The sequence below is a fragment of the Haemaphysalis longicornis genome, unplaced genomic scaffold (genome assembly GCF_048455015.1).
Source record: "Haemaphysalis longicornis isolate Haplotype H1 unplaced genomic scaffold, Haemaphysalis longicornis Haplotype H1 scaffold_1, whole genome shotgun sequence".
Taxonomy (NCBI): Eukaryota; Metazoa; Arthropoda; class Arachnida; order Ixodida; family Ixodidae; genus Haemaphysalis; species Haemaphysalis longicornis.
The window spans coordinates 134847528-134919616 of NW_027526203.1; the positions used below are offsets into that span (position 1 = coordinate 134847528).

Sequence of the window (72089 nt, forward strand, 5' to 3'; positions counted from 1 at the left end):
ACACGAATGTTTTGCGCAGCGGAGCGTAACAACCATCTTGAACGATGGCGAGCTTTTCGTGGCACTAACTTCACTTATATTAATGCTAAAGATTTCTTTCTTATACCGATATTACCGGTAATGGTGGCACTGCGGCCGCTAGGGGGCTGAACGGAGTCGTTCACACCCACCAAAGCTCCGTAGTGTTTTACGACCTATTGCCTGTTTCATTTGCTAACGTCACTGTTTCCTTACTCGTGCGCGTTGTGAACGTGTTCCTGCACACTGTGAGATCAACCTCCGGACCCTGTGACCATAGATCTGCGAGTTATCGTCTTCTTTTGGTGACTCCGCCAGAGCCGCCCCGCTAAGCCTATAGGCACAGCCGCCCTGATGCTGACTCGCTGCCCAGCATGAAGAAGCAGCTGGGTGCAGCTGGTGCCGCGGCTGCCGTCGCCTCATCCCCGGAGTACCCCACGGCCGGCGTTTCCACCAAACGCGTCGGTACCACCTCGAAGTGGGTCCCCGTATTTGAAGCAAAGCCACCTCTCCCCATGAACACGCTCACCCTTAGGGTCAGCATGTTGTCGGGGACAGATGGCGATAGTAGGGTAGCTATCCCGTATACCGGATGGCTAGCCTACAACCGCCAAGCCTTCGGAAGTGCCCAGCAAAGTCATGAAAGCAAATCAAATCAAATCAAACCAGTTTATTTGCATCACAGTGATGCGGGCAGGCTCGGGCAAAAGCGAACAGCTTTCACTTGAGGAAACCCGAGCCCCCCTTGGGTACAAGGCATACATCAAGGACATATCTCCCACCTTCAGCAATACAGACGCTTCATTAGACAAGCCCTTCATGCACTCAATTGGTAAAACAGATTGGTTAAAAACACTGTATTTATAAAATAACACCTATTACACAACTACTTAGACATTCCACATGATCTGAGTCAACCAAGAAATAGAACATAATATACCTATATATATAGCAATGCACAACAGCAATATCTATGACAACAAAATCGGCATAACAATTGGAAGATCGAAAAAAGTAAAAGAAATGTTACAGGAAGTGCTCTCGTGTAGCGCGAACACTCGATCCTTAGGGGAAGGAACCGTCTGAAATGAAATCATTTAGCAGCCTCGGTAAGGCATACCTCATCATCTATCTGCCACCCATGCTCAGTACGGCAAAATGGAAGGTACGAAAATTGACCCGCCACGGTGGCTGAGTGGCTAAGGCGTTGCCCTGCTGAGCACGAGGTCGCGGGTTCGATTCCCGGCCGCGGCGGCCGCTTTTCTGATGGAGGCGGAAAGCAAAAACGCCCGTGTGTTCGAGATTTCGCAGCACGTTAAAGGTTTCCAGGTGGTCAAAATTAATCCGGAGCCCTCCGCTACGGCGCGCCCCATCGCCTGCGTTGCGTCGGCGCGTTAAACCCTACAATCAATCAAGGTACCGAAATTTTTGCGCTCGAAACGTGTAAGTTACGGCGTTTGCGTTAAGTGATAGCATCTGTAAGAAACTTTCTTCACAATTAGCAATAGATTTTTTATAACGCGTCGCCAGGCAAAATTTATATAAGTCAGGAACAGGTATAATTTTAAAACGTGTGAACAACTCCTGGTGTGCGCAAGGGAGTCAACGGTAGCTATGTGGCGCACTGCTTCTTTCGGAGCAGGTACATTTTTTGTATGTTAGAATTTGTCGGATTTCCCGAGACAAGGAAGCAATATTTCACATAGGATACGAACAACGCCTTGTAAAATAAGAATTTTACAGATAATGGAAAAAAAGAGGGAACTTTGGCGATTATTCCAACAGATTTTTCTAACCTACTTAGGACGGCGTTTATGTGATGGTCCCAGCTCATGTTCTTGTGGAAAATAACTCCTAATGTTTTTACGGTGTCTACGACCTCTGTGCTAGTGTTATCCATTATTATGCTGCGGTACACTGAAAGAAGACTCTGTCTTGAATGAAATGACACGGCTTTCGTTTTTTTACTGTTGATGTGTAAGGAATTTTCTGTACTCCACGAGTTCAACTTTTCTTAAACGCCATTTATATTTGAAATTAAAGAGGGTATATTTGTGCCTTTGAATAGGAGGATTGTGTCGTCCGCATATAATATGTGATGTGGTTTGTCGCTATACATGTGATGTCATTCTTATACAGAATAAATAATAGCGGGCCTAAAATGTTTCCTTCAGGAACACCAGTGGTTATTGGTTGAATAGTAGAAAGGTTCTTTCCTATTGCTACGCATTGCAACCTGTGCTCTAGATATTGCCGCGAACCATGCATTGGGTTTGTTTATTTGTGTTTTGCTTTTACCGCCCCGCTGCGCTGGTCTGTGTTATCTCCGTGCCAAGGGAAGCGCGTGTTCCATTCCTTCTTTCTGTGCCGCATGTGTTATCTGTTCTGATAGGGAGAGCATTCCGATTTACGTGAACAGCCCGGAATAATCTTCTTGCATCTACCACGCGCGTCGAAAGATAAAAAGCCTGCAGAGCAGACGCCGAGGCATTCCGATTCTGCGACGCTCGCCGACGCAAGTCACTTTGTTGACCGCTGCTTCGCCGCCTCTGTATTCTTTTGAGTTGTTAGGGGAGCACAAGTTCGCTCCAATAAACTTGTTTCTCCTTTAAGACAACCGCGTCGTCCTTGGCTTCGTGACATCTGGTGGAGGTGCTGGGTACTCACCCTTTATGCTCTCTACGACATCTGGAAGCCGCCAAGCCAGCCCAACCAGAGAAAGCCGCCGACTGCAAGGATTACAACCCGAGTTCGGTCTCATGCCAGAAGGGCCCAAGAGAAGGAACGCTGCAACCAACACCATGGTACAAGAAACAACGTCGCCAATCGTGATGCAGCAGCCCCGGGAAACGCCATCGTTCCGGGGAGCCCCCGCTGAAGACCCGGAGGAATGGTTGGAGAAGCTGGAGCGCATGCGGATCTTCAACAGGTGGGACGATGAAGAAACCTTCCGGCATGTTTTCTTTTACTTGGAGGATGCAGCTCGAACTTCGTTCGAAAACCACGAGAGCGCCTTGACCGACTGGACGCAATTCAAAAGCGAGTTCCTTAATACCTTCACGACCGTGGTGAGAAAAGAACGAGCTGCGCTTTTACTGGAAACTCGAACGCAACACCCGAACGAAGGAGTCGTAATCTTCGTTGAGGAAATGAAACGACTTTTTCGCCGTGCGGACCCAGGAATGACGGAGGAAAAGAAACTACGGTTTCTGATGCGAGGTGTAAAGCAAGAGCTCTTCGCGTGCCTTGTTTGCAACCCCCCCAAGACCGTGTCCGAATTCGCGTCTGAGGCCGCCGCGATGGAGAAGACGCTCGAAATCCGAACGAGGCAGTACGACCGCCCAATCAATGCGCTGGTTTCGGAGACGATTGGTGCCAGCGCTATTAACTCCGACTCACTACGCGACACCATCCGCGCAGTGGTAAGGGAGGAGCCGCGGAAACTTTTCCCGACGACGACACCACAACCTCAAGTCACTTCACTGACCGACGTGATCCGGGAAGAAGTACAGCAGGCGTTGTGAACTTCTGTGCCGTCCGAAGCACCCCGCGAGCCCGAGGCTATGACCTACTCTGCGGCTGTTCGTCGACCCCGCCCTGCTCCAACACGCCGTCAAGAGGCCCCGCCGTACCGCCGCCCACTGTCACCCGCCCGACCCCCGCTAGCCCGAAACCAGACGCAGAGGAAGACGGACGTATGGCGAACTCCCGATAATCGTCCTCTGTGCTACCACTGCGGAGAGGCCGACCACATCTACGTCACTGCCCATACAAGAGACTCGGACTGGGTGGTTTCTCCGTCGACGCACCTCGCCCTCTCCCTGGCCAACGACCACGTGAGATCGACCAGTATCTATCTGAAACCAGCCGTGGCCCATCCCGTTTCAACCGCTTGCCATCGCCCTACCCGTACCAATCGCCGAACCGCCGTAGCAATGCTGACTTCGCCAGTGGAAGGTCCCCCAGCCCACGCGGGGGAAACTAAAAGCAGCAACTTCTGTAGGTAAATTTGCATGATCGCGGAAAAATGAAAACCCTCCAACGACGCAACGACTCGCGGAAGACAGTGACTCACAACATGCCCTCATCCCGACGACCCGACCCAGACCTGACGAGACTCCCGAACATGACAAACAGCTATACGCCGCGACGCGTACCCGACCTGACCGAGACGCCCGCTGAGAAGACGACGACAACGACGACGCACAGTGCCCGACCGTCAACACGCACAAGCCGAGATGCGACGCCCCGACGCACCCGGAATGCGAAGAAGGCGGCATCCGACGTCAACGTGTCCATCGACGGCTTTGATGTAGTCGCCCTCGTAGACACGGGAGCCGACTACTCCGTAATGAGCGGACCATTTGCGTCTAAGGTGAAGAAGGTTATGACCAGATGGGACGGTCCGCACATACGCACAGCAGGAGGCCACCCCGTGACGCCAAGTGGAACGTGCGCATCGCGCGTCACCATAGACTGCACGACGTACCCTGCGGTGTTCGTCGTTTTGCCCAACTGCTCCCGCGACGTAATTCTCGGAATGGACTTTTTGACGGACAACGGCGAAATAATCGATCTGCAGAAGAAGTCGATAACTTTTTCCTCCGACCACTCCATGACGCCGGAATCGAACCCCGAACACCGTGCAGCTGTAAGGATCGGCGATGATCACGTCACCCTGCCACCCCGTGCAAGCTTGATGATCACCGTCTACTGTGAAGGTGCTGCTCCTGACGTCGACGCTATCGTGGAGAGTGACCAAAGGTTGCTTCTTGACCGCGGTGTGTCTGTCGCAAGAGTCATTGCGCGGTTTACGCACCGCAAATCCCACGTTTTGGTCACCAATTTCACCGAGGAGCACCAGCATTTAAACAAGGGCGCTGCAATTGCATTCGTCGAAGAAACGCAACAAGCAAGTGACGTGTTAGCAGTCGCCGACTTTGAACGCGCACCCGACGATACCTTCAAGCTTCCGCACCCCTTCGACGTGAATCCGGCGCTACCGCAGGATGAAAGGAACAAGTTATTGGCTTTGCTGCGTCGCTAGAGCGAGTGTTTTTCGTCGAACTCAAAGTTACGTCAAACACCTCTGGCGAAGCACCGGATAATAACCGAGGATGGAGCCCGACCTACCCGACAGTCACCGTACCGCGTCTCTTCCCACGAGCGCGAAGCCATCCGGACTCAAGTCGACGACATGCTCAACGACGACATTATACAGCCATCGAAAAGTCTGTGGGCTGCGCCGGTCGTACTCGTGAAGAAGAAAGACGGCACACTGAGGTTCTGCGTTGACTACCGGCGATTGAACAAGATCACCAAAAAGGACGTGTATCCCGTGCCATGAATCGACGACGCCCTCGACCACCTTTGCTATGCGAGGTACTTCTCATCGATGGATCTGAAGACAGGCTACTGGCAAATTGAAGTGGACGAGAGAGATCGAGAAAAGACTGCATTCATAACCCCGGATGGCCTATACGAGTTCAAGGTGATGCCGTTTGGGCTATGCACGGCACCAGCAACGTTCCAAAGAGTCATGGACACTGTGCTAGCTGGCCTGAAGTGGCACACCTGCCTCGTATACCTCGACGACGTTGTGGTATTCTCCCGGACTTTCGACGAACACCTCGCAAGGTTGCAGTCTGTACTCGAGGCCATCCGTACGTCGGGGTTAACGCTGAAGCCTGAAAAGTGCCGCTTCGCGTACGAGGAACTGAAGTTTTTGGGCCATATCGTCAACGCCGCGGGAGTCCTGCCTGACCCGGCGAAAACTTCAGCCATAGCAAACATCCCAAGGCCGAAAGATAAGAAGGGCGTGCGCAGATTTCTTGGACTGTGCGCATACTACCGGCGCTTCGTCGCAAACTTCGCACGCATTGCAGAGCCGCTCACGCGCATGACGAAAGATAGCACCGCTTTCAGCTGGGAAGACGACCAAGAAAAGGCATTCTGCGAGCTGCAAAAACACCTGCAAAGCCCGCCCGTGCTCGCTCATTTCGACGAAAACGCTGAAACGGAAATACACACGGACGCCAGTGATATAGACTTGGGTGCCATCCTTATCCAAAAACAAAGCGGGTGCGAAAACGTAATCGCCTATGCCAGCCGTGGTCTGTCGAAGGAGGAGAAAAACTACTCTGCCTCCGAAAAAGAGTGCATGGCTATTATATGGGCCATTTCAAAATTTCGCCCATACGTGTATGCCAGACCGTTCAACGTTGTAACAGACCACCATGCGCGGTGTTGGCTCGCCAATTTGTAGGACCCCTCTGGCCGTCTTGGGCGGTGGAGTTTGTGCCTGCAAGTGTTCGACGTTACAATCGTCTACAAATCCGGCAGGAAACACTCCGACGCCGACTGCCTGTCCCGTTGCCCTGTCGACCCACCACCACAAGACTCCGATGAAGACAGTGCGTTCTTCGGGGTTGTTACGGAGAGCGACCTAGCCGCCCAGCAGCGTGCCGACCCCGACTTGCGCGTAATGATCGACTACCTCGAAGGACGAAACGTCGCCGTGCCTAGAGCGTTCAAGCGTAACTTACCAGCATTCAGCCTGAAAAACTCCGTCCTCCTGAAAAAGAATTTCAGCCCCAGAACAAGAACGAATTATCAACTTGTCATCCCCGCAGACCTTCGTGACGAAATTTTGGAAGCTTCCCACGACGACCCGTCTTCCGGACATCTCGGCACAGCTCGCACTATTGCAAAAATTAAGGCGAAGTACTTCTGGCCCCGCCTTACATCCGACGTCACCCACTACGTTCTCAGTTGCCGGGACTTCCAGCGACGAAAAACGCCGCCAACAAGACCCGCCGGACTTCTGCAACCGATCACCGTCCCGTCGAGGCCCTTTCAACAGATTGGAATGGACCTTCTAGGCCCGTTCCCGACGTCACGATCGGAGAACAAGTGGATTGTCGTAGCGACAGACTACATGACGCGCTACGCAGAGACCGCCGCTCTTCCGCGGGGGACTGCACAAGAAGTCGCCAAGTTCTTTATAAACCAAGTTGTGGTGCGACATGGAGCCCCTGAAGTCCTAATCACGGACCGCGGAACGGCCTTTACCGCGGAGCTGATGCAAGGAATCTTACGCTACAGCAACACGGATCACCGAAGAACGACGGCGTACCACCCCCAAACGAACGGACTAACGGAACGTCTGAACAAGACAATTGCGGATATGCTGTCCATGTACGTCGACGTTCAACATAAGTCTTGGGACGAAGTCCTCCCCTATGTCACGTTTTCGTACAATACAGCGACGCAGGAAACTACGCAGATGACACCGTTCGAGCTTGTCTACGGAATACGACCGACTACGATGCTCAACGCCATGCTTCCGAATGTAGAAGACGATGGCCTCAACGCCGACGTCCAAGGATACTTTCAACGTGCGGAGGAGGCCCGCGAGCTCGCTCGAGTTCGTATAAGGGACCAGCAGCTGGTGGATGCCGGCCGCTACAACCTCCGACGCCGAGACGCCGAGTACCAACCAGGGGATCGTGTGTGGGTTTGGACTCCCATCCGACGACGCGGACTTAGTGAGAAACTTCTGCGACGGTATTTCGGACCCTACCAGATTCTGCGACGTGTTGGCCAACTTACCTACGAAGTGATCCCTGATGGTGACTCCGGCACATCACGACGACGTACGCGGCCCGAAGTCGTCCACGTGGTTCGCTTAAAACCTTTCTACGGACGATGACGAACATTGATTTTTATTTTTGTTTTCGGACTGTCGCTTATGTTAGCATCGCGGCGATTCACTCTTAGAGGGGGGGGGGGTAATGCCGCGAACCATGCATTGGGTTTGTTTATTTGTGTTTTGCTTTTACCACCCGGCTGCGCTGGTCTGTGTTATCTCCGTGCCAAGGGAAGCGCGTGTTCCATTCCTTCTTTCTGTGCCGCATGTGTTATCTGTTCTGATAGGGAGAGCATTCCGATTTACGTGAACAGCCCGGAATAATCTTCTTGCATCTACCACGCGCGCCGAAAGATAAAAAGCCTGCAGAGCAGACGCCGGGGCATTCCGATTCTGCGACGCTCGCCGACGCAAGTCACTTTGTTGACCGCTGCTTCGCCGCCTCTGTATTCTTTTGAGTTGTTGATTGATTGATTGTAGGGTTTAACGCGCCGACGCAACGCAGGCGATGAGGCGCGCCGTAGTGGAGGGCTCCGGATTACTTTTGACCACCTGGGGATCTTTATCGTGCGCCGAAATCTCGTACACACGGGCGTTTTTGCTTTTCGCCTCCATCAGAAAAGCGGCCGCCGCGGCCGGGAATCGAACCCGCGACCTCGTGCTCAGCAGCGCAACACCTTAGCCACTGAGCCATTCTTTTGAGTTGTTAGGGAAGCACAAGTTCGCTCCAATAAACTTGTTTCTCCTTCAAGACAACCGCGCCGTCCTTGGCTTCGTGACAATATGATTTAAGAATAGCAGACGCGATGCCATGGATGCCATATAACTGTAATTTTTAGGACGCTCTGATGATTTAGGTGGTCAAAAGCCTTCGAAAAGTCTACAAATAGACCCATACACAGTTGTTTATTTTTAGTGCGTCAAGGTTTATTTCTTTTTGCATTAGCAGAGCTGTTTCGGTGGACCTTTTGGGACGGAAGCCATACTGCGCTGGGCTTATTAGTTCGAATTTGTTACAAAAGTTGGCGAGTCTTTTATGGGTTACTTTTTCCAATCATTTTGAAAAAACCGGCAGAATAGAAATGGGTCTATAGTTGGACATATCATTTTTATCACCACCTTTAAAAAGCACTACAAGCTTTGAAATTTGCATGAGCTTCGGAAAGTAACCTGTTGATAATGCTAAATTGTATATAAAACTTGCCACCCCCACCGCTACCAGTTCATCACACCTAGGTACGACACCCTCAGCACTTTCCGACATACTTTTCCACTCCCCCTTAAATTGTGGGGTTCCGCCACCTCCAAAAACACTGCGGAAATAACGACGGACCCCCATTCCTAAGGACGACATGAAAAGTGTGATCCGCCGTCGGGATGGGCTAAACTCCGCCAGTTATTCAGGGACTACCCTCCCCGCCTTACGCCATGTTGAAGTCTGACGCTTCTCGAGACGCGGGGAGACCATCCTAACTCAAACCTGGTACACAACCTTATCGTTAGGCGCCCTCCAGTTCCTGACAGAGCACAAAAGTACGCCCGCATCCCGTTCATCACCTTCGCAGACGCGGTGTTTTTCGCTCGTCCAGAAAAAATCGCTTGCCCAGAAAACACTGTCAAGGAAGTTATCCACGGGATCCCACCTAACTACTGCACAGGAGACAAACTCACTGCATTGTTATCCCGCCGCTCTGCATGCTTCTCATATTCCACAGCCCAACTAAGTCCTCGACTCTTTTTCTGGCAGCTGGCTACCTGAATTCATCGACTACGAGGACACCATCCCTGGGTGCTACGTTTACAAGCGCAAGGACGAGGTTTTCTCGGCCTGCGACAAGCTGAGACACTCAGTCGCCATGTGCCCGTATCCTCACCGAGCCTACTGCGCCGCGTGCGGCCTGGTCAACGCAATTGAGAGAGAGAGAGAGAGAGAGAGAGAGAGAGAGAGAGAGAGAGAGAGAGAGAGAGAGAGAGAGAGAGAGAGAGAGAGAGAGAGAGAGAGAGAATAAACTTTTTTTTTAGGAATATCAGCGAATATGCATCATGAAAGCGATGCTGGTGCTTAGATCGCGTTGATGGCTGTCAGCGTGAACTGATGAGCGACCTCGGCAGCCCTGGCTACCAAGCGGGCCTGTAGGTCCGGCTCCGAGCTGCGCAGCGCGGCCTCTCACCTTTCCTGGGAGGGTATTTCGGGAAAGGGGTTTTTCGGGCAAGCCCAGATAATGGGGGATAGTGTGGCGTGACCAGCACATAAGCAGCAGGCCGAAGTAGGGTACAGAGATGGGTGGATGTAATGGAAGGTCATGAGTGCATCAAGGGCGAAGTGCGCACTGGTGATGCGGTCTGCCAACAACGGTACCGCACCTCTTTCGTCCTTCGACAGCGTCAGGAATGGTGAGACCGTTGCCGAAACCGCAAGCGCAATGATGAGGAGCTCCCCAAAACCTTGATCCGCCTGGCTCCTTTAAAAAGCTTCCACGTGACTCCTCTGCGCCTGGCAGCAAGCGTACTACCCCATCGACTGTACAACGGCGTCGATCCCGGTCGAAGTTTCAGCAACGGGGTTCCAAGCCACCCACATCCTGCCACGGGTGCATCGAATGAACGACGACCGTCCCATCAGGTGAGCTTGTCAGAAGCAGCAGCGCCGGAAGAATGCTTATGCGCTTCGCCTTAATTCCGCAGCACTTGGGATTCCTGGCTGCCCTTAATCAACACTCCTGCGCAGAGTTAGGCGGACTCACTCATGAATGCACTCACTCAGATTCATTTGGACTCAAACTCACGAGCTCGAGGCTAGGGTGACATGGTGAGTTTGAGCTTGAGTGAGTTTGAGCCCGACTGAGTTTGAGTATGCCTGAGACCGAGTCACTTCTGAGTCCATTTTGAGATTGAGTACATTTTGAGTTCTGAGAACATTTTGAGTTCTGAGTACATTTTGAGTTTGAGTATATTTCGAGTTTTGAGTACATTTTGGGTCTGAGTACATTTTGAGTACTCAGTACATTTTGAGTTTGAGTACATTTTGAGTGTTGAGTTAATTTTGATTTTGAGTACATTTTGAGTACTGAGTACCTTTTGAATTTGAGTATATATGAGTTTTGAGTTCATTTTGAGTTCCGAGTACATCTGAGTAGCCTAGGAGGCAGCTATGGTTGGCGGTTAAGTTTCATGTGTCGGTTTGGGCTCGCAATTTAGGTTACCTGCGGGTACGCCAGCATTCGCAATGCGCATGATGGGTTGGTAGGCAGGTGGGGGCGGGGTATTTGATTTAGCGGCTGGGCGTGTGTATGAAATCGACTGGTGAGGTTATAAAAAAGAGTTATCTCACCTTTTGTGTAATGGATCCTTTAAGAAGGTGGGAGAGGGTGGTGGGAAAACACAGGCGGCGCTTGCTTGCTGGTTGTTCGCATGCTTCTGTTAACGGCTTGGTTTGCTAGGGTCAATAAGAGGTGAGCGCCGGGGAGAAGGGGCGTCGGCTGTCCTCTACACTGTTTCAAATGAGTTGCCAACTGAATTGACTGGGCGGCGACCGTTTGGATAGAATAATGACCGCATTATGAGATAAATTGTGTAAAAATTCAAACTGATGCCGCTAAGGCGTGTAAGGTATCAAGTTAAAGGTCCCGATTAAAGGAATCACGCGAGGTAAATTAAAAAATTCTTCCTGTGTATAGTCATCAGGCAGTCATAATAAGTCACAGACTGGGTTAAAATTTAAAATGATGCCGCGAGGGCGTGTGGGGAATCCTATTCAAGGTCTAGATGAGGGGAATCACGCGGGACAAAAATGCGTTATGGTTATATTATGACCTGTCATGGCTAGTTGTAGATTGAGTTAGAATTCATATTCATAGCACTAGGGCGTGTGGCGTATGAAATTAAAGGTCTCGATGAGGAGAATCACGTGGGAGAAATGCAGAAATGCTTCCTCATTATATTATATGACATAGTAACAATGGGTCATAAATTGTTAAAATTCAAAATGACGATACTAGGGTGTGCGGGGCACCACATTGAAGCTTGCGATGAGAGTAATCACATGGGGCAAAAATGTGGTATGGCTATATCACAACATAGTCATGGTTAGTCATTGTGTGGGTTAACATTCAAATTGATGCCAGTAGGATGTGTTGGGTATCAAAGTAATGGTCTCGATGAGGGGAAGGACGTGAGACAAATACAAAAATCCTACTCGGTTATAATCATATATTGTCGTAGCCTTATATAGTCTTATATATACCATCTTATATTGGTTAGAATTCCAAGTGACCCCCTCCCCGCTCGGGCGTGTAGGGTATCAAATTTGCAATCTTGATGAGGGGAATCACGTGGAACAAATAAAAAAGGCTTCGTGGTTCTAATTATGAGATAGTCATGGAGAGTCATAGATTGGGTTAAAATTCAAGGTGAGGCCGTTAAAGAATGTCGGGTATCAAATTCAAGGTTTCAATTTGGGGAATCACGTGGGTGATATAAATAATGCGTTCTGGTTACAGCCATAGAGTCATGGTTAGTCAGATTTGATTAAAATTCCAAATGATCCTGCTAGGGTGTGCGGGGTATCAAATTAACTGTCTCGTTGAGGGGAATAACGTGGGACAAATATAAAAACGGTTTCTGGGTATTGTTATGAGATAGTCGCGGTGAGTCCTAGATTGAGTGAAAATTTAAAGGGACGCCAATAGGGGTTGTTGGGTATCAACTTATAGGTCTCGATGAAGGAAATCGCGTGGAATAAATAAAGAAATGCGTCCTCCTTATCATCATTATATCATAATAGTCACAGATTGGGTTAAAAGTCAAAGTGATGCCGATAGGGCGTGTAGGATTTCAAAATATTTGTCTCGGTGAATGAAGGTGGATCGGATGCAACCATCGGAAATCATGGCACTGAATAATGACCAGTTAACTAAAAAGTCTTATTCAGTCTCCATAGATATAATTGTGCTCGTTAATTGATGGCAGGCCATCTTGAAAGCGCGGTTGGTTCGATACATTGCAGCACTCAATATCCGTCAACAAGCCTGCGTTCCCATGAAACAACTTAGGAACTTTTGGCCTGATATGCTTCCTTCATATACGCTAAAAAGTAAGTGGGTTGGCGCAATCAGCAAATGTATTCAGTCTCCATAGATATAATTGTGCTCGTTAATTGATGGCAGGCCATCTTGAAAGCGCGGTTGGTTTGATACATTGCAGCACTCAACATTCCCACGAAACAACTTAGGAACTATTGGCCTGATATGCCTCCTACGTATACGCTAAGAAGTAAGTGGGTTGGCGCAATGAGTGAATGCCTCCGATCGCGCGCGCGATGGTGCAAATTTCGAAGCATGGCTTGCGGCTGTCGGTGCGCGAACGTGAAGACATTTAATACGCGCTCCCATACCTCATACTGAATTGGTTGTTAAACAAGGCCCTGAAATACTCCTTTAACTGTAGAGGTCGTAGACGCACATGCTCATAAAAGTAAAATATTTGCCGCCGCATAACAATCTTTCCTGCTGCCAAACAGGGTCAACTTATTTGATACGCCAATATTTCACGGCCGTTTCTTTGCTTAAAAGAACTGTAGCGTTTCAGCGGCGGGTGGAAACCCCGAACAGGGTCGTGCGTTCTCCGCCACCGCGACGCTTTTATTTCGCTTTCGGCTCAACTTTTTCGCATACTCGAGCTGCAGCATAGGTGTCCGGATGATTTTTGTCGGCTTCCCGTCGATGAGATAAACAGAACACACCTCCAGAGAACAGAAACGTGCGGTAGGGATTGAACTTGAGGGTGAATAAGCAGCGCTTCCGGAAGCAGCATACGACCGTACGTATTCTGGCAAATTTGCTTGTTTCGAAGCCTTTCCGATTCAGCACGACCACCGATTCCCGGGGCGCAGGAAATTTGTGCAGCGAATACGTTCCGCACATGCAGACATTTCTTTTGTCGTGGTGCGCTTCACACGTTTGTTGCATGAGCAGTTTGCTCTAACGCGAATTGTTGGTGCAGCCAACGACGGCGTAATCACGCCCGGACGATTAGCTTCTGTACATCGCCAAGTAAAGGCAAGGACGGCAACCTACCCACAATTAAGAAAATAAACATCAATTGAGGACGAAAAGTCGGGCGTCCCGCTGGCACGGCGAAACGTAGCCTCACAGGCAACCCCCGTCAGGTCAAAGCGCGTGTGGGGTGGCCCGCCGCCTTATTGAGTTGCGGATAGAATTTATCGGCAAATCTTACAGCTCTCGGACGCTTTGAACGTTCTCTTTAAAGCCCCGTTGAAGTTGTCGCTGGTTTTGTACCGAATAACTGACACTTACCCATTTTCGATGCCGCCTGGACGTCTGGACCAATTATCTAAATTTACGCTTTAATAATGAATGCAGGTTGAACTTCCATGATATCTGCATTTTTTTGGAAATGCAGGGCGTTACACGATCCGGCCGGGGTAGAGGGAGGAGGTACTCGGCAAAGAATGCTGCGCTTAAAAAAACAAAGGCTTATCCATGAACGCCTCGCGCTTGAGAGATTCGGGGGGACAGTTCGCTTTGACACAAGGCAAAATGCAGAGGAAGGATGCACGGGAACGTAACCCAAAGCAGCTTCGATGTAAATCACCTGAGCAGTGAGCGCACGTCCCCTCGCCCAATGTTTGTTTCCCCCAGGGCTCCAACACACTATCGAGTCTGGACCACCTCTGTCATGAACACGAACACGGAGCCTACATCAAGAGTTTGGTATTTAATATATACGTAGAATTGCTTGCAAGCAGCGCTAATCATCATGGCCAGCAGGTATAGCTGTATTAAATCTGCAACGAAAATTGTTTCCGACCTCACAGTAGTTACGGTATCATGTCGTACCGAATGCAAGAGTTTGAGCTCACGAATCTCCATCCGTAATATTTTTACCACGCGTGAATTTTAAAACTCTGAATGGTAATGGAATCAGACTCCACCTGAGCGGGAGTAAATTACTAGCACGAGGGAGTTGCGAGTCCATTTGAGTTCTGAATTCATTCTGAGTTTTCAGTCCATTTTGAGTTCTAAGTTCATTTTGAATTTGAGTACATTTTGAGTTTCAGCACATTTTGAGTTTTGAGTACATGTTGAGTTTCAGTAAATTTTGAGTACTGAGTACATTTTGAGTTTGAGTACTGTTTGCGCTTTGAGTACATTTTGAGTTTTAGTACATTTTGAGTTCTTGCACATTTTGAGTTTCAGTACATTTTGACTTTTGAGTACATTTTGAGTTTGGGTACATTTTGAGTTTTCAGTTTGAGTGCGCTCTGAGTTTTGTGCTCACTGTGAGTTTGAGTTTGAGTGAGCGAAGATGTGCTGCTCAGCAATAAGTCTGAGTTTGAGCGAGTGGTGATTCGAAAATAAATTTGTGAGTGAGTTTGAGTGAGCCGTACCAAGTTTGCCGAGGTATGCTCCTACGTATCGGCCCGCTTCAAGCATTTGCAGACCAGAGATGCTTCATTGTTGTTTGGGAACTTCTTCACGGACACTATTGACCGTTGCCGCATGGTCTACTTTGTCACGCGCGCGTGTGACTACCATGGCGTGTCCTGCGACTTCATTGCCAGGGTGTTCCATGCGGAAGACCAACTCGACCAGCCAATCATCAACAGTTGCCATTCTGTTACGTCTCCAACAAAAAGTATAAAGCCTCCGGAGTTTGTCTCCCTGGTCATTAGGCTAGGCTGAAGCAGCGCTGGTAGATTGCTCACCCGCTTCGCCTTTATTGCGCAGGTATGTTACCTTGAACATGCCAAGTGTTTTCGCTCAGATGATCGCTGTTTTTCGCGGTTGTCCTTCCCGCACTGTTTCGCTCTCATGCATATGCTCTCATGTAGGCTCTCATGCCATGTAAAGTTTACGTCGTCTTGTCCTCCTCCTCAGCGGGGATGTTTAACTTAATCCTGGCCCCCTAAACCTACTGCCTCTACATCTTTCAATAAAGATGGAAATGCTCGGGGAGCCACAACGCGTTCAAAGAATGGATCAAGCGCTGCTTTGGTGGATGGTAAATGCTTTTTAAACTACATGACTGTCACACTTTAACGGCCAAAGAAGTCGCTGATATTAGGACATTTCGTCACACTGTTACGCTAGGTTGGATACTCTGGATTCCCGCTTAACAGACCTTCAATCATCCGATGTTATCTCTGCACCTGATACTTCAGCCGAATCATTCAGCAGTGAGACTGCAGCACTAACCAAATGGTTAATGAACTACTTCCGAAAATGACAGTAATAGTGGTAGGAGAAAACTTCATTGAGTGATTATTGATCTCTCACAGGGTGGTTCCCTTAGTCGAGCGCCGCAATTGCTGCTGCGATCTGCCTTGCCCGGTTGATCACTGTGCGCTGGTCGTCCAGGGCTGTGCTTAAAAGAGCGGCTACCCATCCGGAGGAGGAGGAGGGGTTGAGTATCTGAGATGGCTCGGGGGTTTGGTTGTATTGCCATGTTTTGTGGTAAATATATGGGTGTCCTCTGTTGATGGGCGTCTGTCTGGGTACAACATATGGTAGAAGGTGTGTCGGAGCGAGAGGCTAGGAAACGTGTTTGCTTGGATCTGGCGCCATGCAGCGGCTTCTTGACTGGTGAGTTGCACGTGTGGCGGAGAGTGTCATACGGAATAGTCTGTAGTTTTGTAGTATATGTGTGTATGTGAGTGGGACTCTTTCGGTCTTGTCTGGGTTGGGTTGGTCTTCCTCTGGTACCCGGGAGGTGAAGCCTTGGGATATCGCATGAGCGCGCTCATTGCCAGGGAGAGACACGAGCCCAGCTGTCCAGGTCGGATGGACAGGCGGAATGTGTCGGTTTAGGTGCAGTATGTTATGGGCGGACGGGGAGGGACGTCCTCCCGCAATATTTCGCGACGCTTCTTGGGAGTAGGATAGGCCATTTATTGGGTTGCTTAAAGGACGAAAGCCGACAGCGAGGGCTATTGCGCACTCTTTCGCTTCCGTGCTGCTCCCACTGCGTACTTAGTCGGATGCAATGCCTCCCCCTCCAGTCGCTACCACTTCAACGTGAGCGTTTATGGCTGGATAGTGTGCAGCCTACGTATGAGGGTCTCGGGGTTACCGCCGCAGATCCGGCGCATGGTGTGGTGGGCGCATACTTCTAAATATAGATGCTACTGTTATATTCGCTCCAAATGCCGGGGCGATTGGTTCGGACCCGCGAAGGGTAAAGTCGGACGTCGAGTACCCTAGTTGTTTGACGGTGTGTCTCCCTGTAGGGGCGCTTTTCAATCATTCTAATTGACTTACTTGTTATGCTTAGAATATTTGCATCGTCGTATTATATAGGGCCAATTGTAATAACATGTCCTTTGAGGCATACATAGGGATGCCAGTCGACGCTTTTACTGTTGTGCGGAATGGGGCGTCCAGCTGCTTTGTCCCTATCTGTGTCGATCGATGGCAAGGTGCGTGATAGTTTATGCGGCTTATGATGAGAGCCCGCAACGATGCGTAGCACGTCCGCTTCATTTAGGGCGTGGCGGCAAGTGGTTATCCCTCGGAATATGTAAATTATGTGATGAATTTATTGTAAAAGCGGAGCTGTTGTACCAGCCGTAACTCCGGCATTGCAGGAACAAATACCAAGGAAAGGCCGAGCGGTCGTGAGCGCGTCTCTCGCGGGGAACGCCGAGCGTCCCCGGCACGCGCAGCGGCTTTACCAAAAAAGAAAAAAAACTCCAGCGCACTCACCAAGCGCTTCTGTGCATGTAGGGCTTGGCATGAAGAACACGACGATATCGATGCATGTGACGATGACTGCTACTAGCACAGTGCACAATAATGACGAAAGTCAGGGAACAAGTAAATAAACAACTCTAAAATTGTACATATGCGTGGTGGTGTGTCCTTCGGTGCTGCTTCGCTATGGTTGAAGCCTTGCGCGACTTAGTGCAAGCTTCGCAGTTGAGCACGTGGAATTCTACAATGCTGAAGGTGACTTTCACTCGGCGCGAACACGTTTACCTTTCGATGCATATGATGACGATTACTAGCACCGAATCTATGCAAATAAAAATGATAATGAAAATTAACCACGTGTCCGTCAATGCTCTCTCACAACAGCTTCGCCATTCAAGTCTTGCGTGTGAGTGCAAGCTTACTTGAATTTTTTTCAGTAGCACCAAGGTGCACTTGGCCTTCGCGTTCGTTTCCCCGTGCAGCCCTAGCAACCGTAGCCTGCGTATTGTGTTAAGTGGCTCTCGCTCGACAGTGACTGCTCGACAGTCTGTCGGTGGGTCGGTTTTTCGGTGGCATTTCCAAACTATGAGCAGTTCCGGTTTTTGTGGTGGGCTAGTTAGTCCCCCTGCCCTTGCATACTGCAGTGTTTGGTGGCGTTCGCTGCCGCCTGTAACGCGTCTTGTATTTCTCTATCCCAGCCGCTCGTGTCCCACATCGTAATATCGTCCGCGTACAGCGTGTGCATTATTCACGATATGGCATCTATGAGGGGGCTATCGGCCAATGCTAAGTTAATCAGATCGGCGAAAGGACCGGCCCCTGCGGCACGCCTTTTCCTGCTGAAGGAGAGGGTAATGGCGTCAGATCGAATGTTTCCCACTACTATTGTTGCCGTGCGATCTTTCAGGAATACGTGTACGTAGATGTAGTACCTTCTGCCGCACTTGGTTGCTGTTAGGCTGTCGAACATAAGACCGTGAGTTACATTGTCGAAAGTGTCCTTAATGTCTAAGGTGAGTATGGCTTCCGTTTGTGTGGTGTTAACTATGTCATGTCAGCAATTTCCTATTTATTTTTGATTACTACATCCTTTGCGTACAAGCCCGGTCGAAAACGTAACACTGTGTTTGGCAATCGCCCCTGTTACTCTAAATATGGTTGCAGTCTGGCTTTGACGGTGGATGGAAGCAACGTTCTCATGAATGACGTTAGGGAGGTCGACCGCAGTTGGCTTAGGCACAGTGGCTTGCCGGGTTTGGGAATCATAGTTATATCGGCGTGTCGCTACTCTTGTGGCAGCGTGCCCGCTTGCCAGAGGTATTGATAGTAGACGGTTATTTCTTTTATAAACTGTCGTCGAGACTTTTTTAAAGCCGATATTGCATGGGGTCTGCCACCGGCACAGTGGTTTCTGCTAGTCGGTGGAGTGGCGCTCTATTCTGCTCTGTGGTGTCCGTGTCTACTACGGTGGGCTCCGCCTGCGGATAATATTTGTGGGACGGTGTCGAGCCAGTGCCTAAATAAGTGGTCTTTAGGTGCTCGATACTGGCTGCTTCGCCCCCGGGTTTCTGTCTGAGTATCTTTTTAGATAGTTTTGCTGCTAGTTGCTTTCGTTTAATTGGGATTGATGAGGCTTCTGAACAGTGCCCATGCTTTAGCTATCCGCGAGGGTTCCCTGCACACTATCGCATACGTTTTTCCAATTATTCAGGGTCAGTTTCATTGCGTTTTCTGCTTCTGCTGTCATTTCGGCTATCCACTTCTTGATCTTTCCAATCTATTTCTGCCTTCGCCATCGTTTTTTCAGGCTGTTGCGGGACTCCTTGAGGTGCATCAAATGCCTTAGCACGGCCATGTGTCCTGGTGACGTGCCGATGACTTCGGTTATTAAAGCGAAGCTATTGTGTCCTCACTGTTGCCGTTGCACGTCAATTCGCCCTGCCGGAAAGCCAACTTTCTCCTACGATGATGAGGAATGATCGTGGCTGAAGTGAAAAAAAAAATGCTTCCCGTGGCTGAAATCGAACGTGGGTCCCTCGCGTTATGAAACCGGCGTGTATACGATTGCTTCGTTTCGACATTTTTTCTCTTTATTTCCTTTTTTTACATTTTACAAGTCAACGATGTAATAAAAAGCGCGAACCATGTTTTCGTTGGCGGAAGATACTAAAAACGTCGGATGATGTCAACTTGTGGAATTATGGCGTGATTTCAGCGTCAGAATTTTCCGCTTTGTACAATTCACAGAAATAATTCACATTTTCCCGGAAAAATGCACTCATGGTTTGCGCGTGGACATCCACATGGCGCACCGAACTTCGGGAACGCCAGATGCTATCCAATCCTAAAAGCTTTATTAAATCACGTAGTACACAGTCTTCGTTATTTACACCGAGGAACCCGATTCCATGGGGTGTCACCGGATACTCGTTCTGGGCACTGACACAAAATTTTGAAGGCGAGATAACTTAGGAGATAGATTGGTGTGAACACGCATACATAATCTGCAAAATATCAGTGACACAGACAGCCTAGAACATATTTAAAATTAATTTTAAGGTGCGCGAAGCGCAACCGAGATAAGACGGCCGAAAAAATTCAGCGCCAAAAACCAAGAAACGCAAACGAAGAAAGTGACGAAAATACGATGCAGCAGTCTCACTACGCAAAACAAACGTTTCTCTTTCGGTTTTCTTTATCGGGAACGAGTTAACGATCTTGGTTGTTATCAGTGCTTGATTCAAGCTGTCTGTTCCTCACCACGTTCGTCACACATTACGACTGCTAAGGGTTCAGTCATGCGTGAATTTTTATCGTCAGCTTGCTTCAACACCAATTTTCTTTACAGCCAATAATACCTTGCTGCCAATAATAATTGTGGCCATGCATCTGGCTTGGCGAAATGTGCCACCCGGTGCCACATGCAAGAGAAGAAGGCTATGCAGCCGCAATTGATAAAACTGACAAGCAATAACCAGCAATGAATCAGCTATCTCGACCACACGCGCTGGGTAGGAGGTACGAAGGAAGGGAAGGTCTCGCGCGGGTAATTTTCGCGCACCGCTCGCTTGGCCGTTTTGTTTTGCGGTCGTCTTTATTACTTGCTTACAACAGTAACCACAGCTTTTCTAGAGCGCACGAAAGCAAAAAAAAAAAATAAAGATAAAGTCAAGACACCGCACGAGCCCCAAACAGCCACGCAGCGCTGAAAGGCGCCGGAAGGCGGCACGGCAGTCGCGAAGATCACGTGGCGTTGGCGTAAAAGACAGTCCTGATTTGAACAAAGCTGTTTGAAACGCGCTCTGGCAACTGAACAATCCTATTTTGTGCGAAGGCGTCGCCAACCTCACGTTGCATTTCGCCGGGGCCAACAGTGCAGTTAGCCACCCCTGACGCCTTTAACTGTCGACATGCCGCAGTCATCGGTAAGTTCGTGCTTTGTTTCTGAGCGTTTTTTTGCTGTGCATCGCGGAACTGCCACTTGCCAGAGAAGTCATGCTTAAATAAAGTGAATACTTTTATTGTTAGGACTGCAACGCAGCGTCCGGCCTGTATTTCTGCGGCCTCCAAAACGAAAGGCCTTAAAGCAAACACTATATTCACAGTTGAAGGCATGCATATCGTGCAGCAGAATGAATGACAATCCCCTGCGAAGGCACGACCTGGCGGGCTAATGCGGCCACATGAAAGTTTAGATGTGGTCATATAAATAAGTGTCAAATAGAGAGCAAGTTTTTCCTCGGATTCCAAGCCCCCACTGCCACCGCCGACTGCCGTGACGGAGACCTTTTGGCATTGTCAGAGCGCAATATCCGATAAAACACCCCGCCGCCGCAAAGCGGCAAAAGAAAGCTTCTAGCCGACATGCCGCTCGCTGCCTGCAGCGGTACAGTGGTGATCTCGCCAAGGGTGAACACGGGAGCGCGTGGCCGCCGGTACTATCAGCGCAGCCTACCGTGCCCAGCGCGAACCATCCCGCATGCGCTGTGCGGGCCGTGCGATGTTTTGCTTTCAGCGCGCGCATCGCGTCATCAGAGCGTCTGCTCGTCGTCTGCTATGTTCCGTCTCGTCTGCTAATGGTACCTTGGTTTGATCCGCGATTCCTGGATTCTTGCATGAAAACGCCCAAATATAAAAATGTAAAGGATGATATTTTTCTCCCGTATATTGAATGAAGGTCGTAGCGCCTGCGCCACCTTTGAGCGACCACCTTCAAAGCTTTGAATTGCGTGCTTCTACGTGCATTTAAAAGACTTTCGTAAGCACTTGCAAAAATAAAGTGCTGTTAAAATCTGCGTGATGTTTTGATTGAGCCTGTTTGAAACAAGTGGGCGAGTTATGCTGCTGTGCCAAAACCAATGTATTGGAGCTAAAGAACGAATTACCGCTCACATGGAAACATTTTTTGTGTGGATTTTAGATTCCACTCATTCATACAGTGGCTGACAGCTCCACCGCTACACGCGCGATAAACATAGCAGACGACGCGCAGACGCTCCGATGACGCTGTGCGCGCGCTGAAAGCATAGTCTCGCTCGGCACGCACAGCGCATGCGTGATGGTTCGCGCTGGGCACGGTAGGCTGCTCTGATAGTACCGGCGGCCACGCGCTCCCGTGTTCACCCTTAGCAAGATCACCACTGTACACTGCTGAACCCACAAGCCCGAAGAACCGGAGCACGGCGAGGAGGGAAGAGCATGGCACGAGCCCGCACTTTATTCCCTGTGGGTGCCAGCGGTGCCGACGCCCACCACTGCTGCCATATTTTTTCAGCATTTGCATGCGAAGCTACTTGCAAATCGAAGCTGTTGCGTAATCAGCAATCTCGACAGGGATTGCCGATTATTGGGCCTTAGTTAATGCATAAACAGCGAACACTTGTGTGGTGCCCTGTTGTGAAACAGATCTACGAAATGGCCACAAGTTCACTTTTAAAAAGTAATATTCTAGGTGTTTGCTAATCCTTTAAAGGAGCTATGCGCTACTCTCACCGTCGGTGTACCGCTATGCGAAAAGTTTTTGCCAACATGGTTCCGTAATAGGTATAAGCTAGTGCAATGAAGTGTGGAACCTGTTTTCGTAGGGTTACTGTGCACTTTTGCTTTGCAGTTCTAAATCTGTGCGCGAAATGTTTTTCTTGCGTCCTTTCAGATCGCATATAACTTAAAATGGGGCCATACAACCAAGAGCACCTCCTTCATCACAGCACAGGAGATGTGCGGTGAGCCCATCCTTTCCATCGCTCCCTCTATTTTCCAGGCCGTGTAGGCTGTACTGAAGGCAGTAGCGTAGGAACAAGACATTACACGAGTGACACAGACTTAAAGCCACCACAAATTTCAGTTGGGCAAATTGACTCCAGCGTTCGTTTTTACAACCTCCCCGTACAGTTATTCAGGCTGAGCATCTGTGTATTTTTAGGATTTTTATGGGCCTACAAGAATCTCAATGCATTACTTACATGATAGACGTAATTTCGGGATTTTGGTTTCTATGAACATAGTATTAGGCAAGCTCGCATTTCTTTTTCCTTTTTTATAATACGCCACCTCTTCCCTATTGAACATTTGAGAGCATTTATTACCTCAATACCAGGGGCAGGACGTGGAGTGACAAAAAAATCTTCTGATTGAAAGGTAAAGGAGGACAGTAAGGGGAAGGGATACCTTTGTCTGTCATGCTTGCACGTTTACCCTGTTGGTGCCGCTTTCAGATTACCACTGTTCCACTATTGTTAACAGCTGCTTTTATGTCTTCAGCACAATTCAAGAAGGAAGTGCGTTCCGTGCTTAAGAAGAACAAGGCGCTCGTGCGGGCCCTTGTAGCAGCCAAGACGGAGTTGGCATACTTCAAGGAGGCTGCCAGGAGGTGGGACAAGAATGAAGGCCTGTACTTGCCTATGGTATGAAAACCCCTTCTCCCCCACCCCTCGAAAGACGCTTTAACTGGACCTTGAATCACTTTTGTCAACTTTTTTTTTTTTGAAATCTTAAATTCTTGCAGAACATAGTCACCCAACACACACTGCAGTACCTAGATTAGGTGGCCGCAAAGTACCTCCGCCAAGAATTACTGCTCTATGCCCATCACATAACTTGCAAACTCGTTCAAAAGAATTTTCTCTCTCCCCCCGTCTTGACGTTCTTAGACGGCTCGAATTACGTCACTAGGGCCATTTAGCTGCTGCTGGCCGGATATCCTTCAGTTGCAGCAGTGAACGCTTTTCGATAGCAACTTAAAACAAAGCCACTAAAACAAAGCATAAATGGAAGGCGTATCTGGTGTGACGAGAATATCACGCAGTGCCGCTCCGTGCTGGCGATAACTACAGCTTTCGCAGTGGTTCCAAACGCGAAGGAAAGAGTCAGAGGTTATCGAAAGTATTGCAGAGTCCTTTTAAGCAATGCGTCCAGCACTTGCACCGTTAAATGTATGTATGTATGTACACCCGCCCAATTTTCATATATTTCACGGGAGCGTCGCCCACTCGTTGGAACAGCGCCGTATTACGGAGTGGCACGGCAAACGCGGCGAAAGTTGCCGAATGCGCTCTAACCGCTGGCTGCTACGGCCGTCGTCTGCTAGGATGTTCCAATAGCAGAATGGTGCCCAGCTTTTTTTCCTCCGCTTATCACACCGCTTGCCGCCCACTAACGGTGCAAAGAGAGCAAGAGAAAGTGACTAATACCAGCAACCAAAGCATTCCACGAGAAAATCTAAAAATGTGCGTTTCTTAGCAACTTGCAAGTGTTTGCACAATGTACCTTGTATGCAAACTAGTGTGATAAGCGAAGGAAACGATTCGGGGCTGCGTTCAGCTCCTGGAAGAGCCTAGCAGACGACGGCCCCCATAGCCAGGGCTTACTGCCCACGCGGGAACTCTCGTCGTGTTTGCAGTGTCACTCCGTCTTACGGCGCAGATTAACAGAACTGTCAACGCGCCCGTGATACCGACAAAAAAAAAAAAAAAAAACTGGACGGTTGTACTATGGCGCCCAATTTGACTTCAAACACTCGAGCGGAGGCTGGAGCTGCTGCTCGGGCGGCTGAGGCACCGCGAAGGGAAACACTAGAGAACTGTCGAGAGAGGAGGTTAAGCTCTTCTGATAATTACCTTCCCTCTCAGCCAACTACTGCCATAGAACTAGCGAATGCGCAACGGTTTAATGCGCCCGATGCCGTGCAAATACGCCCAGCTATGCGCAGCGGTTCGGGTAGTGTGACGTAAGGTGCATCCCTTGCTGCTATAGCCAACTGCAGATAATACATATACATTGATCGAGGCTGCTGCTTTTGGCTGCTTGAGATTTTCACTATACTTCCCGCAATGAGAGGAGCAATTTCTCGCTTAACTGCGTCCCTGATGGCCCACTGCTCGGTTCAGGTGGTTTAGGTTCATTTCAAATAATGCACGTGCGATAGCCGAGCTACATCTCTTCACGCGATGATAGAAGTGAAACCTCCATGCGTCGCCATTTTTGAGACACTGCACAAGGCTGCGCTTAACTACATCAGGCGCATTTCGGATTGTGCAGTCATAGTTCAAAGGGGGAGGGGTGCTGATGATTATCAGAATAGCTGAACCTCTTCTTTCGTTAGTTCTCGATCGAGTGTTTTGCTTCGCGGTTTCATCGCCACCTGAAGCGCAACTCCGGCCGCCACTAGTGTGCTGCGAGTCAAACTGACCGCGATTTTTCGTATGAGGTGTGGCCGGAAATTAATGCAGGTGTATTTTTTTTCTGCTATTTTCTTCTTGGTAACGGAGGTTTTTTTTTCAGCTTAGTCTCTGCGGGGTGCTATGTGTCAATAATGTTTATTAACCGCTGAGTGTTGTAGGTGAAGCCTTTTTGTCCATCTACTGAAGGTTGCGCGTCACGCAAAAGGTTTTCGCACCCCGCGGCGGCCTCGCATAAACCGGTTCCCAGAACCACCGATAGAGCGCGCAGTGGTTGCGCAGGGGCATGTTCCTTCCCTTCCGGTAGAGAAGGGAAAGGGGAGGCAGCGTCCCGCCGCTGACATTACGCTGCTGCTTAATTTCCGGGAACCGTTTAATTTGCGCAGCAACGGCACTTCCGTTCTCGGGAGAGCTCCCGTTGACTCCCACTCCTTCCTCTTCCCTACACTCCACCTGAACTCCTTTAAGAATTCCTCGTGCTATCTGAACACTTGTAAAGGTGATCCTAAAGTTAAACGGAGCACGCGGGCGCTTGCCCGACTGGGAAAAACTGCATGCGAGCGCTATCTGCGAGTTGATGCGACGGAGACAGCGAGAGTCGATCGCCGCATTCGGCCGGACCAACGCTACTCGAATAAGCTACCTCGATGTTCTGACGCTCGCAATGTCGCCAGCTTGAGCGCAGCCGCGCTGCTGCCTTCCGTGCTCACTCGGGGCGCTTTCTGCCTTTGCAAGCATTTATTTGCCGCCTTGCATGAAGCAAACTTGGTCTTCGGCAGCGTGCACTTCCTGCTTCATCAGGAAGGTACTTCTTTCAACCTGCGTGACCGGCGGGATTTGCGATTCGTTAGGGGGCGAGCTCTTTGCGCAATGTGGAGTTATCGTTATGGGATCACTTTGCCCCATAATCCGCCTGCAGAAATGCCCGAAAAATAAAATAATTGCTCTCGGGTATCGCCAATGCCTTTAATATACAAAATATAGGGGCTCAACAAAATTGAGCAAGTGAGCCGCTTGAAGACCACGTTACTTCAACACAAAGTGTCTGTAACACAGGGTAACTGAACTTAACCGAACTACCTTTTGTATTTTGCAAACGTGCAGGTAGAAGTTGCAATTCATTCATTTTAACGGTTAATTACTTTTTTTATACAACAGCTTAGTAACGGGTGAAGTTACCGGTAACGTCGATTACATCGGCCATGCGCCGACTCAGAGGCTCGTAAAAAAATCAGTTCCGTTCCACTACGTGCAGGTGAGCGACCAGTGGAGCTGTTAGTGGTTTATACCTAGGTTGTCCACAAACTCAGGCTCAAACAGCGCCGTCGCACAGGGGGAGCGTTCTGGGTGATTATGTCCACGCAGTTTGGCACATCGCGGTGTTCAGGGTTCCGAATACGGGCATCGCGCTTGCGCTTGCCGTCCACATCCCTATCATCGTCGGTGGTTTCCTTCTGTAGCTGTTCCGGCTATTGTCGTCCATTGTTCTTTGGGCGAGATCAAGCTTACACTGAACGTTATGTAGTCTGCTTCATTTGTAAGGCCACACAATGGGCTGACTGGGAACCACGTCCCAACCCAAAAGTCGTGTCCCGTCCATTTTCTTGCTGCATCAACACGATCTTAAGGCCCGTTCACACTTGCGACGAAAGCGACAGAAATTCCGTCGCTTTGTCGCGCGACGACCGTTTTTGGCGAATGGTCGGGACCAATTTTTGTCGTCGCGCGACAAAGCGACAGAATTCTGGTCGCTTTCGTCGCAGTGTGAACGGGCCTTTATACTGTGCTAGCATGAGCGCTTGTTGTTTGCCGAAGCAAGCCACTGCTGTGTCCGCATCTGGAAACATAATCCTTTTCCTTCTCTGATACCATCAACCTTTCAGTGCAGCACAATGGGTCGTCATGACCATGAGATGGGCACATTTTGTCCTGTAGTTGGCTAACGGCAATGCATTAGGAGGCGATGCTTCTGCGAGTGCAACGCTTATCTGCTGCACATTTGTGTGGCAAGGAAGACTTAGAGGGACGTTCCTCAGCTGCATTTAAAAAGAAACTTTTGGACCGAGTGTCATTGGGATTGAGCCGATCTGTTTGCAAACCCACAGCTGTCATCGACGTCTGTGGCCATGCATCACCACTTTAAGCAAACATCAGATTCACTCGAGAGAGAATGTAGTGTTGCATTGCATATGATACTGGTCGTGCGCCCTCCTCCGTCTCGGTTTGCACCTTGTTTTTTCCTTTAGAGCAGTCCCTCTGGCCAGGCCGGAGTGGCAGGGAATGAGGCGGCCCACGCCGCAGCCCGCAAACTCATTACCCGGGCAGTTCCCTCGCCTCGCCTCGACCAAGCAACTCCAACACCCCCCGACCCAGCAGCCCTTACACCTCTCGACCCCACGTACAACTGCATCCGCTCCCACCACACTAACTCCCGACGGCAATGCCCCCCCGCTCACCCTTCGCACAACACCCCACAGGCCTACATCCTCCGTCGACTACTGACCGAAACCTACTTTAACCACATCACCCGATCTTTATCAGTTGGTATCCTGCACACGTGGGACTGCTCGACCCGGAGGGGCGGATCCGTAACCGGAACGAGGAGGCTGCCCGCGCAGCGCGAGGACTTACCGCGCGACGCACACCAGCCAGCACTCGGACCGCAATCGTAACAGCCAACTGCGAGCCGAAGAGAGCGAACCAGCACCACTGGAGACGTACGGAGACATCCTGAGATGGTACCGCCACAACAGGCAGCGACTCCCTACCCGCAACTAACGCGCCGCGAAGGCGTGCTATACCGCCAGCTACAGACGGACTCGATCCTGACACCCGTGCTCACCAGATACATCTGCCCAACGCTATACAACACCGACCGTTGCATCATCTGCCCGACTGCCCCCGCTACGACAGCACACATCGTCAACGATTGCACTCACCTACGAACACACTTTGAAGCACAAGAATTGCCACCAAAAGTGCGAGAAGCCATCACCTCCTCAGACTACAACACACAACTCCAGGCCGTCCGGGCCCTGACCCGACAGCGGGAAGGATCTGCGGTGGCGCAAGCCATTACGGGCTCGACCCGCCCGTGATCGGACCCGACCCCCACGGCCTAGTTCACTCTTCCGGACACGCAATAAAGTTTCTCTCTCTCTCTCTCTCTCTCTCTCTCTCTCTCTCTCTCTCTCTCTCTCTCTCTCTCTCTCTCTCTCTTATCCTATCTAACATTTCCCCTTCTCTCTTTCCACCCGACTGCCCACATTGTCACATCCCTCTCAACACCTACCACCTCGTCTCCTCCTGCCCCCAACACCCCCCCCCCCCCCCTCCGCTTCCAATGAGCAGTTGGAGTCCGAGCTGACCAACTCCGCACCGGATCGCCAGGTCGCCCTGGTGCGGCGCGCCCTGGAGGCAGCCCGGACGAGAGGCCTCCTGGACTTATGAGGCAAACCACGCCCTTCTGCCCCTTCCCTTTGGCTAAATAAACGTTTTACCACCACCACCACTCCCTCATTACTACGGCGTAGCCCGGCATGTGTTGTGCACTTGTTTAAGCACCCCGTAGTGAGCCACCACCCGTCGTGTTAAGCGTGTACCGGTCACGCTTCCCTCCACACGTTCTGCACAGCTGAAGTTGTGGCTGGAGGCAGACCTGGACCACATCCGGGCGCTGTTGGAAAACCACGTGCGCGCAACCACGCTTGTCAAGGACCTCCTGACCCCCGGTGCCAACGCCACCCTGACGGCTGCCGACAGCCTCTTGAACAAGTCAACCACCGGGCCTCCAGATGAACAGTGAGTGCTACCCCCTGGTTCTGCTTCATTTCTCCCGCCCATCTCTTGCTGCAAAAATGGAAGTGTTCGTGTACTCACAGCTTCATGTATTCACGTTGTCACAGGGTCGTAGGGCGTGGTTTCTGTGGGCCACGTGACCGCACCTTTGCCTGGTTCGAATAGTGCGCCTCCACACAAAACTGGCCCTGTCGGATGCCGTTTTACCGGACCACTTCTGATGGCATGGTTGCATCTGGATCTCGCCTCGTGATACAATACTGTCCACGTATTTGCTTTGCAGGAGCCATTTAAACGTCATTCCCTGCACGTGAATTCACCCTGAGCACATTTTTGGACCACTTTAACTCGGCGCTACACGTGGCAAAGCCGAACACTGCGAGGCAGAAGACAAAAAAAATATTCTGTACTCTGTTCAACTATGACACTGACTTCCAACGTGCTTTGGAGTTCCCTTGGGGGGCAGGTTTTTGAATGTAGAGTAGGGGAAGTACATGTACTGTTAACCAGCACTATGAATTGATAAGGTCAGATAACATTTATTGTATGTAACAGTGTGACAGCAGCGCTTTGTTCCACCCGGAAATTGGGGCACGAAATCGTCTACCGGTATTGTCACCTTGTACCACGTCGCCCTTTGCATTGTTCAATTTCAGACTAATTCGAGGTATCTTGTCAAACTGCTAAAAAAACAAATCCGTGAAATATTCCATGTTGTAGCAAGAGACTAACATCTATATTCTAGAGTATGCCCCAGCGAGCTAAAAAGATATCTGCACAATTCTGGCAAATTTCTTCCTTACTGAAAATAGTGTGATGGTGTGCTGCGTTATCTCTAGGGATAAACTTTACGTACCTTCGATCTAAATAAGCTGACGCTATCAAAACGCAGAATAATACTGTTGGAATGACTGCTGCAAACAGGATTTTTTTTACAAAAAGAATTCCACTTATTTTTTTTTTCGTACCAAGCAGCGTACCCATGAAACCATGATCGCCCATGCGCCTTTGCAGTCCTGATGGTCCTTAGCGCATAAACACAATGTTTACATCCTGCATTTACTCGTTTGTGGCTCCCAGATTTATTATAGGTTAATCGGCAGGCACATCAAACATCGTATAGCAGATGGAAAAGCATCTTATGGACTGCTCATGCTGTTGTGCATCAACATTGCGATAAACTAATGTGTTCAACCTGTAGCTTTCCCGTTCTTTCCATTTGTGAAATTCAGGTTGCGTGATTTGCGCAGAAGGTATGATTGCAATAAAATTCGTGAATTACAAAAAAAGCACCCAGTTTACTACAGCCGTGCTGTGCAGTGCCATTTTGTTGCATGCACCCTCGGGGAGAAAGCATTTGACACCGTGCCGTGCCTCTCCCTATTCTCTCTCTCTCTCTCTCTCTCTCTCTCTCTCTCTCTCTCTCTCTCTCTCTCTCTCTCTCTCTCTCTCTCTCTCTCTCTCTCTCTCTCTCTCTCTCCCACTTGCACACTCAACTGTATGCGTATCTGGCGAGGCATGGGACCATAATCTAAAAAGAAACGGGAAATAGAACGCTGTGGCTGATGCATGCTGTTTCTCGATGAAAATAAAAAAATAAAACGCTGCCAAACATCCACCCTTGCGCGTAGCTTTCAATGTTCGGTTGCCTAATCTAGACTTGTACTACTGAGGCTTTTATCGGCCAAGCATTACTTCGCTGTACCCACAAAACGGTAATTCCTATCAAAACATGAAAGGGGCAATGCTGTGGCTGTACCTGCCGCTATAGATGGTGCTCCTGACCTCCTGACAGGGATAAATGTAACGGTTTCTATATTTGCGTATGTCCACCAACTTGCTGACCTTCTTTAAACCAAACCTTAAACTTTCACAGTGTCGCAAACTTTAGTATTTACCGAGGTTATCCCACCGGAACGGCACTGCCCTAGACGCAGGCAAGCCTCTCCGCATCCACCAAGCAGCAGCCGCTGCGGCCAAGTATGCAGCTTGTCCATGGTGCTTGAGCAGGATGAGGAGCACAGGACGCATATCATGGCGCCGCTGCCCGAACTCACCGAACCACTTCAGTCGGAACCGGACATGGGGAGACTTTCGAGAGGTACGCATTGAACTAGACATTTGGGTCTCCCCCGGAAGGGAGATTGCAGTGCGCTTGTTGAAATCTTTTTAGGGGCTTGCAATGCACCGCTTCACCCGAAAAGTTCACGATGTGGCTGCTGGTTAGCGAAGCCCTGGTGGTTAGGTTCAGTTCTAATCGGAGGCAAAAGAGGAAATATGCCTCATCTGTGGCCGCCACACTCTCCACCACCGTGACGTCGCGCCATGCCGCAAATACTTTAAACGTGGCCCACATGTTTTCGATGTAGTGTATCACTCTTAAAAGTTGCATTTCCATTTGAAGTGTGCCTAAACATGTGATGGAAACGGTGCACCGTTCAAGTGCAGTGTGGCACAGCTAGCGATGTGATATGTTGTACTCTGTTGGCTTGCGTTCCCAGCATCCTATACAGCAAAGTGATCTCTGCAACCGTATGTGACTTTTTTGCAGAGCTGTACTGTTGAGCGGAAGAACCACCTTTACGCGTCATCTTGAACAGTTGTCAGTGATCACAGTGTGCAGATAAGTAAACTTTTTGAGCATCATGGCTATGGCTTGCAGAGAAGAAAACAGCGGCATTTTCTTCTAAAGCAAAGCTTTCTACCTTTACGATCCAACAGTTCTTTCGTAGCGTGCTGGACAGTACTCTTAAAGGGCCCCTGAGATGGGGGTTTTTGGGGGGTCGATGGTATCGGAGCGCAACGGCTATTTCTTGAACTAATCGTGACGTGTTTGTGCGCTCTTGATTTAATCAATTTTTTACGAGCGTAAAAACATCAGACAGCTACAAAAACATCTTTTGTGTGTGGGTGCTTTTACACAGTCACACATATTTGTTTTATCCCGGAGTGTAAAGCACTTACACACCGGGCCAAACCGGGCTTGACGCTCCGCCGTTCTCGGCGGAAGGATACAGTGAGCGCAGGAGCAACGACGCTTGCAGCCAGCGTGATCGCTCAGCGCTCCGTGTCTGGTGTTAGAGTATCATCAGTTCTCTTTGCATTTGCTTTCTTGGACGCTGTACCCGAAAGGATTCTTTGCACCATTTGTGTTTCGAGCGTAGCCTCGACGTTGTTTCAGAGGTGGTAACGAACGGCGCGCCAAGGGAGCGCCGCGCCGACGACGAAGGAGCAGCTCCGCACGCAGCGCTTGGACGATGCCGGGCACTGCTCGTGATCACGAGGCGCACGCTCAAGTGCGCTCACGCGGGCTGAATAAATCAGTTCAAGCCCAAACGCTGTCGCAGCTGATTCTCTGCGGCGGTCGCGCCAAGGGCAAGAGCATGCTCATCCCGTAACGACAACTGCCAAAAAGTAAATTTCATTTCATTGCTTCCCATCAAGTCATGATCGCAGAAAGTGTGGTTTGCTGCACCGGCCTTCTGAATGAACCTGTTGCCTAGTGTCCTTAGCGCGCTTTACCGTTTACCGTGTTAAATGAAGCAAGAGTAGCCGCTTGCCGCTGAAAACGAAAGGATTGCACTCTGCGATTTCTGCATTCCGGCTTACCGGCTCTGCCGAGTAGCGACATCTGGCGAATTTGTCGCAAAGCGAATGACACAAACGTTTGTTGCCCAGAACTGTTCGCTTACGCTTGAAATGGCTTGAATCTTAGACGTCTTAGATTGAACTCTCACAATACAATAATTTTTTTTTAAAGAGCCGTATACTTCTACTGTAGAGCTTAAAAAATCGAAAACATGACGTTGACGCCGCCATCTAGTGGGAAGAATTAGGACCAAGTTTTGCATTAACCAGAATTCACGCCACCGCTAAATATTTCGATATAAAATGAGTAAGATATATTACAATGATATATTGTAACCTATATTACCTTGCCCAAGACGATTTTGAAAGCATAAAAGAGCTATGCTAGTTCATAAAGGCACCTGAACCATTGGAAGCGTGGGAAGCTGGAGTAGGGGCGGAAATTTTGCTCGCTCATTCTAGAAAAAATTGTCATTTATCGTGCTCCTGATCATCATTTAGCAAGAATGTAGTAAACAACATCAACTAAGATTGCTTGCATGAAGCGCAGAGCACAGCGCATTTGCTGTGCCGTAAAGTTCCGGAAGAACGCCCACCCAAATTTAAGTACAGTGATATCAAGTGAAAAATACGAGATGGGCGAAACTTCGGGTCAAGCGCGGAAAGGACGAATAAGTGACCGCATCTACGCATGAAGAGATGATTCGGGTTTGTTTTGTTCACTCATCGGCGCTAAAGCCATGGATTTTACGGGGTGGGCGCGCGTCTTTCAGTAAATTGAATATTTCACCCGTAAAAGGGGGTGGGCGATGTTTCGGGGGAGGGCGTTCACTCGGAACTTTCCGGTAATCTAATCAAAACGCGAGCGTACATTTCGCCGGCGCAGGGGGCTCGCTACTACAGTCGGTAGAAATTCTAGCCTCTGTATCGCTATGTAGCGACGGTAAAAATAAGTTACCGTTCACGGAAACTCTCGCGCGTGCAAGGTCGACTTCCGCAATCACCAGTATCTCCTGCTCAAAGTCCGTAAAGACTGAAAACGTAGCTTAAAAAAAAAAAAGGAGTCGTCTCATGTGCGACCCACTCGCTGAAGTAACCATGGTGACGACGACGCTCTAAACCAAACCGCCGCCGTCAAAAACCGCGGACATTCCGGCGGCCAACCATGAAATGAGTGCTTCGCCTCGGACGAGGTCGGACTATGTCGTCATCGCAAGCCGCCGAGCCAACATATAGTTCTGTCTCGTCGGGGTAATAACTTTTGTTAGCGTGAGCGAATATGCTTACTATTTTTGGACTTGTTTCTACAAGAACTATAGAGAAGATTTCTGACACAAACAAAAACACTTTGAAATCCATCTCAGGCCCCCTTTAAAGGGACACTGAAGTGATATGTAAACATTGCGGGATTACTAGCGCAAATTGTAGTCCGGAGTCCCCAGGCCATGTTTCGACCACTCTGGGCGCGTTTAGGCGATTTTATTTAGTGGAAAAATTAATTCGAAAATGCGGTCCTCCTCTCTTTACGCTCGCCCATTTTCTGCGACGTTTTCGAGTGACGTCGCGAGGAGCCGAGGTCGCAATTGGCTGCGCTACTGCACGGCTCCCCGGCCTTCAGACAGAGTCAGTCGGCCCAGCGTTTCGTCCGCCGGCCGCCGACGGCTCGTCGCAATTAGTTGGCTCAGTTGAAACGAAGCCAGGACACGTTTGTGAATGGAAGAATCTTCCTTTCTTTACTTGGTTAGTTTGTACACTGTATCTAGCTACAAGTCAAGGTCGCTTCACACAAGCGCTGCACAAGCGCATATGCGACGCTTCGCTGACTGGTACGCCACTCTTGAAGGCGGGAGAAGAGTCAGCGAAGTCAATATAGGTACTAAGGAAATAAAATCAACTGACATTTTTACCGTACAGCGTAAAACTATGGTGCGGGAAGCACTTTTTTGCGCTTGGCGAACAAGCACAGCGGTCAGCAGCACGACTACGCATCTGCGAACGCTTTTCCGTCTAAATAATGCAATTGCTAGACGTGAGATATTGTTGAAACTTGGGGGATGCTTACTGCACGAGCGCAAAACAATAAATAGTCACCTAAGCTACTTGAAATGCCAAAACTAAATAAAAGTGTAAATTGGTTATACAATATATACCTTATATTTCCAAAGTCAGCAGAGCTCACCCCGTGGCTGAGTGGTATGGAGAGCTAGGTATGAGACCGCGAGTGTTTTGCAAGTCGCGAGTTCGAATCCCCACGGGTACGTTCTTTTTTTATTTTTTTTTATAAGTTAACTTTTTCGTTTTCCGCCGATGTGTTCTATACTGAGTGCACCTTTTTTTGGGCCGCAACGTTCATGGCTCCACGAACTAGTTCAGAAAACGCGCGCAGGCTGGCACTGGCGCGCTAGCGAGTTCTCGTTGGCGTGCTGTTGCCATAAGCACCGACTGCTTGCGGGCAGTGGGCAAAGACCAGAATGAACAGACCCTTGGCATGGTGCGAACACGCTTTTTACGATACAGGCATGAGTGAGGCAAGCTCCAAATATGGGGGAAAGGCGCATGGTATTTGGGCGTCTGCGGGTACGCGGAGGGCGTTCATGCACTGCGTAGGCCTCGGCTAGTGAATGCTACGATTCCACGCCGTCCTGGAGGATTATCTTTATGCATTTTTACAGCTGACAACATGGCAGAAGCGCGGTACGATGATTACTGAGTTATTGAGAATGCCCATCCAACAACGCCACCGGTTGTGTTTTACAGAACCGAAACCGAAACTTGTTTGGTTGCTCACCTTGGGCATCGTCCAATCACGGTGCCCCCTCCTCCCAACGTCACAGCTTTAGTTGGTGCGGCCGCCGCAAACCGCGCATGGTAGTTTTTCTTCTTTCGAGCATTGTAAAATAAGTACCGATTTGTCAACCGGATAAACGATGAAAAGTGGGCTAATTTGAGCCAGTCTACGCAGTGCAAGCAAAAACGGGAGCTTGACAAATTCACTTCAGTGTCCCTTTAACGCGGCGGAGGCGGCGGCAAAGGGGGGGGGGAGGGAGCGGAGGTGGGCGGAGGGTTTCACTCACGGAGCACACTGTATATCGCGTGGTGAATTTACCCAGCGTTCCCCGCGTGAAGGTGCCTACTCGCCTGCGTGCGCATCGGCGGTACAGCTTTGTCGTCTGCTTTAGCGACGGTTGTTTTAGGCCTGTTTTGCATCAGCTTGGCGTTCATTGCGCGCTTCCTTCGCACGGCTTGATTAACGTGTTCGACAGCACCTCCTGGTAACTCGCACCCGACGAAATTAAGTGGTCGTACGGCAAAGATAGGTTAAGGATTGGTTTGGAGGGCGGGAAAACAATGTACAAACCAACGCTTTTAGAACAATTCAGTTTCACAGCTCCGTTCCCGAGGCGGCCTTGGTGGCCGTCACGCGAACTAGTGGCGCTGCAGTCACGCTTTTCTTCACCTGCTCCTGCTTGGGCGCGCGGACAGGCGGGAGCTTTGGCGGGCGCGCGTCGTTCGAAGCGATTTCGTTCCCCACACGTGCGCCTGAATTATCCGGTTTCCGAATGTTTGCTTTTTTGTAGTGGAAATGCCTTCGTGTTTTGCGCCGTGATGTACGAGTGGCTACAGAAATGACGCCGCAAATCATCATTTTTTTACCCCACCACGTAAGGCCACGGAGTTTAAACAATGGGAACAAATGGTGCACCGCAAGGACAGGCGCCTCACGCAAAAATCCAAGGTATGTGAGAGACGTTTCGAAGAGCAAGACATTGTAAAGTATTTCAAGCATGTTGTGAAGGGCCAAGAGGTTTTAATTCCCCGTGGTAACTGGAAGTTAGTGCCAGGAGCGTTGCCGCGTCTCTTTCCTGGCTTGCCGGAACACATATCAAAGCCAAGGACGACGACATGCACGCGAAAATCCCCGAAAAAGCGGAACGAAATCGGCTGGGAAGCATCGGCGGAAAGTGCGTCTTGTTCGAGTGGCTCGTGGGGAGAGGCCTCTTTGTCCTTAGGCGATGCGCTCGGAGCAGAGGGCCTCACGCCACCACTTAGCACATCAGCAACAATGCACAAGCAACTGCATAAGACTGTAGACAGCACTGCTAGCGTCGAGCACCTGATCAATGAGACAGATAGCTTGAAAATCTGTTCAGGCATTCCGGTAGCTGACACTGGTGTGGCAGGAAAATTAGAAAATGTCCATCACAAGCAGTGTTCTGTCCTCACAACCCGGCCTGTGTGTGCTCGGTGCCTACGCCTTCAAAGGCAAATGCGAGCAAGAAAGCCAATGAAGGCAGCGGTGAACAAAAGCAAAAAAATGCGAAACTTGACCAAAAAAGTTTTCCAAGCTGCAGCTGCAAGGGAGAAGGGGAAGCAAGAAACCACACTGCTCAAACAAGAGCTCGCGAAGGCTTCTTACCAAGGAATAGAAGAAGCTTTAAGTGGCCTTCCTCACTTGCAACGCCTGGCATTCCTGACAGCACTGAAGTCACTCAAAGCAAAAGCTCCGTGTGTCATGCGGTATAATTCTGAGTGGATTTTGAACTGCTTGATGCTGAGAATTTCAAGTCCACGGGCATACAAGCTGATTAGCGAGATGAAAATGTTGCCCCTTCCTTCTCTTAGCCGCTTGACACAAATTTTGAAAGGCTTGCCGTGCAAGTACGGCTTCAACCCCATTTGTCTGGAAGCTATACAGAAGCAGTTCCATGGAAAAGCAGATGAACAAAGGTTGGGGTCTTTGATCTTAGACGACATCAAGTTGCGCCAGGCATATGACTTCAACAAATGCAGCTACAACATGGATGGATTTGTTGATTATGGAGGCGTCACGAATGAAGGAACCAACCAGCTAGCCGACCATGCACTAGTATTGATGTTTGTTCCTCTGTTTGAATCCTGGGTCCAGCCAATTGCAGCGTTCGCGACAAAAGGTGCTGCTCCTGGCAAAATTTTGGCGGAACTAGTCCTGGAAGCAGTGGTGCGCCTTCACAAGCATAATGCTACAGTCATTTCCATTGTGAGTGATGGTGCGGGAAACAACCGGTCCATGTGGCAACAGCTAGGTGTTAGTGGCAGCATGGCAGCACCATGCCATAAGATTGCCCACCCGTGTCTCCCTGATGGGAAGTTTGTGCATTTCATTTGTGATGTACCACATGCCATCAAATGTGTGCGAAATCATCTGCTCAAGCACAAGTATGGCCAGGTGGGTGGCAGAACAATAATTTTCTTTTGTGTCGTCTTTTATCTTCGCATATATTAAAATCAGTTATTTTTGCATTTCCAGGCTGGAGAGAACCGCATTGATTTCTCCCACTATCAGCTGCTTTACGAAACTGAAAAGAAGAAACATCTAAAAGTTGCCCACAAGCTAACTGAAGCTCATGTGAAGCCAACGAACTTCCAAAAAATGAACGTGAGACTTGCAGTTCAGGTGAGCACTAGTCAGTGATGACAAGCTTTGTAATGCTCTGACGGTATTACTGTATTGGACAACTTCCTTGAAGCATAAAAAAATTACTTTTATACTGCAGCTTTTTAGCCGGAGTACAGCCATTGGCCTCCATGTCTACAGAGAAGAGGGCACTGATGGCTTTCGGGACACAGCTGAAACAGAGGCATTCACACGAATGATAAATGATGTATTCGATGCCTTGAATGCTAAGCTCCCTAAGGAAAGCATCAGAGCCAACTCGCCGAAAATCCAGGTGAGCAACACGTTTAAACCGTGGTTTATTTGCCTTTTCTTCAGGTTAAACTGTTTGTGCGGTATTATTTTCCTTGAGTCGATTCATTTTAATCATGTAGCATTCTGTATTTCTCTCATTTTTTCGCAGGTCATCAAGGACTTCCTTGTGATGCTTGACACCACGGAATTTAACCACAATACGAAGAACACGCTCTTGTTCGCGTCGCGTCAAACTACGGAATCTCTGCGCGTGACGTTGCTTTCTATCATCGACATAATTGATGAACTACACAAGGCCGGTGTTCCATATGTTCTCACAGCAAAGCTGAACCAAGATCCACTGGAGGTAATGTGCCCTGGGCCTTTCTAAGGCCGGTGTTCCATATGTTCTCACAGCAAAGCTGAACCAAGATCCACTGGAGGTAATGTGCCCTGGGCCTTTCTACCATATGGAGTCGACTCAAATATTCGATGCTAAGAAATGTGCTAAAATGCTTTCTTTCACAAAGTGTGTGAATTTAGTGTCTTGCACTAAATACCATGGCGTCGGCAGGATTTTTCCTGCCGTTGCATCGCAGAGTAAGGGGGAGAGGGTGGGAAGAGGGGAAGTGCTGGTGTGGCTTAGGGTCAGAGAAAGGTGCCCCTCTTTTGCAATATACACGGGCCAATTCCCTTCTTTATACTGGGCATACGGAAATGTGCTTGATGTGAAGTTTTTTTGTGTGTGCAGATTCTTTTAGGAATCGTCTAATGGCGTTTTTCTTTTGCAGAGATTTTTTGGAATTGTCCGGTCATTCCACGGTGACGACGACCACCCCACGATTATTCAATTCAGCCAGATTTATCGCCTGCTGTCCCTTTTTACACCTGTGAGAAACACCGTAAAGGGGAACTGCTCTGGACCGGCTGAGGTGGTCCTCGTTTCAATTCATGAAAGTCTTGCTGAAAAGGCGAAAGCGGCAGCTGAGCTAAAACTCGCCGTTGAAGCAAAGCTGGATAAGAAGCTTCTGAGGATGGTTTGTACCGAGGACGTTTGCTGTGACGAACGGGATCATGGGTACCAAAAAGCTGGAGCACATGAGATGGTAGTATACTACTTAGCCGGTTATGTGCACAAGAAAATCACGAAAACAATAACGTGCGAAGAATGCTGTGCATTGCTCGCAGCTTCTCCCGATCAGTTCAACTCCGAGGAAACACAGCTCAACCAGAGGCGCCTGACTGAGTTGAGGTCATTCAAGCAAGGATGCCTTCGAGAGGCCTCATTTCGGCTGTACGCAATAATTAAGGAAGTAGAAGAGGTTGTGCACGATACGCTTGAAACGTCGGCAGTGTTCGGGGATATTTTCTGGATGGTATTAGACAGGCTTCATGCGACTGCACTGCCTGCAATTGGTTGTAATGAGCACCATGAGTTCCTCACCGCAAAGATAATCAAGTGCTATTGTTTGATGTGCATGCACTTCTTCTCTCGAAAGAAGAACCGTGAACTGCTTGTCACGGAAAAAGCTCAAAATGCGAGAAAAAAAGCTAAGCTGCTTTGAGCTGCCTGTCTTGCTCAGGGAACGATGCAATACTATTCTGGATGTGCAAGAAAATATATGTTCCTTCTGTATTTGCCATTTTTACTTTCTCAGTATTATTATTCTCACCATGTTACCTTCAAATAAGATTCACGGGAATGGGAAAGGAAAAAACACCGAAATCGGATTGACGAGTCTGTTCGGTAAACGGCGCATGACTATGTGGCATCAGAAACGAGCACTGTGCTTTTAAAAAGTTTTACTGTATCTACGTTTTCTTTGAAGGGTTTTTTTACAGTTATGCTACCTGGAACGGCTGTTGCGGACGCCGAGGCACGCCGACAACGCCGGGTGACATCGTGAGTTAAAGAAATGCTCTGCATTTAACACGGAAGAATTTAGATTCAGCGATGAAAGCGGGCAATATTTGATGGGTGCAGACGTGTGAAACGATGCCAGCTGCATTTCCCGAAGCATTTTTTTAACGCAATACTGCGCATCAAGCTTGACGCGAAGGCTAAGGCAGCGCGGCCACGGTCCGGCAGTTGCGGTGCGTGTCGCGAGCAACGCGGCTTTGTTGCGCGGCTCTAGACGAGAGATGCTCTGATACCGAATACGACGGCGTTAGGTACCTCGAGAGTGAATTTAGAAAGCTGCCAGCTTTAACATTAGCAAGTCCGAATGGCACAATGGCCCACGACTTCGCGAGTGCTGAAAACGATGCGCAGGCTGTGGTGGTCATCACCCATGCCGAGGAAGCGAACCTTTCTAGCGGCCCTAATAACGTTCCCAAACGTCTACGGCAGCTGTGCTTGCGTCAGTGTTCAGACTCGTCATTTTTGTGGCCTAGTGTACAACTTCCAGATTTTCTTATTTGGAGGCGGCGTTAGTACGCTTGGAGACAGTAGTATGGCGAACTTTATGACGCAGAATACTTTTTCATATTAAATAAAGTGCGGTGGAAATTGCGCTGTAGTTCGAATTTTCTGTGCTACGAGGAACAAAATTAAGCTACCGCTTTTTGCGACTTTGAAAAGATATCAGTGATCTTCGGAGTTTTCATATTATAGTCAGGTGGGCATATTTTACGTTTCGAATTATCGATATATCGAAATATTTCGTGGTCCTCTTGTAGTTCGATATATACATGTTCGATTGCAATAGATTCTTTTTAGTCTTTCGGCATTTCATGTACTGATACGCCACGTCCAAAAAAAGGGAGGTTGTTACGGCACATGCGATCGTTGGCGCCCCTGTGAGGGGCTCCCAAGAATTCAATTTCCTCTTTAATTACTGCGTGCCTCGTTCGTTTCGGTGAACGTACGCTGTCCAATCTGAGGAGATTCGAGAACAGAGGATCGGTCCGTCAGCGTGGAAAGTAGCTGTTCATGGCTAATCTGGGTGGCCTTTATCTCGGTAATGTCGGCGGACATGGCCAAGAGTGTCGCTTCCAGTTTCTCCAAGGCAGTAACGATGGAAGAAAACTCGGGTTTAGATGAGCCGGGGTTCATCTTAAAATATCTAAAAAGCAAAAGTAACACTTGTGACATCAGGTGAAGCTCCAGCGATACAAAGCACAAGCTCAAAAAATTGCGCCCCTTCAATTCATAGGAACACGACATCGGTACAGGGTAGATGTTGTTCGAGCAATATTGTTGGCAATTTTTAATGCACCTAACCTAAAAGAGCAGTGGTATTACAAGATAAATGCATAGACAGGGTAAATGGGGCTCTTCACCACGCGAATTTCGCTTTAACAGAAGATAAGTTGGCTTTGAAGCGGTCGGCGCTCGAAATAAATAAGCTTGATGCACGTATTTCATGCCGCTGATAATATTGCAGGAGGCATTTTACTCCTGTTCAGCTAAGAATAGTTCACTGAATTCGAGAAATTGCGCTGTAATACTAATAAAAATTATGCTCGAAACTCTAACCGAACTGTGCGAAACACTAGCAAACGTGGGGTTACGTACTGAAAATGAAGAATAATCTTTATGACATCAAAGTGCAGCAATACCAGTAGTCACTAACCCCACAGCACTGCAAGTATTATTCGTGTTTGCTTTTCCCAATCTTGAACTGCTACTACTCGCGAATCTGGAATTTGCTCCATAATTTCAGTCGTCATTGGCGAAACTCGAATAGCTCGGAAGGATGGGTTTTACAAGTTCCTAAAATGCATTTCGAATTCAATCACAGCCCATTCAGTTGGTGAATGTGCCCTATCCTTTGCTTATCTGATACCGCTACCATAACATTGAACGACCCGAGCAGGTTACCGAAAAGAACGCCTCATATGTCAATCCAAAATTGTCGATCAAACCTTGTCCTGTTTTTGGATAAAGGAATTAGCGATGCATTGAGCTTTCCACTTCAGAGCTTCTGCTTTCTCACCAAGAGCATCACCAAGTTAGGAGGCGAACGAACGCTTTGCCTGACGGAGTAAGGAGAAGGGAAAGCCAGAAAAGCTGGGTAAAATAAATTCCTCTTTTTTGGGAGGTTTACTGGGAACAGTATTTGACTTCGAAGTGGCCACAAAGTTTTCCACATTAAAAATATGTGCGAAACACATCATTGCTATCATATTCTAGAAACACAGTTCCTGGAGATTTCGTGTGTGCAAATGGGATATTCTGAAAACAAACACTTAATAATACAACTTTTCATTTGCGCAAAACCGAACTGTGCTGCGGTACTAAATAAGTAAATGCATTTAGTCAAGACGCACATTATAGTTATGGTGAAAAGAATGCAATCTTGTAGAGAAAGAGAATAACAAGCAGGGACTTCTTCGATACTGCCACATGTACCCATATATTCGAATTCAAGTGTGAAAAATGACAACAGGAACTTTTGAAAATAGTTAAAAGGCTGCTTTTTGTCGCATTTTTGAGGAAATTATAGCTATACTTCTTGTGCTCAGCTTCTTTGCCAGCTTTCGAGCACCTTGTATATGAACAATTGCATATTTATTCTTTGCTAGAGCATCCTCCACGTTCACACGTATGGTCCTTTGGCGGCTCGTTCACTCGGCGATGAGCTTCCGCCGGAGCTATGCTTGTCAGCCGTATTCTCACCATCGTTAGGTAGATATACCTAGATAGAAAGCGTTCGGCACGTGTACCTATCGATTTCCCTTCCGTAATGTATCAGGAGAAAGAAACCACGCGGTGTCATGAGCATGCCGAGAAAACAGTGGCGCTCGTGCCTTATACATTAGCTCCTGGAAGATACCTAATGATGACAGCTGCTGTGGAGCCAAACATAAAAGCAGAGAAGAACAATAATGTTCATGTATTTTTTACCAGGGGACCTCACAGCGGAGAGAGAGAAGAAAACCTTAGAGAGAGAGAGGGAGCGAGAAAAGCCGCTGCAGCCTAAACCAGCCGCTGCCAGAATTAGTAAGCAAAGTTCTCGTACAGCCATCATGTTGTATTCATACAAAGTAGGGACAACTTTCAAAAGACTGTCAACTAGCTGTGGTAACAGCACCAACGATTTTTCAAGCGATCAATCCGTTCGGGTGTGCTGTAGTAAAACAATTGTTCTAATGCTCTGGTATCCTTAGGAAATGCCTACTTGCGCTAACGCTGTATTTCTATTCTGATCTGGGAACACCAAAGATGGTGAGAAGCAAAAAAAAAAGCAAAGCAATAAAGACTGCGGCAAAAAGCGTGGACTGCTCTTGTCCTGGAAACTCAATTACTCGACATCGGAAGCTCCTGTGTGCCGCACGTAGAGACCTGAGGCACGGTCGTACCGTCCACGATCAATACATCAGCATGGCCCAAAGTCAAGGGCTCAGTTGCGCCACTCGCTGTATAGCCCGGGGCAACGGGGCTTTCTTCCGGCCCCTACAAGAGCCAAGCAAAAAGAAGTACCTCGCCGTGATGAATTGTCTTCGCAGCCGGAAGAGCAGGAAGGACGAGCACACTATATTTTCCGTGCATTGACTGGTTACACTTTCACAGGCCGTGCAGTTATCTGCCTAGACGCATCCTTTTTCTGACCACAAGTCCTCATCGTATGGAAAAGAGATTATTGTTGAACGCGTGGGCGTACGTGTCTTGTGGAATAGGAATTTCTCTGTGCTGCTTCACTGAAAGCGAGCTGGTAAATTTGTAGGCAACCTCTTTTTTGTGTCGGATCTTCTGGACTGCAAGTGGGCTGTTGAGGAACACCGAATGATAGCAGAGAAGTGTAAAAGGGGTACTAGTGCATATGTAATATATAAATTGTCGCAGGGCTTCGCACAGCAGTTTGAATAGGCAGTGCTGCAGAGAATACTTAGTTACTATGCCAGTACCAGGATGTCGAACGGGAACGAGAACTGAACGGAAAACCGGAACTGAACCCAAATGTTGGCCCGGAAAGGGAACCGAACCGAACCCGTCAACTTCCGCTATTTCGGAGCGAAGCCCGAGCCCCAACGAATGGAACAAACTGTTCCGAATCGGTTCCGGCCCTACACTCTAATATTGGTCACGCGTAGTAAGCGTGAAGCACGCGGCTTGGCGTCGCAAACTTCTGTTTGAGCACCACTTGATTGAAAATACGCGTATTTTCTTCCTTCCAAGCGTGAAGCGGGTCGAGAAAAAACACAGTCGCTTTCTTTTACGTGTGATGCAGGATTGTATGCGTTTGAATCGAAAAAATCACGCTTAAGAAAACCCCGCGCCGGCGATCGCACCTGTCTTCATCGCGCATATACATACCGGGATGCATATCCCCAAGGGTGCCGTGCGGCGGGTTGCTGCATGCGGCTGTAACTCACGCTTTCTTTGTTTCTTTTTTTTAACGCGAAGGCATTGAAAGGTGACACTCGCTTCAGCGATTTTGGCGGGAAAACGGAGTTAGAGCCGTCGGAGGCATCGGCGGAAGCAGGAGCTTTGTTAGTCCTGTCTGCCTCCAATTCAAATGTGTTCTGCGCGGAGTGCTCGCTTTCTTGCGGTAGAGAGTGGCGATGAACGAACAACCTGATGAGTAACTTGACATCGACTGACCCGCGTCGTGTGGCGCGCGGTAGGTGCGAGAACACCGAGTGTCGACTGCCGGGAATTCTCGCGCGACACGGAGAAGCTCACTTTTAGTGCCGGGTGGCGTTCTTACGGTCACGTGGAACATCCAGGTAAGCGAATTATTCGCTGATGTCTTTTCTCATTCTGTATTTTAGAACTATTTTCGTAGGAACGACGTTTTTAGTGTATTCTCTATGTCTTCTTATTGGCCTGGGAACGTCGAATTAGTACCAGGTCTAGGTCTTTTTGAAGCGTCTGTTTGACACGAGTCATGCGGTCGACCGGGAAAGACGACAAGAAAGAAGAAAGGACTGCGTTTCTCGTTGTCGTGGCTGTGAGTCGCTTCTCTCGTTCGCCGTCCGGTTTCCGCCGACCTCGACGTCTCGTAATAGGCATCTTTGGCTCGCTGGCCGTAAATTCTGCACATTCTGAAGGTTCTGGACACCATTTATAAGCAAACGACCCACAATCAATTTAACAATAAATCTTCTGACTACCATCTCAGGCATACAATACGGCACACTCCAAAAGTAAGAACGAACTATGGTGAACAATGTTTCCTGTACCAGTCAACTGAAATATTAAATAAATTACGAGAACAATTAAACTTCGATGGCAGGGAACTTACGTTTAAAAAACAGGTCAAAGAGGTGTTACTTAAGCAAAACGCTCGCAATAATGATATATAAAATATGGTTAGAAGTATATGTCTACATGTTCCCCTAATGATAGAAATTAAAAACATTAACAAACCAAAATATATTAATACGTATTTGTGGCATAGTAGTGTAACTGATGGAAGTTCATGCGTACGAATTACTGCGTTTATGTGTACATTGTGATGCTTTTGTGAATTTGAGACCTATGCTTTGTATAATGCATAAGAAGTGTAGTAATGACTTTGCTTTGTGCTATTTCTCTATTACGATTGTGCTATCATGCCTAAATTTGTGAACAGACGTGTTGTTATGTACGCTGTAAATCGGGTGGCTGAGGCCTCTGTCAGGCCACGTTCGCCTTTAGTCTCAGCCTCCCCTTGGTTTTTGCCAAGAAATAAAAAATCAAATGAAAAAAATTCGCGGCCGCGCTCGCGGTTCTCGTCGGTGGCCGTTCTCGGGAGAGGAGGCACGACACCGGCAGTGAAGGAGCCGCCTGCTCTATCCGTCCTTCGCAGACCACCCAGAAAAGGACGAAAAATATTGTATACCGCAATTCACAAAGTCGACGTGCACATTACGAAGCGTTGGAAATAGTGCCCCATTGTACAGAAACGTGCGCGTTTATGCTGCACAACGCGGCAGCAGTTTGTGTGTTGTATGACAGTTCGAGCGCATTCAGTCTACAGGGCGTCCCAGCTACTATGCATGGGCCGAGATTTTTAAAAAGAGCAACGGCGTAACGCGAAGAAAACCCAGCGCATAATGTTTACAGTACGGTTGAGTAGCGGCCAGTAATTTCTTTGTTAATTATATTTACTTAGCTTACTTTAATTGATTTTAGAACGTGAGAAGTACTGTCCCAATCATTAAAGCGTCAATGAGGCACTTGTTGGTGCCCATGAGCGACATCTAACTGCGGGATTTTAAGCAACGTGCTTATTTCGTGGGAATTTAATCTAACGCATAAAGAAAGCCCGTGAAATATGAAAATTACCACGTGACGGCGCTGGAGCCCGCATCATAAAGCAGCGCCATCGAACAGGCTCCCTCTGAGTTAGCCAGAATGCAATAAACAAGAGAAAGAGCGAAGACATCGCGACCGAGCTTGTGCCTTATCTCCCACACGCGCCCCCCCCGAAACTTGCTGTTGCTGCTCCTTCAATGTATGTCATTATCAAGGTGATGCGCTGTCTCTTCGGGCGGGTGACAGACGAAGCAGTTGCATTGAATCAGCTTATTTAAGAGCGCTGGTTTATGACGCGGGCTGGGCCGCAGTCACGTGGTATTTCTCATATTTCGCAGGGTTTATTTATCATTCAAAATAAATTAGTATGCAATAAGTACATCGCTGAAAATACCGCACCTAGATGTCCCTCGTGGGCACCTACTGTTGCCTCATTGATACTTTCATGATTGGGACAGTACTTCTCAAGTTCGAAAATTAATTACTTCATTAAATATCATTGAGGAGAAATTACTGGCCGCACGTCCACTGTACTGCAAACATTATGCACTAGGTTTTATTCAAGTTACGCCATTGCTCTTTTTAGAAAATGTTGGTGCATGATAGCTGGAACGCCGTGTATAACTGTTATATTGAAGCCGCTTTCTATATTTTCTAGTTTTAACAAGTGAACATCGTTTGCCGGTGCACTGTGTGAGGCGACCACAAGGAGCTGGTATGTTGCAGAACCCAGAGAAATCGTGAAGTTGCAACTAGACACGTCATTGGAAAAAGCCTTCGTGCTGTGTTTGTGTATATTACATATAGGACGTTACGTTTCGGCCTGCTTTTGGGCAGTTGCTAGGATTCCTTCAGGTAGTAATTATACGAGACGGCATCGATGAAATTCCATGAGCGCTCAAAATGGTACGCGATTTGTTGATGTAACTACACTTCGAAAGAATTAAGGTCATAGCAACGTTCCCGTGCTGCTTTAAAGTGGCGTCAAAAGTTCATCTAAAGCCTATTTTATGGTTCCTGTCTTTACTTCTCGCATTACCCTGTATGGAAGCATTTTTATAAGCTATTGTTAATAAAAAAGTTTAACTCAAATTTGAAATTTGTTTAAATTTCTTGTTTTACGTTGTCCCTCAGCTTTGATTCAAAATCTCGACCTTCGCAACAATCCTCACAGACTTTTTCACTTAATTTTTTTTCACCTTCGTAAAGGCAATGCCGCTGAAAGAACGCACATCACAAGATTAACTATGTAGGGATTAGCTTGGTACACTTGTTCAAGATGCTTTTTGAAAGTTTGTCTTCAACTGCCTTCCATGGCGCTTAGGTTTATCTGAACCGAAATTCAGAGGCAATCCTAAACCGCCTTATTCTACTAACACTACTGCGTTTGGGGCCATGTATAATCAATTAAAGGATGGAGGCGAAAAGCAAAAACGCCCGTGTGTTCGAGATTTCGGCGCACGTTAAAGATCCCCAGGTGGTCAAAATTAATCCGGAGCCCTCCACTACGGCGCGCCTCATCGCCAGCGTTGCGTCGGCGCGTTAAACCCTACAATCAATCAATCAATAATCAATTAAAGCCACAATTGCAATCCCAGTCTTGTCGATTTGTGACTGGCGACTTTCCTTACGCTTTGTGAAGGTGAAAAAGAGGATTCGCACTTACCTGATGCATCGTTCTCCAGCTGTGTAAAAGACGCCTCTCTGATCATAAGAAATCATTTAAAAAGAAAGCTAAAAGAAGACAACGTTTGCTCGGCAGTATTTATGGGTTTGGTGGGTGCTCAAGCTACACAGACCACAAATACGACAGAACAATTGTCTTTTTTAGATTTATTTTAAATGATTCCTGGCGGTCCGAGAGGCGCCTTATACACAGCTGAAGAATCCGCATTGGGTAAATACAAATCCTCTTTTGGACCTTTATTGAGCGTTAACAAGGTCGCCAGTCACCGATGGCAAGCGTGAGCGCTCAGTGATAGTTCACCATGCCTAAAACAAGCGTGCGAAAAATATCCTTTACTAACGCTTAGCAGTCGTTACACATGCCGCGAGTCATGCTAGGAAGCGTGATATTTCAGCGTGAAAGCTCCTCACGCTTGGAACAAGCGTTCAAAAAATTGCCGACACTCACGCTTGCCAAGCGTTAAAAAATTTATAGTGTAATCACGGTCCCCTGTTGCTGACTTGTGCCTTTTTACGAACTTGATGATCTTTACGGCACCATAAATTGTTGTGAGACTGCTAGCTAGGATACCGTACGATGCGGCGACATTCTTCTTTTTTCGACGTTGGAGACGGCATTTAAACGCGTGCGCTCCTCTTGAAAACGCACAACTTTTCGCTATCTGCACCAGAAGTCATCACCGACGAACCAATACCAGAGATAGCGGGGGAGACGCGCGACAATACTTTATTTCTCCGGCCAATTTCTGAGTAGGTGGCAGAAACAAGGACTGATGAGCTTGCAGACTTCTGAGCTTGTGTTTCGTCTTTTCTTTCTTCGTCCTGTGCTAAAGTTCGCTAGAAGTATGAGTTCATTAGTTCTCAGACTTCGTTACATCAAAGTTTACTGCCACGATGTTTCGTTACAGAGAGGTCGCAAGCACATGGGCTTCAATGGGGTTGGCAATGGGGAATTGAAAAACGTCCTTAATTAAATCCAGGAATTCATTACATGGAGGTTTGTTACATCCAAGTTTAACTGCATACCCTCTCCACGTGCATCCCTTTGGTTTTCTTGCTCAATTTATTTGTTGTCTAAGTGTGATGTATGTGCGTCTTGAATATGTCTATGTCGTGCTGCGTGCTCAGCCGACCCACATTGCCACGCGTAGTTTTTTACTAGGTTATGCATGACCAGTTAGTAAAAGCAGTAAGCATCTAGTTGATACTGTGACAAGTAACTGGTTATATATAATAGGTATAATATAATAAAAGGTATATTTATGTATAATATAAATATTATAAATATAAGTATTTATAAGAAAAGGTATATTGATGACATATTAATGATCTGGTAGCACGGTGAAGCGAAACCCCCCTTCATTGAGGCATTTCACCTAACACATCCTAGTATTTCCGTTTCATCACTGCTCCTCGAAACACAGTGTAAACTTACTGGGCGTTACCGTTACTACTTCCCAAGGTAGGCTTCAAACCAAACTGTATCAAAAACCGACAGGCAAGCGGCAGTATTTGTATTTTTAAAGCAGCCATGTCAGGCACGGCAAGACAGGAATGTCCAGCGTTTTAAGAGAATTTGCTCAAACCAAGCCGGTTTCGACTCAAACTTTCGGGAAATTAACACCGCCCTCCTGAATAAAAAAAAAACACGGAAAAAGTTATCCACGACGCTATTATGCGAGCCAACCAATTAGACCACAACGAAATCTTTAGTAATCAATCCCGAACGTTAACCCGCGAGCTCACCTAGTCTTAACCCACTCAGTTTCCGTTACAAGAGTGTCCAACATGCTAATAAAACTTCACAATATCCCAATTCAAATTGACCGCTTAAAGGGTATATTTCCCGAGCCACAACGCGTTGTATTTCGACGCAATAAGAATTAGGCGAATTTCTTACTCACTCTCGTATCAGCCGACCAGAAACTACTCGTTGCATGCCCAGTAACAAACCTCGATGTAAAGCGGGCTCACAAATGACCACCACGGAGCGTGCCACAAAATATTACGTGAATATAAAAGGTAAGTTTAACTTTGACTCCGCTAACGTCGTATACCTTCTGAAGTGCACTATTTATAGGCAACAATATATCGCAAAAATTGTCCTTATTTGCCTCTGTCAAGAAATCGGCACGGTTGGGGCCATACATTTGAACATATTAAGGCAACAATCTTGGAATCCGCTTTTAAAACCCACCACAACCACGAAATTCGCGAATCTAATCTCATTTATAAGTTTAGGTTAGCGTCGATTGGGATCAATGAAAGTTAGGAAAAATGACGTGGTTATCTCTCTTTTAAAATTGGCGACGTCATTATTATTATTACGTCGTTCATTAATCCTACCCTTGTGTTTCCCATCAGAATTTGCACAAACTCTACTACACCGCAAAACTCTTTCATTGTCCAGTAGCTCATTCGGGCGCTGTCACCAAATACAGCGCCTTTATTAGCCTAATCGGGCTAGACAAAGCAATTTTTTCCTTCGGAAGGAGGCTGTGTTTCCACCATTACTTTGAAACCTTTAACCCTTCATGATCTGCGCACCGTATCTATTTTCCTATATTTTTCCCATCCGTCAAGGAGGGCGCACTCAAATTGCGATCTTCCTTTGTTGACTCTATGTATCCGTCCACACCTGACTCCCCTTGCATTGACTACCCCTTTGTGGACATTTCTCGTCTTTTTGAAATCATATTGACCCTAGCTGTACGCGTACTTCCGTGGTGCCTGCAGCAGCAGCCCACATGCATTGCTTCCCTACATCTTTTCAGTAGCTAGCTCATTGTGAAATGCTCTTTTGTGTACCGTATCTATTCTTCCCATCCGTGGAGGGCACGCACAAATTGTAGTCTCCCTTCATGTCTATATGTAACCGTCCGAACCCATATCCGGATCAACTGAATCGTATTGCGTATATTTCCCTTTTATTTGAAACCACAATTTCCCGAGGTGTACTCATGCTTCTGCGGTTCTTGAACTTGGAGCCCACACCGTGTTCGTTTCCATGTCGTCTTGCAATCTTGAGCGCTGCCTTGTTAAGTCAACCTTTTTTTTCGCTTGCTTTCTTGTCTCACGGGCATCGCCCGACCGTATGCCTACCCTCCCTTTCCGAAACACCTTTCTCTCCTGCTCACATTTTTGCGCAACAGTATATAAGAAATGTGTTCCAAATGTTTGTGGCCGCAGTATCACAAAACTGTAGTCTCTTGAAGGCAAGCCCCATTGCCGCTACGTGAGTAAAACTTCTTTGGTATTGTTCTTGCTTCGCGTCCCACTGTTTACTTATAGTATTTCCGCGCGCTTTGGGAGTTTTTTCTAGACGTACACACACGCACACACACACACACACACACACTATATATATATATATATATATATATATATATATATATATATATATATTTGCCCCATCTACGCCCACTGCAGGGCAAAGGCCTCTCCTATAGACCACCAATTATGCCTGTCCTGAACTAACTGCGACCAGTTTCTCCCGCAAACTTCTTGATCTCACGTGCCCATCTAACGTTCTGAGGCCCCCTGCCATGCTTGCTCTCTCTAGGGTACCGCTGTTACCCTTAATTACCAACGGTTATCTTGCCTTCGCATTACATGCACTACCCACAACCATTTCTCTTAATTACTACTGACATCTCCTTAACAGGCGTTTCTTTCAGTTTCAGTTTCATTTTATTAGACAAACAAAGTAAGTAATATAACGTCAGTATACAGGCAGGGGTCCTATAGTGAAGAACACTGCAGTCGGCATCCCTTATGATTAATAAAAAAAATGAAAAATAGGTGCAGTCGCTGAACAAAAATAACTGCATAAGGACTATACAATTTATAAACAAAATACTAAGCCATGAAATGTCAATACAATGCTAATCTGCGAGAGGAAAGCAGGAGTTAAGAAATGCTAAGAGTCCGCGAAGAACATCTAATGGAATGTAACAGCTTAATATTTGTAAGAACACAAATACGCATGTAAGAACACAATTAGTTATACACACATATACAAAAATGTACATACCTATATGTAGCTATATATCTATAATGTGCTATCTATAGATTATGATGTTATAACTCGTTCGCCTCCGTCTTTTTATTTACGTCCGACATCTGCAGACGAAGTCTTTCAAGTCATGTCATCTCTTAAAACCAAAGGGCCAGGCTTAGATTCCATTCACCCGTCTAGGATGAAGCTCGTGGCACGTGAACTGTCTCCTATTTTAGCTGAAATAATTTACAAGTTGTTTAAAGCAGGTGCATTTCGTGATGCTTTAAAAGTAGGGAAAATAACGCCTGTTTTCAAAAAAGGTGATCGTTTGTCAACTAATAATTACCGTCCGATTTGTGTACTTCCTTTCTTTATAAAAGTAATCGAGAAGCTTTTTTACTTGCATTTGATGTCCTATCTGCTTAAATTTAACGTACTCTCTTCCCACCAATTTGGTTTTCGACCTGGCTATTCGACAGAGCTCGCCTTGCTCAGCTTTACTGACCGAATTAAACAAGCCATAGACGATGGGTTCTTTACTGGGGCAGTTTTTATTGACCTCACTAAGGCTTTCGGCACAATTATAACCACCGAATCCTTCTACGTAAACTTGAGTCTTTCGGAATTGTGGGTCCCCCTTTGCAGTTCATTCGAGATTAGTTAACAAATCGATCATAGGTAGTTTATGTCAATAACATTGCGTCATCTGCTAAACCGGTTACCATGGGCGTCCCTCAAGGTTCAATCTTAGGCCCTCTTCTATTCCTACTTTTTATTAACGACTTACCTAGTTCCCTTAACCATTCTAACGGTCTTCGCCGATGACACTACTATTTTCACATCCAAGAAAACAAGTGCTGAACTTGAAAGAAGCTTAAACTCCGATATCTCTAACATTTATCAATGGTGTGTTAACAATCATCTTTATATGAATCCCCCCAAAACTTCATTTGTAGTGTTTTCATCCGCAGAGAACACATTTCCTACACCAGTTTCCGTATGTCTTAACAACCACACTATTTCTGTATCAGATCACGTGAAGTTCTTAGGCGTAGCACTAGACAAACATTTGAAATATAACTATCACGTGCTCTCAATATTAAAAAAAAAGCTTCTTTTGGGATTGATGTTCTCATTAAAGCCCGCCCTTATTTTCAGTCACGCATTACTTTATCATTATACTACGCCTATATATTCATAGCCATTTTTCCTATTGCATTTCATCCTGGGGTAATACATATGCCAGTCACATAGAGCCCCTTCAACATCTTCAGAAGCGGGCACTACGTCTGATCGCCTTCGCTCCATTTCAATCGCCTTCTACGCCACTCTTTATTCATTTTTCCCTGCTTCCGATTAATCATGTATTCACTCTAAAGTTAGCTACATTGATGTACCGCCTTATTTATCATCGTCTATGTATTTCAGGGCTATCCAGGCAACATCTTGTCAATACTAATAATACCAGATTTTCAGCCTGTCACAATTTCCTTCTCCCTAAAGTGCGTACCAATTATGGAAAACTAACTCTTAAATTTACAGGTGTATCCGTCTGGAACAACATGCCACTTGAAATAAAGTCATGTCCCACATTCTATTCGTTTCGCAAACTCTTTAAAGAGTACCTAATCACAAAACGTGTTGTTTGCTAAACTCTACCATCGTGGGATGCTTCTAATTTATACCATGTTAGTATCTCTTTTACTTACTATACAACGTGCTGTTACACAGACATTTTCTTGCCTTGTTGTTAGGAAATGTTACCCATTCTTTGTTTAATTCGTACAAAGTGTTTTCACTGCTTGCTGCGTTTTTATTGAACTAGACTATTTCTCTAACGGAGGTCCCCCCGACAATTTTCTAACTTCGGGACCTCCTCTGTACTGTAACATTATATTCATGTAAATGTATACATTCCTGAAATAAAGTTTGATTGATTGATATATTTAGTGAGGTAATATAAACGTTTCCAGATATATGGCCCTATACGCATACACACATATTCATAAGATCGAGAATATCGTAAGGTGCAAGGAACATGACGTCCACTGCTTAATCGTGGCGAATTCAAAAGTGTACTTGGTATAGTTGGTCTTTATTTTTGGTCCTTATTTCCCTGATCCACTCCGCTCTCTTCTTGTCCCTTAATAGAGAGTTTTATCAGTCCGTCCGTTCCGTCCGGTACGTAGTTAGCGTGTTGACCGGGACCCGTCTGGGCACTCGGGCATTTGTAATGGCAGGGGGATTAGTTCCGCTGGCCTGCCTTCGCCATGTCCGCGCCTCCTCGCCCTTCCGCGCGTGCAGGCGCAGACCGATCCTGTCATCCCGGTAACAACGTAACGAATGGAACGGACGGACTGCTAAAACTCTCTATTGTTACACCTATACTTTCCGTTCCATTGCTCGCTGAGTCGTCCTCAGCGATATATATGTATACATATATATATATATATATATATATATATATATATATATATATATATATATATATATATATATATTGGACACTGGCAAGTCGTAGCAAAAAAAAAGACAGATACACGTCGAAAAAGGAAAACGTTTAACGTTTCGGCCGAGGGACCGGCCTTCGTCAGAATAACAGCAGTGGCTGTAGTCACACAGTATATAAAGGTGATCGTTGCAAGGTCACGTGAGGGGATGACAAAGTAAGCAATTCAAATGCGATATACCGAGGCCCCATGCGGCAATCTTTTCGGATGAATAGAACATAATAATAAGTGCGGCACGTGCAGTATAGCAAATAAGCAATGTCGAGCACACACGCGCACAAAAATTAGGGGGAGAGAGAAGTGGATAGCAATATTGATTACGGCCACTGATGCAAGCAACTAAGTTTTCCTGCACTTTCATTTAAACCACTTGCTTTTGTATCGAATTTAAATATAAGAAAGGATTCGCGGACTTCCCTGTCATGATGCGTACGGAAGCCAGACTCAAGTATCGTTGCTTTGATATGGTCAAATGAGTGGCCCCCGACATTGGCATGCTTTGATATCGGTAGGTGAGGTAGTGTAGAGATATGAGCCTTGTGGTTGTTGAACCGCTGCTGGAAGGGGGTTCTGGTCTCGCCAACATACTGCATTTTACAAACATCGCATTCAAGCAGATAAACCACGTTGCTCGTGTCGCAAGTGTAGTTCCCGTTTATCCTTACTCTGAAGTTACATGTTGTGCTTCTTGCGCTTATGGATGTAGCCATATGATTGCACACCTTGCAACGTGGCTTGTTGCAAGGGCGGCAGCTAGTAGGCACTTTACGTTTGTTATTGGATGATGTAAGCAGGTCACGTAAATTTTGCGATCTTCTGTACGTTACGCATGGTGGTTCTCGGAATATCGATTTTACTCGCTCACTCTGTAACAGTATGTTATGGGGCTTTTTTAGAACGGCATTTACATTTTGTGCAGGCGCGGAAAATGGGAGAATCAGGTTTGTATGGGAATAAACCGGCTGTCTTGTTTTGCGGCATAAAAGTGCTTTGCGGTCATGGCTATCAGCGCGCTTAATGGCATCGTCGATAATCTCGGGTGGGTACTTCTGCTTAATTAATGCACTAGGAAGTTGGGCACAATTTGAATTAAAATCAGCCTGTTCGGAACATATCCTTTTAAATCGAAGCGCCTGACTATAGGGTATGCTGGTCTTGCAGTGCTTTACATGATAACTATTGAAATGCAGGTACTGTTGTTTGTCAGTAGGGTTCCTATAAACTTTTGTAGTCAGTTGGCCATCACACAAAGTCAGAGTTACATCCAGAAAATTGATCGTTTGGTCCGAGTATGTATGGCTAAAAGAAATGGATGGATGAGCGTTATTAAATTCGTCAATAAAAGATAACAGCTGAGCTTCCCCGTGCTGCCAAATCATGAAGATGTCGTCAATGAACCGCCTGTAGTAGAATGGTTTCAGCGAACGGCTGGCCAGAAATTCGTTTTCAAGTACACCCATGAAAATATTCGCATAATTAGGGCTGATTGGTGTGCCCATAGAGGTCCCGTTAATTTGAAGGGAATGGATGCCATTGGATTCAAAGTTGTTAAATTTTAGTACCAATTTTAAAAGGGTGACCAAAGTGGAACTGCCAATTACTTTTTTGCAGATCGACTCATTGTAGGCATGGAGTGTTGCCCGTATACCGTCTGCATGCGGTATATTGCTGTAAAGGGATGCCACATCTAAAGTAACCAGTAGTGAATAAGGGGGGACAGAAAGACCGACAATATCGGATAAAAAGTGGTTAGTATCTTTGATATAAGATGCATAAGAAGGAGGAATCTGGTTAATCACTGTATCCACAAATTGGGAGATTAGTTCTGTAACCGTACCGATGCTGGAAACGATCGGCAGACCGTGGTTTCTTGCCTTATAGATTTTTGGAAGAAGGTAAAAACGACCCGCGACAGGGCTCAGTGGGATGGGTGATTGCAGGGCGGCAGGCGGAATTTCATGCTTTTCAACCAGGTCTGTTAGTTTACTCGTAGTAACGGATTTAAAATTAGCAGTGGGATCCTCATCAAGCCCCTTGTAAAACGAGCTATCACCAAGTTGTCTGGACACTTCGCGGTCGTAATCAACTTTGTTCAGTAGTACAATTGGGCCACCTTCATCGGCTGGCTTGACAATAATATCGCCACGGGATTCAAGGTCCTGCATTGCCGACATTTCTTTCGCTGAAAGGTTTCTTTTAAAGTGGGCTTGTTTACGATAAATTTCTAGAACATCCTGTTGAACGGCGGTGATATATACATCCAGGCATTTATCTCTTTGAGTAGGGGGGTCCAGTCTTTGGAAGATGGAAGAATAGCAGCATTAGAATCAGAAGGTTCTTTGTCAGCAAAATATTCGCGCAATCTCAGGTTTCTGGCAAAATTATCCAAGTCCTTCATGAGGTCAAATTCGCCGTAACTACCTGACGCTGGACAAAAATTGAGTCCTCGAGACAACAGTAAGATTTCGTCGTTGGATAAATTATAACTAGACAAGTTTACTACATTACTAGATGACAGTAGGTCATCCGTCGATGGGGTATTATTTGAGGCATTATTTGAGGTCGGAGGCAACATGGCGGCAGGCATCTCGAGGGGTAGATGAGGTGCAATAACTTTATCTCTCAAAAGCTTCTTACGTTTAATGGCACCTATTTCAATCGACTTTTTTGTTGGTATTCCGCTAGTTGTTCTGACTCGTGAGAGCTGAGTTTATAGTGGGAAATCAGTTGGCGTTCTTGATTACAAAGAGATTTTTGTACATATTCGTGGTGGCGAATTGCAATGCGGACCAAACCAAAAGACGCAATTAAAAGTACCTCATTCCATGCGGCAATGTCAGAAGTAGACATATTTGTTATGGCAGGCTTTACAACGATTCGGAGGCCCTTGGGTACAACACCGGCCTTTAAATAAGTCTTTAGCCTAGAAATATGCATTTGGCACCGCAGGCGCTTTTCTACAATTTTTCGTATCCTCATGAATACTCTAGATACAGAATAATTCGAGCAGTTTTTACCGTAATGTGCAGTTCGTAGTCACGGTGTCCTCGATGCTTTTTGTCCACGGGAATTGTGTGTTCGGAGGTTGTAGTGAGGGCCTAGACCAGTCGGTGCAGAAGAAGCTGGAGTACTAGTAGTTTCGCCTGAGCTGGTCGGTTGCTGTTGCAGGCACGGTGGACGGGAAGGGGAATCGTTCGTCGTCGATTGTAGCTCCGCATGAGGCTGTGCGGAAGGTGACTGGTTGGTTGCTGGATTGTTGCACGTGGAGGTTGGGTTGACTGGAACAGGAATTGGTTGGAGTTTATCCTTCGAAGTTGGACTCGTTGCGGGCAGTGTAATAGAACGTTGGTTGCTTGGTCGTTGGCGAGACGTTGAGCCATTGACGCTTGAAGAGTTTGAAGCATGAGAGCCAGAAATACTTCGCAAAGAGGGGCAGTTCAATGGAAGCCAAGTGGCCGAGTCATTGCGTGATGAATGCAGGTCAGCGGATGCGTCGTTTTCGGTCTCGCGATTTAGTTCCACAGGAGCGGGGGAATCACTGGGTACGGAGTTGATCCAAGACGATGTGGTGTCACTGACTCTTGTGAGCAGCAGCTGTCGTAGGTGACTTGCTAAGATTGCCGTTCCCTCAAAACTTAGATGAATACCGTCGGCAGCCAAGACACGGTTAGAAGGCAGTCCGTAGAACCCGTGGTCGATGAAGTAAACAAGCCAGGAGTGGCGACAAAAATCTCGTATAAGGGCGTTGAACTGGTGAGCCTTGAGGTTGACCTTTCGAACGAAGGCGTGGTTGAAGCTCTGCCGACGGCGATTAGTGGATCGTGGCAGGACCAAGATGACGTATACCCTCTTGATTTGGGGAAGCTCCATTGAAATGACATTAAAAACTGTACGAAGGCTGTCAAAGGTGTTGTGGGACGTGTTGGAAGCCAGGTCATTCGTTCCAACATGAAGGACAAGGGTTGTAGCGGTGCATGGTACAAAGTCCAGTACGTTTGCCATATCTTTGATGAGGGCACCAGATTGCGACACAAATGCTGGGGTTCCCGACACATTCGGATCAAAGTGCTGGAAGGTGTACTTCGTTTGGGAGTCGCCCAAAACTACCGTGGAAACAGTGGTGGTCGGGTATTTCCAAGCGATCTTTTTCGACGTGGTCGACCGAGAGTCCATTGTGGAAGACATCGCAGGAAAATATTTCTTCGACACTGGCAAGTCGTAGGTTTAACGTTCCGGCCGAGGGACTGGCCTTCATCAGAATAACAGCAGTGGCTGTAGTCACACAGTATATAAATGTGATCGTTGCAAGGTCACGTGAGGGGATGACAAAGTAAACAATTCAAATGCGATATACCGATGCCCCATGCGACAATCTTTTCGGATGAATAGAACATAATAATAAGTGCGGCACGTGCAGTATAGGAAATAAGCAATGTCGAGCACACACGCGCACAAAAATTAGGGGGAGAGAGAAGTGGATAGCAATATTGATTACGGCCACTGATGCAAGCAACTAAGTTTTCCTGCACTTTCATTTAAACCACTTGCTTTTGTATCGAATTTAAATATAAGAAAGGTTTCGCGAACTTCCCTGTCATGATGCGTACGGAAGCCAGACTTAAGTATCGTTGCTTTGATATGGTCAAATGAGTGGCCCGCGACATTGGCATGCTTTGATATCGGTAGGTGAGGTAGTGTAGAGATATGAGCCTTGTGGTTGTTGAACCACTGCCGGAAGGGGGTTCTGGTCTCGCCAACATACTGCATTTTACAGATATCGCATTCAAGCAGATAAACCACGTTGCTCGTGTCGCAAGTGTAGTTCCCATTTATCTTTACTCTAAAGTTAGATGCTGTGCTGCTTGCGCTTATGGATGTAGTCATATGATTGCACACCTTGTAACGTGGCTTGTTGCAAGGGCGGCAGCTAGTAGGCACTTTACGTTTGTTATTGGATGATGTAAGCAGGTCACGTAAATTTTGCGATCTGTCTGATATGTCTGATATGTCTGAACCAGCTGATTTTGCCTCTAACGGTCAAAAACTAACTAATGACCAAACACGACAACAATACCCATCGTGTGTCATCAGTGATGCTATTAGGAGGTCTGAGAAACAGGACCGCCGCCACCTGATAAATAACTCAAAAGCCAAATCTTTGAATACGACCCCCAACCTTATGCTAACATATACCCCTTCGTTCTCCAGCGTAAACTGCATACTCAAAAAGCACCACACCATTCTACTTCAAATGGAAAGGTTGCGAAGTGTTTTCCCTGAGCCTCCCCGCGTCGTGTACCGACGTGTGTGGAACATCAGAGATATTGTAACGTCATCTAAGGTCAACACCCCCAGTTTCACCGGCAGCGGACCCTGCAATAGGCCTAGGTGCAAACTATGCCCCACGTTGACTAAAGCCTCTGTCGCCACCAGACCCACGTCTTCATGCTCTTTCCAGATAAGAGGAAACTGACTGTGAGAACACAAACATTGTCTACCTTCTTGATTGCACCATATGCCACGCCCAGTACGTTGGTCAAACTGAGAATCCGTTCAGAATGAGGATCAATACCCACCGCGGACACATAAAGTCCCTACCACACCTTCCCCTATCTGAACATGTAAATAATCTAGGCCACCCGTTCGACGCAATCACAGCCACGGTGCTTCAGTCCAATTTCAAAACGCATTATGACCGTGAAGCCAGTGGATCGTACATTATTTAGCAGTTTAACACTGTCTTGAGCGGCATAAATAAAAACACAGGCCGATTATCTTGCTCGCCCAATCAGGAACCGGAGAAGGCCGATGCAGCGAGCAACTGAGAAACTGTTCTGAAGAGAAGCGTTTTTAGTTCTTTTCTCTCTTTTTCAAATCTGTGTATAGTGTACTGTGTACGTAGTGTACTTTGTTCTGTGTCAGTGTATTGCTTGTGTCTAGTTGCCGTACCTTATAGGCAGGAATGTACATAGATTTCACCATAGTACCCCTTGCTTTATTTTATATATTTTATTAATATGAATATTAATATTACTATTATTATTAATTTTTTGTGTCCTTTTCACTGAACAATAGCTATCGGCTGGATAAAACCGCTTCTCCTTTTTGTGGTGGTGTTCTGTTCATAGTTTTTTCTGTGTGTCTTTATGCGGGTATGCAAAGGGATATGATCTTGCGTGAATATTTTTCGAGAAATTCATGTGGCACTGTATATCTCACGTTTTGCATGTGTTATTCAGCCTTATGTCAAATTATTTTTCGGTATCTATGTGATCTAGGTTGAATTAGCGTTACTTTGCATTGTATTGTCCTTGCATTGCATGACATTGCCTTTCTACGTCCACCTCGTGGACGGCTGTTGCGTTTTACACAGGAAAACGTTTCCCCGATTTCACTTCATGTGAAAAAACGTGTAATTTGGGGATTTCATCGAACCTCTTTCGTCCCCGCATTCCCCCGCTGCGGTTTCCGCTCCCCTCCGGCTAAAAAAAAACACCTCTCCCTTTTCCCTCATTTTTTCTTGTTAACGCTTGCACTAGGCGTCCGGAATTAGGTCTGGGCTCTTCCCACCCTTTTCTCCTAACCAGTCAATCTGGTTCTTTGCATAGTTCTATATTCTTGAAACTCCCGTGCCCTGATACCTACATGTGGCAGCAATGTTTTCAAAAAATAGCGGCAGGTTGCCGTACCAGGCAGCAGTCTCCAGAAGCAGTTCAAGAAACGAGCCGGAAACCAGCCCCTCCTTAGTCCATCACGTTCCTGGTAACTTCAGTGCCATGCAACCATTTCCTGTTATCATATAGCCTCGCTTGTCTTGATTACGTACCCTTTCTTCTCTGTTGCCCGGCACCACTACAACGCCCCTTTTTTCCCCCACTCCTTGCGTTCTGGGGCTTGGTATGCTTCTGTGTCGCGTAGAGCCTACGTTTTGCTTGATACATATTCTTGCCCCGCCCACAACTGATATGTATTTAAACCCAAATGATCTGTATGTACTATTTTTATTTTTGAAAAAGGCCGGCCCCCGGTCGAAACGTTAGAAAAAATATTCTTATGTTTTTCGATGTGACTTTCCTATCGTACAGTTAGCTTTATAGCCAGGAACCTTCTCTCTTTACTGTATATATATATATATATATATAAGAAAAGAAAATTTCGAACAAGGTAGAAACCACGATTGTTGCCAACATTTCAGCAAAAAGACCTGTCTTCGTCAGGGACCCGAAGAAGGCAGATCTCTTTGCTGAAACGTTGGCAACAATCGTGGTTTGTACCTTGTTCGAAGTTTTCTTTTCTTGTGCTCTGTACCATCTTCCAAGTTTTATTGCTCCCCAGGATGTCGAAACGAAACTGAACCGAAAAAAGAAAACAAATAACGGCTTCTGGTTTTCGACGAAACGCTCCTGCCATCCGCTGTTGAAAATGCGCTATCAACGCCGTTCGAGGTTTTACTCTTTTGCTGCGCCCATATACTCACAGTAACTTCTCACGCACTTTCCTTCTCATATCAGTCACAACACTATAAACGCTCTGTTAGTCGTTACTGATGATTGTAGGGTTCAACGCGCCGACGCAACGCAGGCGATGAGACGCGCCGTAGTGGAGAGCTCCGGATTAATTTTGACCACCTGGGGATCTTTAACGTGCGCCGAAATCTCGTACACACGGGAGGTTTTGCTTTTCGCCTCCATCAGAAAAGCGGCCGCCGCGGCCGGGAATCGAACCCGCGACTTCGTGCTCAGCAGCGCAACGCCTTAGCCACTGAGTGTTAGTCGTTACAAGAACGTATGTGTACCAATGTGTACCAATATCGCACTCTCGGCAGCCCGCAAGCGGTACCACACAAAGACTTTGCCCTTCTCTCCTTGCGACTGTTTAAAGAAAATCGGGCCGCAGGATTGCTGCACTGCACAACGGTGAAGGTCAAGACTCGTAATGTGCACGCTTGCTACTGCATTTCTAAATTGACCTCAAAGAAGGTCGCACACCTAGAAAGAGCGTATACCTCACAAGTGCGACCTCCAAGCGCTGCTCGGGGGCTGAGCCTTTGGCTGCTGGCCCCAAGGACGCGGGCTCGATCACCGCAGGTGGCTGCGGTTTTTCTGTCGTAGAGTAAAAACGAATATTTCGATTTCGACGTACGTTAAAGGTTCTCAGGTTGTCTAAATTGCTCTTATACCCAGCATTGCATGGTGTGCCTTTTAGTACAGGAGAAGCTTCGGGGCACCAAATTCGCCAGTAGTTTTTGAGAGCTGGTTCCGTGGAAAAACAAAACAGAAAAAGGCCCACCACATTGTTTTAAATTATTCTGGGCCAAGTTCGCACCTGAATAATTTCTGCTCATTTTTCCTGCGTTCAGCCATCGGATAAGTAAAAGACCAAAAGTTAGATTTTGCTCTAGACATCTCTTTCTTTGTCCAACCTTTAGGTATCGAAATGGGTCATCACGGCGAAGGCAGCGAGCTCCATGGGGCCTGCATAATAGTTAGTTTTATGAACTATAGTCTTCCCGAGGCTATGTAAACGCGAAAATTGTTGTCTGCATGCCTGTCTGTGTGCCCCTCGATTCAGCCATCCTGTTCACAGTTAGGGGAGCTGTTGAACGAGACGAATATATAGAGGCAAAGCAGTTGTCAAAGTATTAAAGTTTGAACATTGCTTTATACTTGTCAACATTGTTCAGCAAAGTGAAAACTTTAGGTATATTTGGGACAAAACAATAATACTGGCTCGCCATGGAGCCTTGGGCTCGTTGCTCGCAACAGTAACAAAAGGTCCCAAGAGATGGCCCAGCAGCAGTGTAAAGGCGGGAAATTTGAATTAAATTGTGTTTATAACGGGTAGACCGAGGGAGAAGGGGAACTGCATGAAAAGTAGGTGGGACAGAGAGGGGAGGCCGTTTCGTAGCAGGAGTGGCAGAAGACTATAATTCTGGTCGACATTTCCGGCAAAGAAGCAGATACGCACCAATGTTTTAGGCCACGTAGAGTAGGAACTTCGTATTTTCTCGCATACCCAAATAAATATAATAGATATAGCTCAGGAACCTGTTAGCTTATAGCACGCAATTATTCAATTTTCAAGAAATTGTACCCTCAGTCTTAAAGGAGCTGCGTATTTCGTCTGGGATAAAAAAACGGCACTAAAGAAGTACAGTAGAAGCTTGATAAACAGATATCTCTTAAACGGAATTGCCGCTTAAACGGAACAGTAGCCTTTAAACTGCTTGTTTTTGTATTCAGATGACGTAAAAACCTCTGGGTAATCGGTACCAATTTCCGCGTCACTGCGTAAACGGCACCAGAAATGGAACTTCTTGTGAAACTCATTGGTATATACCAATAAGACTCAGGTTTTTATTGTTCCGGCTGTTACGATTTTTTTTCTTCCTCGATGTTTTTTATCCTCGTTGGCCTTGTAAGCTTCGTCCCGCAATGGGCCAGCCGTTTTAGCCTAACCAATGCAATATAGCCGTTCTTGTTCCAGTTGTTCGGTCTCTATTCAAGACGCGGAGGTTACAGGGCTCAGGTCCCGCCGCCTCGTTCGTGCCATCGTAGTACTATGCGCTGTAGCGTGTTGTTGCGACCGCAGTCTGCTGGTAGCGGGGTCGGTCGCCGTCGCTCCGTCGAGCCAGGACTAGGGGAGAGCTTAGAGCAAACTCAACGGGTTTATTTACATTTTTACAGTGAGTTGTCGAGATGAAGACAGATCTTGGCGGGCCGCAGCACGCCCTTTTTGTGGACCCCCGATCGCTAGTTCCCTAGGTTAGGGATCCCCATACAAAACAATGCGGACCAATGGTGATGTGTAAGTTCCTCGCTGTGAAGCACCGCCCTCGGGTAGGGAAACGCCTTCCAGGTATGTCGGCAGATGCACCGCACAAACACACACACCCTTGCCACTAATCAGGAGTCTGTAGTAGAGGGGAAGAACGGAAGACGCGCGGGCGCCGCGTATCCTTTTGGTGTCCGCCGCGCGCTGCGTTCCCACGGTGGGGTTCTTCTCGCACGTACTTCCCAGGGAGCCTAACAGCACAGATTATCAAGGTTGGTGGAATCACTCAGGGAAGAGTTAATGGCTTGCCTATTGCCACTGCCTTCTTCCCTATGCTCCCGCGGCCACTGGGGTTCCATTGTCCGGTCGTCGCCGTCTGGGCTTTCACGCGCACACGCGTTCAGTTGCTTAGGCAGGGGGAAGAGCGGCGGCTCCTTAATCCCTTTGGGGCAACAACACTCAACACCGCTCAAAAGCCGCTGTCAATCAATGGCCGCCGCCGCGTCTTGCCGGCCTCCTTTCGTTTCCGTCGACCAGCGGTGGTGTGGTCGACCGGCGGGCGACTGACCCGCGCAAACATGGCGCCAGTGAGTCATAACAGCTCCTCCGCCGACGGGAAGATCTCGGACGTCGTGTAGTATCAGCTGCTCGACGGGAGAGATCACAGTAGCAGCATTCTTCTAGCACCATTGAAACCACAAAGACCAACCTCCCCGAGCCAGCAAGCGCCGGCAATGAGTTTTCGGCAACCAGGCTGCTCTTTCAAAGGTGCTACAATGCACCTACGCTTTTCATTTTTGCATATGGCAACCACACTAATATTCTTGCTCACAGCTTAAAGCTTAGACTGAGTTACTCTAAACACTACTCAAAACCATTACTGAAAAACGTTCCTCAACTGAAAACAAAAGAAAGCGAAAGAAAAGCTAGAAGGCCCTGCCTAATGTGTCAACATTGGCATTGGCAGAACCCTTCTTATACTTCGCAGTGAAGTTAAGCTCCTGAAGCGCAAGGATCCAGCGTAGTAGTCGGGGATTCTTTCCCGACATTTGCGATAGCCATGTCAGCGGGCAGTGGTCAGTGACGAAGACTAAAGAAGTTCCGTAAAGGTAGCAGAACAATTTTTGGGTGGCCCACACAATGCAGGCTCATTCTTTTTCTGACGCACTGTAGGCCTCCTCGCGAACTGAGAGTTTCCTGCTGGCGTACAGCACAGGGTTCTCGTTCCCGTTCTCATCCTCCTGGCAGAGTATTACTCCTAAGCCTCTGTTGCGGGCATCGCATTGCATAATCAAGGGACGATCATTGTTCGGTGCATGCAGTACGGGCGAGCTAACAAGAGCTGCTTTGAGGCCTTAAAAAGCACCCTCCATTTCCGGGCTCCAAACTACCTTTTCTGGGGCCTTCTTGCGCAGTGCATCCGTTAACGGAGCGGCTACTTCCGAGTACTGAGGAATGTGCCGCGGATAATACCCCATCAGTCCCAAAAAGGAGCGGATAGCAGTCTTGCTTTCTGGCTGCGGGAATTCGCTAACCGCCTCTACTTTCAACTCGTCAGGTCGCCTCCTGCCCTGCCCTACCATGAGCACTAGGTACCGTACTTCTACTTCAGCGCGAGCTAGCTGGCACTTAGCCGGCTTCGCTGTCAGTCCAGCGTATGTCAAACGTCTAAAGACATCGCTAAGATGGTACAGGTGGTCTTCCCATGTATTGTAGTACATAGCAAGGTCGACTAAGTAGGGAACAGCGTATTCTTCAGCCCCCTGCGGAACTCGGTTCATCAGCCTTATCCAGCACTTCTCCAGGAAGCCCGCAGTCCGAACGCTGGTGAACACTGAACCCTGGTAGCACTGTATCTCCTGAGGAAAGCCCACTCTCGAAAAAATAGACAGTAGTGCGTTGACTACTTCTACCGAGCTTTGGTCCTTTATTGGGATCGCCTCTGGAAATTTGGTTGCTGGACAAACCGCGGTAAGCAAATACCGGTAGCCTAATTTTGTCGCTGGAAGTGGTCCCACAACGTCTGTTACCAGCCGGCGAGAACTCTCCGAAATGAGCGGAACAAGCTTAAGTGGTGCCTTTCCCTTCTCGTGCGGTTTTCCCACTCTCTGACAGGTGTCACACGCTCTTACGTGGTTCTCAACTTCTGTGAAGCATCCTGGTCAGTAAAACACCGTTAGGAGCCTATCTTTGGTCTTCCGAGTTCTTAAATGCCCCGACCAACCAACTCCGTGACAGAGATCAACGATGTCATGCCGATACTTAGTCGGAACTACAATCTGGTCAAACGTGCGACCTTTTGCATCCCGGTAGTGGCGGTACAAGATGCCATTTTTGACGGGAAAACTGACATTCTTCCTCGCCACCCCTTCCCTGACGGTGTTAAAAATCTTCTTAAGACTGGGATCGCTTTTCTGCTGCTCGATGAGCTCGTCTCCTGTCACTTTCCCCTGTACATTGCCTAGTGATTTTGATACAGGGAACACGAGCAGCCCCTCTTCCGATTCCCCTTCAGCTATATCAGCGCTAGTCTCCTCCTCTGACCCCTCTCTCTTCTTTTCAGTAGGCAACGGGATAGTAGACTCCGCTGTGATGACTCCAGCTGATGTTGCTCTACTTCCGGTGAAACTCGGTTCTTTCCGCTCTAGTTCGTCTGCTAGCGTGCGTGCTTTAGCTCTAGTCAAGGCTTGGACTGTTCCCTCCTGAAAACTTTTCCCTTGTTCTCTAAGCAGACGGTCGGTCTGATTCGAGAACAAGTAGGAGTACTGCGAGGGCAGCTTGTCTGACATCGCCGCTTCCGTCTATACTTCTCCGAACGGCCCAGTGATGACTACTCGAGCTACCGGGAGACAAATGCTTCCCTCTTGCAAAACCGGTTTAATCCATGCGCACTTGCCGTTGTAATCTGCTTCTGCCACATATTCCAGGTGCACCAGATCAATGGTTGCCCCACTGTCTCGTAAGACGCGGCATGGCTTTCCGTTCACTGTTAGGTTAAAAAGGTACGGACTAAGTAGCTCCTCGCTAGTAGCAGAGTCACAAGTGTACGAAAGGGCTGGCCTGGGCCTACGACAGCCTATGGCAATGTGACCGACCTCCTTGCATTTGTAGCAGGTAGGCGGTTGCCGCGCGTCAAAAGGACTCTTTCTGGAAGAAGTCTCTGAGGCCTTTCACTCCTGTTTGTTTTGTGATCCTTGAGTACTTGCAGCGAAGTCCGCCTTTTTCTGTGCCGTCATACCTGCGCCAGCCCCTTGCTTCGCCGTCCAAGGTTTTCCTTTATCTCCCGCTTTTGCGGCTGGAACGTCGTCCCTTTCTCCCCGGCGTGACGCGTACTCATCAGCCAAGTCGGCAGCTGCCTGTACTGTTACTACCCCGGCCCTATCCTGGATCCAGAGCTTCATTGGCTCGGAAAGCTTAGAAAAAAACTGTTCCAGAGCCACTACTTCCAGAGCCTTTTCGAAGTTCCCAAAAGCGCTGGCTCCCTTCATCCATTCTAAGTTGACCATCAACTCGTCGGCAAACTCTGAATACGTGCTGCCCTGCTTCTTTGTCAGATTGCGAAACCGCTGCCGGAACGCATCTTACGAAAGTCGGAACCTCTTTAGAAGGCTATCCTTCACTTTGTCATAATTGTCCGCATCCTCCACCGGAAGCCGCGCGATCACATCCGCTGCTTCACATGGCAGCAAACTTAACAAGTTTCGAGCCCATGTGCTACGGCCAAGCTTCGCTTTTTCACAGGTTCTCTCGAAGTTCACAAGAAAGAGGCCCACATCTTGCCCTACTTTGAAGGGCTGCATTAGCTTAGATAAATCACAAAGATTTTGTCTTCCTGCTACCTCTACTCCTTGAACCTCAGCCATCTTCCTCACTTCCACTTCCAGGCGCAGCTGTTCTACTTCCAGTTCTTTTTGCCTTAGCTGGCACTCCTGTTGCTTTAGCTGGCACTCCTGTTGCTCCCACTTTTGCTCGCGCTCCTGTTCCTGTCGCTTTTGAATCTCGTTCCACGTTTCTGTAGTATCTTCACTGCTGAGATTCAAGCCCTCGATAGCGCGAACAATTTCGTCCTTCTTCATCCTCGAATCTACTTCTGCTCCCAGCTCCTCCCCCAGAATCAGCAGCAGATTCTTCAACAAGCGCTTCCAATCCATGACAGAGAACTAGTGTGGTGCGGTTCACTCTCTACCCCGAAAGTTCCGGAAACAACTGCTTCTGTGGTAGCCTCTACCAGCGAAAAGATTGCACTTCTATCTCATCAGCCTGGCAACCAAAAAACCAAAGCCAGCACTCACCAGTTCATAGCTGTCAGTCTCCATGATCTCGGCGTGTTCTTCATTCTCCGTCCTCTAGGCTCAGATCCCACCGCTGCCACCAGTTGTAGCGTGTTGTTGCGCCCGCAGTCTGCTGGTAGCGGGGCCGGTCGCCGTCGCTTCGTCGAGCCAGGACTAGGGGAGAGCTTAGAGCAAACTCAACGGGTTTATTTACATTTTTACAGTGAGTTGTCGAGATAAAGACAGATCTTGGCGGGCCGCAGCACGCCCTTTTTGTTGACCCCCGATCCCTAGTTCCCTAGGTTAGGGATCCCCATACAAAACAATGCGGACCAATGGTAATGTGTAAGTTCCTCGCTGTGAAGCACCACCCTCGGGTAGGGACACGCCTTTCAGGTATGTCGGCAGATGCACCGCACAAACACACACACCCTTGCCACTCATCAGGAGTCTGTAGTAGGGGGGAAGAACGTAAGACGCGCGGGCGCCGCGCATCCTTTTGGTGTCCGCCGCGCGCTGCGTTCCCACGGTGGGGGTCTTCTCGCACGTACTTCCCAGGGAGCCTAACAGCACAGCTTATCAAGGTTCGTGGAATCACTCCGGGAAGAGTTAATGGCTTGACCATTGCCACTGACTTCTTCGCTATGCTCCCGCCGCTACTGGGGTTCCAAGGTCCGGTCGTCGCCGTCTGGGCTTTCACGCGCACACGCGTTCAGTTGCTTAGGCAGGGGGAAGAGCGGCGGCTCCTTAATCTCTTTGGGGCAACAACACTCAACACCGCTCAAAAGCCGCTGTCAATCAGTGGCCGCCTCCGCGTCTTGTCGGCCTCCTTTCGTTTCCGTTGACAAGCGGTGGGGTGGTCGACCGGCGGGCGACTGACCCGCGCAAACATGGCGCCAGTGAGTCAAAACAGCGCGCATCATTACCGCGTTACCGTCTTCTAAATTCGGTGGCTCCTAATCGCTCGCGAATTTGAGGACTCTAGACTCCGTGAAGATGCAGTTGCAAGGCCTCAAACAAAAATAAGTGACGCATTTTAGGGCAGAGCGACTCCTATTTGTCAAATCAACTTTGTGAATGCTGTGCCTAAACCTGTTGTAGTTTTCTTGATTTCTAAAAAACTCTCAGCTACATGCACCTTCTAGTGCTTACAGTTCCATGAAATGGTATTAAGAGTGTGACAAATTTTCACTTTCACTTATCTATCTCAGTAAACGGAACTCCTGTTAAACGGAAGTAATTTTTTCGGTCCCTTGAAGTTCCGTTTATCGATTGTCTAGTGTAGATGAAACGGGCATAAAGGAAGGCCGATACCGCACTTTCACATTTGCCCAGCATTCATACTTTGTGGTTGTTCTGTTTGGTCTTTTACAGGGCTGCTTTGTTTTTGGAGATTCACTTCGCTGACTAGTCTAACTCGCTACTTTGCTGCCGCTGCTTCTGGTTCCGGAGGGGGCGTAGTGCTGTCGACAAATTAATGAGAGCCTTCCCAAAACCTTTCATCTCGTAAGTCAGGTATCCAACGCGCTTTAAGTTTGTAATCCCATAATCTCTTACAAGATTCCGCAATATACCAGACGGAACGGGAGCTATGGTCAGCCAGAATGGAGACGGATTCATGTTGACGCACACATCGATAATAGATATCTGAAAACGCAGTCCAGTGTTCCGAGCAATAATGAGGGACTGAGCGTCACTAAAGCTCACTTTTTTACAAAAATATTGGCTCACAATCTCGACAATGCGGCTGCTTAAAAATTACCCTATGTGGCCAAACAACGGAATCCATTAGTAGCATTTACGTGGCCGCTGTAGGATTTCTTTTCTTATTCTACAACTAATGTAAAAGAAGTACATCGTTGGTAAAAAAGCAGGTCCTCTGCTGAGGTACGGAGGTGACGCGCCGGTATGCAGGCCTCACTCCAAGGTTGTTATGTTTAGGTGATAGCAGGGAGAGGAGTGCGATGTCAACAACAATTAGAAGGAACCGGAAGAAAGTATATCCCGCAGATAGTCGTGACTCTAGGTGGATGCTTTAAGTAATTCCAAGGGCAACATGAAGGCTGGGAAGATAACTAGCTCGTAAATCGCCACTACTTCATCTATTTTTCTTATTATCTGGCGTAATTTCTAACTGCTAAACTTAAAATTGCACAACATTTACAGGGAAAAGCAGATTTTGAATGCGCCACAATTGTATTTAGTTTTGGTGGTTGCTTTAAACTACCAAACTCTTTTTCGTACTTCGTTAATAATTTAGCGCTCCCAACCGGTTTGCGAACCGGTTCGGATTGTGATTTAGTCGAACCGGAACTGAAGCGGAACGAAATAAATTCCCCCGAACCCGAACCCAAACCCTAACGAACCGAAATGTCTTCCATTTCGACACAATGATATATATGGTTCTTTAGTTATTGTACCTCAAATGCCCCGCGTATGGGTATATATATATGTATGTATATATATATATATATATATATATATATATATATATATATATATATATATATATATATATATATATATACCCATAAACGGGGCATTTGAGGTACAATAAATAAATGTGTAGAGATATACAAAAGAGGAGAGCGATGATGATGATGGTTAGGTGTTCATGGCACAAGGCCAACTGGGGCAAGGAGCGCCCAAACAATGGGCATATATGCGATGTGAAACCGTAAAAACTAAGATAAGTCAGCAAAAACAAAAATAAAATCAGAAAACGCCAATGAGCATGGCTGGTGTATAGGGCCAGGGAGTGATCATGGGTGGTATGAATGAGGCCTAAAAATTTAACCACTTGTAAATATTTAAAAACGCACTTCATAGGAAGCATGGGATCGTCAGACAGGAGAAACGCTGGGTGATGCAGTCTGTATAGTTTTGGGAAGTGTTTGCGTCGTGTTGTGTGAAGTGCTGTGCATTCAATGAGTGTGTGAACTACGAATAGGGCCTCTCCGCACCTGCTGCACTGGCGTCTCGAAGATTCCGTCAGGAGATACAAATGCTTTGCATGGGTGTGCCCTATCCGTAGCCTAGCCAAGGCGACTTCCGTATGTCTGTTGCGTGTGTCAGTGGTGCATGGTCCCAAGCATGGTTTTATAACGTGTAACTTGTTATCTGTCTGTTCACTCCAGTGTGTTTGCCATGTTCTACGCAAGTGTTGTGTTATGTGTGGCTTGAGGTCTGTATATGGTACCGTTGTTATGTGTACAGTGTTTCTGAGTGCAGCAACAGCGGCTTTCTCGTCTGCCAACTAGTTGCCTGCGATCCCAGCGTATCCTGGGACCTAGCAGAGGGGCAGCTCACGCTTTTACGCATAGACATAATTGTGGTGAACACAAGATTAACTATGTGGTTTTTGGGGGTCTTGTACGATGATAGTGCACGAACAACACTCAAGTAATCTGTATAGATGATGGAATTGGGAATTTGGTTGGCAAGAATGTATGTACGATGAGTAAAATTCTATATGCTTCTGCTGAAAAAATGGTTGTGTGTACGTTCATGGTTCTGGCTGCATTGAAATTCGGACCATGAGCAGCGCAGGACACCAT

At 47.6% G+C, this 72089-nt stretch overlaps 1 protein-coding gene and 1 pseudogene across 1 annotated transcript; both read left to right on the forward strand.

Annotated features, from left to right (window-relative positions):
* Positions 1-20521: 20521 nt before the first annotated feature.
* LOC144152405 (uncharacterized) lies at positions 20522-31415 on the forward strand. The gene is made up of 6 exons (XM_077683705.1): positions 20522-20801; positions 22529-22598; positions 23137-23279; positions 28687-28853; positions 30788-30951; positions 31402-31415. Exons 1-6 carry the CDS (start codon positions 20787-20789, stop codon positions 31413-31415), a joined length of 573 nt encoding a protein of 190 aa, XP_077539831.1. The 5' UTR covers positions 20522-20786.
* A 6433-nt stretch (positions 31416-37848) lies between these two features.
* On the forward strand, positions 37849-38381 carry LOC144152490 (uncharacterized; annotated as a pseudogene).
* Positions 38382-72089: the final 33708 nt, after the last annotated feature.

Excerpts from the sequence above, each read along its gene's own strand:
- LOC144152405 (XM_077683705.1), top strand. Across the intron at positions 22,599-23,136 it reads CACAGCACAGGAGATGTGCG|CACAATTCAAGAAGGAAGTG; the intron begins GTGAGCCCATCC and ends TTATGTCTTCAG. Across the intron at positions 23,280-28,686 it reads AAGGCCTGTACTTGCCTATG|CTGAAGTTGTGGCTGGAGGC; the intron begins GTATGAAAACCC and ends CGTTCTGCACAG.